Below are 72089 nucleotides of genomic sequence, written 5' to 3'. Positions count from 1 at the left end.
CACATAAATCATTCATAGTTTTTTGTGATATTGTCAAAATGTAGACTGAATGAGTCTTATCAGTGCCATCATGCTTCTTGCTTCCTCTAACCAACAGAGAAGCTTCTTCTAGTATTCCCTTGCTTTAAATATCTTGTTGGCTCTATTTCTGACGTTATAATGCCCCAGCTAACACACAGTTTAGATGAGTGTGGAAAGGGAAATCATTTTCCTAATTTGCGGAAGAATTACACAAATCTTTTAAAAGAAGGATTTCGTAGAATGTGGGAATAAGAATATAATCCATCATCCAGTATAACAATGTATGTGTCATAATAATTGTATATGTTATTAAAGTTCCTTGCAAAACCACTCAGAAAACGGAGTACAGCTGGTTTAAGATTGTGAATTTATATAATCTCTGCTAACACACACTGTTGCAGCAATGTAATGTACATTGTCACAACATTGTACAACCTTGTGGCAACGCTGTGTGTTAGCTGGGATGTAACTGTTCAAATGAGATGTAGTACACCAGAAGAGTATTGGCAAAATCTGGCATAGAATAATTTTGCCCCAAATAAATAGCATTCTAATTCTGTAATTGCCAGGGATGTTCCTAAACTGACATTTTCATAAGTATAATACAAGATATTGGTCTGCCGCTGCTGGAAAAAACACTACTGTTAAATATTATATAAACGATTTGTGATCTGTTATTAAATCTGTTCTGTGTTCACAGCATATTGGGTTTTATTATGTCAAATGCCACAAATCCCAAATATGTAAGTATACCACATAAAATATATAAGAAAAGTATGAGTGCAGTGTGCACCACAACAACACAAAGCATTTTGTATACTTCCTAAGTAACAACTCATGTAAATGGTAAAAGCGGTACATTTCTGTTCCGGAGGGTTTTATGTCCTGATTATAATTGCCTGCTGTAAGGATCTGGATGGCCAGCAGAGTCTATGAGCTGCTCTAGCACTCCTACAGCACTGTAGGGGAGATACTGCTGGAGAGACAAATGTCCTCTTCCCCAACAGAAGGACAAAGGGATTTGATTTCTGTTATTTGTATTAGGAGAAACACACATAGAGATTCAATCTTCATGGCTGAATGATTTGTCTTCAGAATGTGAGCCATTTATATTGCGGTTCTGTCTGACTTCCAGAGAAAGACTTTGCTTTGTACAGAGACTGCTGCATTTTCTAAGGTCATTTTTCAGCTCTGACATCCTTAAGAGTCATCCTCATGCTGGTGACAGCTTTTGAATCTACCTACACCCCCTCCGACCTTCTCCCCTAATTTTGTGTTCTGTTAACTCACAGAGCTGGAAAAATATTCAGATCTTAGAGTTTATAATAACGGTCAGTGGTTTATCTCAATTGCAGTGGTGTTGCTTTTCAAAGGACTGTTGTTGTTGTTGTTTGTAGTCAACACATTTGTACCAGTCGGTTAACAACATTTCCTCAGCATACAAACACAATAGTTATATCACTTGTATCATCTGTGTAGAGCTCTCTGTCATTGTTATGGTCTGAGATGAAAATGAGGCTATAATAGTCTGATTAACCCTCACGTGATTAATTGTTTCATGTCTTTGTGTTGGTCTTCCGGAGACTGGTTCATGTTCTGAAGGTTTCCGACTAGACAGATTGATTAATCTCTTGATTAGGTCTGACTGTGCATGTTTGAGAAACTGAAGCGACACTCTCATCGATTCAAGCTTAGGTTTCCCTGATTCCCAACACACGCACAAAAAACGTGTTTCCTATTAAATATGTGGATAAACTATGTTTGACTCAGAACAAGGGTTATAAAGTTAATCCTGTCCACAATAGCCACAAAACATATCTGATGTATCTAGAAAACATTGCATGATATTTAAAAGCAAACATAAGCATCGGTCTACGTTGGATTTACTGTTACAGTGTAGGAATCTGTAGGGAATGACATTACAAGATAACATATTGTAAGTATCTATTGACCTGGAAAATATGGTGATGCGGGACCAAAATGTCATTTTGTCTGGTTATGTTAATCAGGATTGGGAACACTTTGGAACAATCTGACATCCTGATTTTATGGAACTGAAGTTTCTTGTTTCCCAAGTAAATAAAACCCTGCTGCAGTTCCAATCTGCCATAGCTCATTTAATCCTTTTTAAAAGTGACTGCTCACGTTGTATTGCAACATTCCCTCACTGTGTTTTCTGCATATTAGGGCCACAAGGATCACACGAAGGATCTGCCGTGTGGTTATTGCGACAGTGATTGCCCACATTGCCCACAGAACAACTAGACAGGTCTTGATTAATTGCTTACTGAACACCCTGCATCCTTATCATTTTCTGCAACATAAGAGAGAGGCTATTTTTAGATAATGTCATATCTATGGTGTGCACTGCATACTATTCATGGTTCTGTTCTATTATCTTCTCTAGGCATTAGAGAAGGGAGAGCATTTGCAGATAAATTTAGTAATTTGGGGGTAGGTTTGCTCAGGTATGCTTGTTGATATTTTTGTTCTTAAATCAAAGCATTGGTTTGGTTTACATGGATTGATAAAGCATTTGCATTTGTTTTTTCACTAGAACATTTTGCACTGTAACATCCAAATAGGCAGATTTTACATGGATACAAATTAATTTGGCTAAATATCTAAATAGTATTTGGAAACCTTGTGCAGTGCCAAATAGAAGACAGAAGCCTTTCGATCACTAGTGAATCTCATATAAGACCCTGATGAGTTTCTTAATAAATTTGAAAATGTCCTTATTATAGTTATGTTGGCTATTCAGGTTCAGATGGGAGATGAAATACCAGGCCCGAAAAAGTCTAAGCTGCATCTAGAGATGAAACCTATATTGACCATTAAGCAGTTTATTGAGTAAAGAAAGTAAAAAAAAAAGTTAATATAATAGCAGATCTAATTACCAAAGCTCACACAATATATGAGTATGAATTTCGGGCTTTACTTTTGTTTCCTCTATGCTGTTTTTCTAAATTATATGTATTCCCTATGCTTGTGAATCATTCCTCTCCTGCACAGCTGAATAGTTTGCCGTTTTGAGAGATGCACATTGTCGTCTGTCTCCCTGTCCCTTCCTTTTGCATTTCCTGTAGTGTCTACTCTCTGAAATGTCTTCTGCCTTGCTAATCTTCCCCGCAGCTGCTTATGCCTGTTGGATCTGATCAGCGGCACGTTAGGTGCACTGACACATGGCCCTGGCTCCGTTTCTGTATGCCAGTAAAGATCGCTTCTGCGTTGCTTGGTCTGAGAGCAAAGGGGTGCTGTGTATCTCAGATAGTGTGCGCCGTTGTCCTGCCTCACATATAATAAGCTCCCGAGTGTTAGCTTAACCCCCTGTATCCAAACTGTGAATGTAACTATAAACTCTCTCCAGCCTGGTAGCTGTTTTCACAATGGGTCTTACAATATCAGTAATCAAAGTTGCATTCTGACAGAAAAAGTCATTTATCACTTTATTTGCCTCAGCTTTCAGGTCAGGTTGGAAGCAAGTCCATTATTCAGTAGTATGTGTGGTGTAGGTGAATGTTTTTTTTTCTGTTTCAACAAGAAAACAGTACAAGCAGTAATAATTATTATGCCACACAGTGATAGTCACTCAGTAATACTGTGTTTGTGTTTATGACGGACTTCCAACGGTCTTAATTTTCAGATAGATATGCTTTCTTCAAAAATAGACACCTATCTCCCAGGTGTTTCATCTGTATTTGTCAGACAAACATTCCATATTAAATGGCCCAAATGGGGAAATGCTATGTACACATTTTCCTCAAACCAAAGCCACCTTTATTTATTGTTCTTTTCCTCAGGATTTGTCCATACTTCTCTGTAGAACTGTCTTTATTTGTATATGCACAATAAAATATTGACTGTACAAAGCTATTTCTGTAGCAGGGCAATACATCTTGTGTACATGTGTATAAAAAATCCATAATTCAGTGCAGTGGACAGACAGAAGTTTGTAGATTTAATGGATTTGTCTGTGGATGTATCTGCTGGCAAACAGCAAAACGCAAAGGCTAAAACTTCTACAGGACTTAATATACTTTAGTTATAGAGGAGTTTAGAATCTTCTTTTAGAATGGATTCTTCCACTATTTCGAGAATAAATCCTTAAAATCGAGCTGTAGGTTTGAGAGTAGGGACGTTGGAGCTGCAAGGACCCAGTCGAATCAGCTGAGCAAGCTCCCTTCAATATGGCGCCACATATGCTGATTGTCACAATGTATACATTCGGTGGCTGTGTGGACTGTAATCGGTTTGGCAAACTGGAATACATGTCATGCTGAAAAAGCAGTTTAATTCAAAAGCACTGAGCCCAATTGAGACAGACATAAAAAGGAAGGGGTGGGGGGTGGGGAGGGCAAGGACACAGAAGGAGTGAGCGATACAGAGAGCAATGAGATTCAGAGGCAGCGCTGCCAGTCTGTGCTGGAGAGACCTCTGATTTGGATCTTGTTCAGTCATCGCAACTCCTTTCCTAGCTGAATAAATCATTAAAAGATGTCCTTTTAGCAAACAGTTCTCTGGCTCATTCCTTGTTCTCTCTAGGAATTATAATTATTATTATTATTATTATTTATTTATTATTATGATGAGTTGTTGCTGGTGGTGTTGGTTAATCATCTAGTTGTGACAAACACTGCATGTAATCAGCTGCTTCAGTTTTGTTTGTGTATCGCTGTCTCCCTGATGGCAGCTGTAGTACAGAAAAAACATCAAAGTAATCAGATTTAAAACAGTTCCCTGGGAGCAATTTGAAGTGACTTTGATACTGGTGGCCAACTGAAACAAGTACCCTGTAGGGTATACTTGTTTAGAAACTGTGGAAGTTCCTTAATTATTATAACAAGTGCAAAGTTTTTAGGTTCACCACCTCTTCAGCAGATCAATAAAACATGCTTGGTTGAAGCTTAGCAGTACACAATCTAATTGTTTGGGGGATTTATTGAACTTTAACCAAAGCATTCATACATACAACTTAATTTTAAGGTCATATTTAGTGATACAAAATTGCATAGTTTAATGTTGGTTTCCCATGAAATACATAGCAGGTGTGTTTTAAATTGATAGTTTGCAGCAACAAGTGACTGCATGCCAAGAAAAGCCTCCATGAATGTAAAATGAAAGAGAATCAAACGAACAGAGGTTCTGCAGTCCTGACAAGAACTGGCAACCCCAGGAGGGCAGGATCGCAGCTCCTCGTCCATCACTGTCCTTCGCTGGGATTAACACCACGGAGGATGTTTTCCAGGGAAATTAGCTAGGAAGGAGCGCTAACAGAAAACAGAAACAAAAGAACAAACGCAAGTGGAATCATTCTGTCTCCGATCCCAGCTCCTCCATCACGGCAGCGTGCGGTCTTTGGGATTGTACTGTTCTCTCACACCACAGAGCAGATGATGTTGACATCACACCACAGGTTGCTTGCATTGTCCCTGAATGGAGCTGTACCACTTGTATTTGAGCAGAGGCATCTGTGTCTAGTCTGTCTTTCCAAGAGGGCCTTTCTGGATTAGTGAAGAGCTGTTGCAGTCTTGGCTTTGAGGCCTTTGTGTTTTGTTTGGAACAAGGTCCCTCAAACTTGTGAAAGGGGGAGAATGTCCTTGTCTCTGCTGACCCAGCCGGTTAAAGTCTGGTACTAGAACTCCGCTAAGTGGCTATATTATCAAGTAATTACAAATCCTAATCTGTTGTCTCATGCAGGGCTCCAGTTAAATTGCACTGCAGATCATGATTGTAATGCAGCTAATGGATCCAATCTTTTTTATTTTCTTGAACCATTTGAATTATGATACAGGAGTTTGAGTATTTGGTTAATAATACTTCAGCCTCTAGTTCCGGCCTTCATCGTTTATTTTAGCTAATGAATGGTACATCTTGATTATTCCTGAGATATCATTTCATTTTCACACTCTCTAAAAATCAACCATCAAGGAGCTGAGCTTAGCGATTCATATCTTATTCCTTCTGGTGGCTCTCTCATTTTAGTTTGTCACATTTTCAACACCAGCTCAGTATGTTCTCCTGGGCTCTGATTGACGACTTTCCCTGCAATATCTGGAGTGCTCTCCTCTAGGGCCTGTGATTCTCATTATTACAGAGGGTGACTGTTGATTTGGTCTTCTTGTGGTATAACACTACTTTCTTGCCTGTGTCTCTGCCGCAATGCAGTGCTTCAGAGAAGCCAATGTGGACTCAGACAGGACAGTTACCCCCCTTGTGCTTCTCTTCCCAGTTCCACAACCTCCAGGAGCTGCGCCGCAGTGCCTCGCTGGCCACCAAAGTCTTCATTCAGAGGGATTACAGCGAGGGCACCGTTTGCCAGTTCCAGACAAAGTTCCCCGCCGAACTGGATAGCAGGGTGAGTTCTCCGCACACAGTGCCCTTTCTGCTGTCTCTAAAGTAAGGCTTCTCTTTACAGTGCACCACAGCCCAATAGCTAGATGAGGTTTTGGAGCCCACTGTCAAATTGGCAAGATGTAAAATATAATTTCTAAATCTTGTTCCTCTGACACAACGCTTAATCACTCCACCACAAGATTGTGATGCAGAAATAGGAAAGGTGTGTTTCTGTAGTGTTTGTTAGAGGCATATAAATAGATTAGAGTTTAGAATAGAGTTTTTCAGCTCTCGTTTATGAGGGGCCTTATTGGTGCTGGAGGGCTGCGAACCAAACACTTCTGGGCTCATTTTGGACCAACATTTGGTCATTGCTCTTGGAGTGCTGTAGACATCAATGACATCGGTGAAAGTCTTACCAAAACACTACAGTACAGAATAAACGTGAGACACATGGATCAATTTAAACAGGAACGGTATTTTTAGATTATCGCTGATACATCACTGTTCCCAGGGTTACTGTGTTAAAAATGCTGTATTGAGGATAATTTAAATGAACCACTGTGTCTTTCTATATTCAGTGAATATCTGTAGAGAAGCACAAAGAAGGAATTTGGGGGACAACTTTAGTGAATAATAATCATGGATTTTACCCCATGGGGCAGTAGGCTGGACTGTATTTTGCCACACGGCTGTGGTGTGTAGCAGTGGCCTCAAATCTATTGGTCTCTTGGGCAGATTGAGCGCACCCTCTTCGAAGACACAGTGAAGACTCTCAACACCTACTATGCTGAGGCTGAGAAGATTGGAGGCCAGTCCTACCTGGAGGGCTGTCTAGCCTGTGCCACCGCCTACATCATCTTCCTGTGCATGGAGACTCGCTACGAGAAGGTGAGGCCATCACCCCCTGGCTGTCAATACTCATGAGTACAGGGCTATTACATAACTTTGCAAAAATCTTAATTGGTGAAACCCTTCACGGTATTTACAATGATTCCCAAATACATAGTGTTATTTAAACCTCTTTATTAGTTTTAAAGTGGTGTATGTTGCGCTTAGTTTGAACTAGCACTTTTAAAACACCTAAAACAAAGCCAGTACATATCAAGAAGAATGTCCTATGACAGCCAACTTCATGTAGGAAGAATGTGACAGTTTGTGTTTGACATTGTATTCAATTGTGTCTACCACTGTGCAGAGAGGTCTTTGTTGGCAGTTACTAAAGACATAGAGTAAAAATGTACTATAAGATGTAAGATAACATTTTATTCATCCACTTCAGCCACAATTAAATAAACTCTCCCTTGAAGTATCCTCACTGTGCTTCCAGTGGGTATAAATACTAGAGCCAATGATAGCATTGTGTACAGTATAATGGATACCTTCAAAAAGAACATGTAATTAAAGGGTTCATTTGACTGAACAGATGGAAAATTCAAGCCTACTCTGCACTTTTAATCTAGATTAATCATGATTACAAAAGCTGTTTTATAAGAGGCCCCTTTCATGTTCAGTCAGATTTCTGTAGCTTTAAGATTGTATCTCTGTCTAAAATGAAGTCTGTAAGAATTGTTTCTTTAACCTATCATAAGTAGTTTACTATAAGATGTAAGCAAAAAGTTATGATTTATTTTTTGCACCAAGTTTGGTAACTTACACTCACGCTCTCAGACTTTCTTGAAGCTGATAAAAGCCCACAAACGAACACAATAATGCATAACTCGGGAGAATTCCCCAGCAAAGCTAACCGATTTAATCATGTTGTATAAAGATCAATCAAGAAAAAGAACAGGGGTTACACTAACGCATCGATTACCATGACAGCTGGGAAAGATTAAATACTCAGATTGAGGATTTTAGCACTTTAATCACAAGGAAACTGGACTGTATAGGAAAAAGCTTCCAGCAGAGAGAACATGAGGAAAAATATATTGGGCTGCTGCAGACCCAGATTAGCACTAGTCTTGTGTTCCCCGATGGTATTTTAGCTACAGAAGTCCAAGACTAGTGCCATTCAAGGTCTGTGAAACCAGCTGATAGAGGTTAGCATTCAGATCTCTCTCCATCTTCCTCTGGTTTTCTTTACCCGCCTCTGGAGTGCCAGCAGTCGCTCCCCCTCACTTGGCATTGTGGAGGCCTTGGGTGACGGGGCAGTGTGGTGCAGCTCATTCTCCTCAGATCACTGCCCCGTTGATGCCCAGCCCCTGTTCTGCACAGGCGGCCTTTGTTTCAGGGGCAACTCTATCTGCATGAGAAAGGCTGTGTGTCCCCTGGCGCCTGCTCTCTGTGTGCATGGCAAAGTGTGGGTTCAGTGCACCAGGGCGTCTCCCTTCACTGCCTGGGCACACAGCCCATCGCCAGCTACACTCCCCTGGGCAGGGACAGCCCACTATACTGGGGCCATCAAAGAAGCCTGATTTAAAGGTTTTGGGTCAACCAGCCTACGATTTTAGCGAACCTTGAAAAAATACAGCCCTACCTCACACAGACAACGAGGCAGCAGGCAATGCTTGTGGCCAAAGAGTCGTTTCATCCATCCTCTAAAACTGCACCCATTGTAGTAGTTGACACAAAGCACAGCTAAGCATGATAAATGCTAGAAAGCACGGCAAATCAGGGGGTAAGCCTAGTTAAACTTTATAAAAGCATGTAAAATAATGCCAAACTGACATTTATATGGAGCGTCACTCCATGATATAAAATAAAGACAGGTGATTATAGCAGTAAGATGTGCAATTATCACTGAACTGAAACCAGATCAAGGCAATACCCTTCCCCAAGCACTTATGTGTTTTATTCAGTCATGGTGTCTTACCTTACCAGGGAAAACAAAGAAGTCTGAACTTCAGGGGCTAATAGTCAGGTTCATTTCAGTGAGTCATGCAGTTATGGAGTTGCAGCCAATTCCCTGCTTATTTGCTAAATTAAAATATATTGTACTGACCCAATCTAAATAAACTATCTCCTTCTCTTTCTTGTACTTCCAAATGGCCCTGAAATATTTCTGGTGCTGTCTAATATGATCTCGCTTCAGTGAGAAAAGCAAAAATGGGAAAATTGAAAGCTAATGCAGCAAAACTAAAGCAATCAATTGAAGTAATTACTTTCAAGGGCACTACAAAGACATCATAAGTGTCTGTTTACTGTTTGATGAAATTATGCTCAGTTTCCAAGAGACCAGAAGAGCGGAATCAAAAGACTATGCAAACTCAGTAGTTTCTAAGGTTCTAAGATACTGTTTCAGCCCTACAGTCTCGGGCCCCCAGGTGACTTCTGGGAAGGCGGTGATGTAATGCACAGCAGAGCTCTGTGCGTGGCCATGCACTTTGCTGCTGGATCTGTTCTCTGTCTCGCTGATATGCGTGCTGCTCTGTAACAGGTGCTGAAGAAGATCTCCAGGTTCATCCAGGAGCAGAATGAGAAGATCTACGCGCCTCGAGGGCTCCTCATCACAGACCCCATTGAAAGAGGCATGAGGGTTGTATCCTTCAACAGGTGGAGGCCACGAAACCCTGCTAGCATTACACCCCTGGAGCAATGCAATCATCAGATCATTTGTAGTTATATTCTAAGGTTTATTATTTTATTAATGCATGCTCCTTTAATATACTTGCAGAGTCAAGCTATTCACCATTGATTTAAACTGAGCTACAAGAGTCAAGAACACTTTACAATCCATAAAGATAAACTTTCAAGCTCTATACAAGATTTTCTGGTTATTTATCACCTGACTTGAGAGTCCCAAAACACACACAGTCACAGTAGGAAGGAAATATCACAGGCCTAGCCTTAATATAACAAATACAAGCTTGTCAATAATGACTACTGCCCCCCAATGGGTTTTTTCTAATTGTGAATGGGTTTTCACTAACACTTGAAGAATTAGAATCATGCCCATTCTAACAGACAATACAACCCCTGTGGCGTGTAACGCGCAGACAAAATCGAGTTTTTAGTTTTGTTTCTGCACATCATTTGTATTGAGACTGACAGGAAGACAATATCAGTTGTTTTTAGGGAACTGTAAAGGCACGGTTTCTGCCATAAAGATAGAACACTTTTGTATTTTGAACTTGGAACTGTGTGCCTGTAACTCTTCCTCCCCCTCAACTTTTCTCCAGTCCAAATCCGTACAGTGAACGCTTTATGTAGGGTGGAAGATATTAGGTGACCCAAAGGAGCTGTCTGAGGGAATGGTTTCTGCGTGTCTGTGTAAAGTCATGTATTAATATGCACTTAACTAGAGTTCCCATCTGGCTACGCTCAACCCTTTGCTCTCCAGGTACAGTAATCATAAGCTTTTCTCCGAGAATGTTTCCAAGAAATATGCCATTCTTTTAAATTCTATAATTTATTAATTAGTCTCAGGGTAGTTGTCGATTTCATGAGCAAATATATATATATATATATATATCAAACAGACCATCACACAGCCCTAGCAGGACTGTCACGTGTTTTGGTTTATGACTTAAGGAAAAATGTGTTTTTTCCAAGAGTTGTTTCTATGCAACAGTTCACCCAGAGAGGATGTTGTCACTTATCACAGTGGTAAATCTGCAATTGCACCTGTCCATCAATCACGATGATGTTGGTGTCAGCACCTCCTTTTGGGAGAACAGGGCACTGCGACTACTTAAGCTTTTATTTAATCAGAAGGCATTCCAAATTCACCTCAGCTTATATGACTACACACAACACAAAACAAGAAATTACCAGAGATGGCTCGAGATACTTATCAGCTGTCTCAGTGCTTTTCAGAATAATCCAATAAATAACTGTCCCTGGCCCCTTCAGAAAGGGTGACATCATGCAGACTCTGTTGCCCTGTCAAGTCCTGAAGAAACCGAATCCCCTGCCCTGCAGCACCACACCTCACACTGCATGATTCTGCACACAGTGCTAAGTGGTCCCACGCTGCAGATGAGTCCCTGACATGCCAGCCCTCCGCAAACTTGAAAGGTTTCAAATGGCAGGCTGCTTTGCTGTGGTTAACCATGTCTATGAACGATGGGGTTCGATGTTAAAATGAGCTGTTCCTTTTGTAGCATCTCAGATGAAAGGTTTCCAGAGAGCATGCTCTCATGGCGATTCATCCCCAGCTAAATGTTTTTCTCATTTCGATGTCTTTTTTTCTTCTCCGTTTGTGGATTTCTCAGCTCAGCAATGCAAGTTTTAGCCTACTAAAATATTTTCCCCTAAAGTAAAACTTGGTGAAATGCTATCAATCATCCCTGGACTATAAAGTGTAACAAAACTGCTGCTAGGCATAATAAGAAAAAAAACTTGTGCAAATATGTGGTCTACGCATTTCCTTACAGCACTACTGCTCACCCAAACAAATCTACAAATGCATCTTTCATAACCCCTTTAAAATGTTATATTCCTTTATTGACCACTTGGAACAGTTATTCTCTTACCTCTTTAGTGTTTGGGTGGTATTTCTAATACCAGACCATTGTACCCAATCAAAAATATGTGCTCCATTAATGTTTGCCTTTCAATTTCATCGTCATCTCATCCCTCATCCTTGAGGCCAGGCTTACAGTATGGGTTACTTTGAAGAGATTAGATTTTCAGAGATCAGAGCTTTGAATAGCTTCAGATAGTAAAATAATTAATCTGTGTGAGGGTAGGTGGAAAGGCAGCCATGCCTTCTTGGAGCTGCTCCAGACTGTGTCAGTGATGGCTGATGGACGGTGTGTTGACAGATGGGAAGACCAGTGTGAGGGTTGATTGTCCTTGACACCCAATTCTCAGATTGAGATATCCATCTTCGAGGACCGGGGATCCAGCGGCTCCAGCTCCAGCAGCAGCTCCACATCCAGCAGCAGTGGCCGGTGACTGGAGGAGCAGCACCAGGGGTACGGGTACAGGGGGGCCGGGAGGCTCCCCAAGATCCGCATGCTGAAACATGAGAGCACCAGATTCTGACATGGGAGGGGCCCAGCATCCTCCCCACCAACACACACACACACAGCCAGGGGATCTCTCTCTCACACACACCCACACGTGTTCTCGCCGCCACCCCCGACCTCTCTCTCTCTCTCTCTCCCTCCCTCTCACTGGCTGCGTTTCCTTGGGCAAGAATTCATCCCCAATTCATCCACTACTTTGATCTGCCTCAGCAGCAGCACTTAGGAAAAGGTGATCTCTATTCTTTGGTGGACGTAAGGACATCTCACTTTCCAGTTTTTATAGGTGAAGTTAGTGCTGATGAGATGTTTCTAATGATCATATTTACCCATGAATCTTTGCAATCCTTAGTTGGTATGGGCAAAGTAATTTTTCTATACCAATGTGCCTCCACTCTGCCATGGAGGGCCCCTAACCAAGGTTCAGGTCATTACTGACCAGTGTCCATCTCATCCTTGGCCTCCTGGACAGACAGAGCCTGCTAATGTGCCATTAATCTGCTGTTACGCTGCTGCTATTTTTCATAGAACAACTCATTTTTTCCATTGAAGAAATGAAAACCGCTTTAGATCACTGCCATTGTCCAACTGGTGCAGACTGTTGGAACTCACTCCCCTTCACCAATGCCTCTTCCAGTGCTGACCAGGACTGGTGGCATGGGAGACCAAGCAGGTCCTCTTCTACATTACCTCATTCAAAAGCCAACATACTGGAGAGCCACATCCATTTGGAGGCTTATTGTAAACTGTGTGCTGCAGTTTTCATCCCTCCTTTTATGACAGAACCTTTGATTAAAGTAACCAAAAATAGTTTACGAAAGAAGGAAGCCTTCTCTCCATCTGTCTGTAGAATTGACCTTCACAGGAATTACAAGTAACAATTATCCAGTACACAGCCACTGTTAGCACGGCAGTAGGCATTTTCTGATTGTTAAATACAGCCTTATGGGTTTATACTGGCGAATAATAGAGCCATAGCTTTTAATAGAGATACCCTGCTGCTGAATTTAATGAGGTAATCAATAGACATTTATCCTCTATCAAGATCAACTAAACTATCTTCTAAACTATCTCTATTTCATTGGGTTTATGCGTGTCAGGATTGAGACCAATAGTTTAGGCTATAATAAAATCTAAAATATGCATCTTTGCTAAGACAACAAGGGTTCGACCAGAATCCTAAAAGCAGCGACTGGTAGAAACAGATAAAGATGCAGAGAATGTGATTGCAGACGTCATTTATATACACCAAAATATCCACTGAGAATAGGTCCCCATGGAAACGCAAGTCTTTTTTGTCTTGATGATTTTTATTCTTCATACATGTGTTTTCATCGTTTCACATTATTATTATAATTATTTTTACTACTACAGTTATTATTGATTCATTCATTGTTCACATTTCCAACAGACCCATCCTTTCACTTCCATTTTTTTAATCGCTTTATAGTCTGGTCTTTTTTTGATGTGAAATTACCAAAATTCACAAGGTTTCTCTCAGTGCCCACCTTGCCAGAGAAACTGTAAAGCTTCTCGCAGGCAGAGGTATGGTGAGTGACCGGCCCCGCTCACGGCTGACAAAAAGCAACATTTCAGTCCTCGTTTATGAGCTGATATTTAATTATTTAATTATTTACTTATTTATTTGTCTGTTTGTTTATTTCTTTGTTTTTGAATTCACTCTCATTTATTTGTTTTTTCTGTTTTTCTGTTTATTTTCAGTTTCTCACCTGGCTACCCTAAAAACTCCTCAGACTTTGCGCATTTCTAAAGGTTAGTTGCCCATTCGGCCTCTTCCAGCACCCCTCCAAACTGCACACCTGACCAGTAGTACTCGCTCAAGGCCTCCTGTGCTTGATGCCTTCATGTTTCATTCCTGTGGATCCCCAGCCTGGGGCTGACAAACGGATTCTGAACTGCCACTGAGCCGTTGTATATTGTACATGAGCACTGTAACGCATGAAAAACCTTCCTGTACAGCAGTGAGTGTACTGTAACTGAGTGGGAATCTTGTATTGTTGTTCTGTAAAAATCCCCTTCCTTAACACGGATCCTGGGATTGGGGAGGGGGACGGGTTACAGGGGTGGGTGGGAGAGATGAGGGACAGGCAGACCTAATCTGAACGATGGGCAAAACTAGCATAGGAGCAAAACAGCCTGGTCTCACTGACTATGCAACATAGTGTATTCTGTCATGATGGCAGTTAGGCCTGAGTAGGCAGTATAAGGTTAGAGGCCAAGTAGGCCTGGTTTAAATGAGAAGTCATAGTGGGATAACAGAGTAATAACCATGAGTCTAACCCAGCATCCTTCATGGAGGGATAACATTTTGTAAAGTGTGAGATTCGAAGTTTAGGATTTTGTGATGAGGGATAACAAGGGTAACTGGACAATGACTGGAGGTTTTCACATCTGAATGAAATCATTGTGAACTAGCGAGACTTAGGAGACGGATCTGTGAAGCAGACGATGTGGGGAGGGTATCCTACAACTCTTCTCTTCAGGAACCACGTTTCTGTATTCTACTGTCTGATCAATTTTGTATTTCTAATGCAAATGTATTATATTGATGTAGCAACCCATAATATAAAGGGGATTAAGCAAGTCTTCCTACAGATGAGAAAGAACAGACCTAGGGTGGAGCTTACTTTCTAAAACACATGAAAATCTCCTGAGGATTCACTGGTGTTCCTGTCTGAAACAGGGGAAACTATGAGAAAATATGTGAACTGATATTGAAGTAAAGAAACCTAGTATAGTTTCCTTTTTGTTGTTGTTGGTAATATGTACAATCTCTTGGATGGTGCTCACGTGATTTTGTTTCAAGTAATATTTTTCACAACTGAAAAAAATTCTATTTATTGTTAAGACAAGGCATTGTTTCAAAACATAGGGGAGAAATTCACTTGTTGTACAGTTCTCAGTTAATTCTGGATTTGCTCATTCCAGAATGTTCAAATTGAATTGGAAAACACTTAAAACATAATGGGCCCCTATCAAAAGTCCAAGGAGCAGACATTCAAAGTGACGCTCTACAGTTTAAAGTCATTGGCTATTAACCTGTGGTAAGCTCCACCCATAACTCTCAATGTTGCTCAGAATTGTGAATCCTGTTTCCATGGTAAATCAGGTTTGTCCAAATGGAAGCAATACGTTGTAAGAGCTTTGGGACACACACAAGTAAACATTCATTAGGTTAAGAAATAAATCTGTGATCAAATCATTGCCTCTTCACCCCAGAGAACCAGAGAAAAGATGTGTCAATGTACATTACAGTGAGCACATGTATCAATATCAAACATCCAGGTATACAGAGAAGAAGTCTGGCCATTTAATGTGGCTCTACCTAGAAATAACTGGTTAGAATTTGATGGGCTACACAACCATCTAGTGGTGTTCATAACACACGCTCCTGACTACTGCTGCTGCACATGGTGCTGTTATGTATTCTAAAAATGTCATATCCAACATAATTATAATGGCTCTGATATTTAACATGCACATAAATCAATTCAGAGTACTACCATACTGCTGCAGGGTTTCGGTGCTCTCTACTGCTGAACTGTCCCAGGACTGTCTTATGACTCCAATTATGTAATTTACATCCGAAAACATAATACAGCATTTCAGATTATTTTTTATATGTTCCCAAATCAGAAGATACTGAAGATTTGATTTTGATACCATGCAGCAGTTGATTTATGAATTATAAGATTATGAATGGAAGTATCAGAAAAATCTTAATTATTTTTACACATACATAAGATACAGTGGACAGCAGTAGTAAGTAATGTGTGTATCTCCAGCACCAGGAGTTTTCTGTATCCATAAGTCCTAGGAATTCACATTGAATAATTACATCGTTTTCGGAACAGCATTAATGATTTAATCTAGCAGTAGAGCATAGTATTAAATAAATACAGAACCAAAGTGTCTGCAATCAGTTGTGAGTAATCAAGACTATGGATGGAGCTAAAGTAAGTATCTCAACATATATTTGCTTGCATTCCTAGGCAGCTACAACTCTTTTCCAAGGAAAGAATAAAGAAAGTGCTGTCGTGTGACTCCTACAAACGGCAAAGGCCCTCAAAGCATACAGGTCCTCACACTGGGTTTTGTGCAGAACGCTGTGTCGTGACTTCAGTCTGAATGTAATGTTGCCTGTGCAGCGAAACATTGATCAAACTGGATTTGTGATGCGGTCTCAACGCCTTATTCAATGACATTTACAATTGCTATGCATCTGTTACTGACATGAGCATGTTTTCAAATAAATTGTGTTTGTTTTCGTTTTTTTAAGATCTCTCCTTTATCGATTTTTGGATGACTGGTGTGTGGTCTCTGTGTGGCATGTGATGTGGATGTGAGTGTTCTCATTAAATTAATTTATTTTAAGGTTCCTACTGCCTGCAAGATCGCTATGAGTGCAAAATAGGGTTTAAGGTCAAGAAACCCTCTGGAACTTGTATATGTTCTAAGCTCAGTTAGTGTTTCCACAGCACGACATTGTCAATGCGTTTGTAGCTCACAGAGAAGATTATAATGTCTGGATATAGATGGTCACATAGCTGACTTCAAGGTTGGCTGTATCTGGTAATAGCAAAATAGCAATAGTAATAGTAGTAATAGTAATAGCAAAAACAGACCCAGCGTGTGGGATAGAGCTCCATCACTGCCCACCACCACCCTGCACCTGCTGCCTCTCGGCCTGGGACACTTCACAGTCGAGCCCAAGCTCAATTCAGGGCCAGATCACGCAGCGCCGAGATGGGAGCGATAGGAAAGGCTCAGCCACAGACAAAAGTGCTATTATAAGGGGGGGACAAATCGCTCCCCTGTTTTAAAAGAAATTAAATCATCCTTGATCCGACAGCTTTGTGCTCTGCCCAGGGACTGCAGATAACAGTTATTGCTTTTCCAGTGTGGGGGAGGCTGCCGATCCAGAGACATGGGCAGGCGCAGGCCAGCCGGGACCTCTAACCCCCCAGCCTTGAGATTGACAGGTAACCTCCGCCAAACTCGACCTTAATGAGAGAAACACTGCGCCTTTCAGAGAGAGAGGGACACACAAACAAAGGTGCCCATTCACAAAGCATTTAACGACACACTCTGCTTTACGTCCCTTTGGACAAAAGCATTACATACATTAAATTATTGTTGTGAAAACATACTCTGCTTACCTTATAGAAGAAATACACCAAAACTTCCTTGATAGAAGTGAGATTAGAGTGGCAGCTGATTTTTCTACTAGTTTGTTTATTATAAAACAGTTTCCTCATGTCTCAGGCAGCAGTATACAGGAGAAAAGTTAGATTTTCTTTACTATTGAGTGATTGAGTGAGATTTTTCCCTATCCATGAATTGCCCACTCCATAGTAGATGAATTCCCCACTGGGAAGACTGGGGCTGTAGATTCAGTTTCTTAATGAAGAATAGCAGCATGCATGATACCTCTCTGTGAAAAGATCCCCCTTGGTATGCCAGATAACAAAGGTATTAAAGCATGACAGAATAATAGCATAGTATCATCGCACCCGCTAAAGGATGGCGTGGGATGGAAGAGTACAGTGCAAGTATCAAGAACGCACTAGAGAATCATGGGAAATCTGAAAAGGGACCTTGCAAGTGTACCATGGTAACCACTTTATATGTGGAGGTTGAATCATTTCCAGTCAAATGAAACCTTCCTACCCTTCTATGGTAGCCAGTCCCAGCGGGGGAATCTGCTGTATCTCAGGGCCGAGCCGTCCTGGCAGCTCCTGTTTCAGTGCCGGGGTGTGAGGGTGACGCGCCTGGCTGCTGGAGGCAGTCCGGACCGTGTGTGTCAGATCAGATAAGACTGACGCACAGTCCGTCTCTCATCACCTGCCCAGACAGCCACTGACTTCATCGCCAGTGAATGTGTGTGTTTGCATGTGTGTGAGAGTGATGGGTACTCAAACCAAACACACCAAAATAAAAAAAGAGCCAAAATTGTAGTCACATGGCAGGTCTTTGGAACATACCTCATCTTTACCATCTGCACATTGCAGAGTGATTATATTTCAAAAGCAATGCCCATGAAGGTTCCTCTTTATATTTGCTTCTTTTATAGTCATGTCAAGTCATGATATTATACAGACCTACAGGGAATATACACTCTTCAGTAAGAGAGGCAGCTATGATGCATTTCTCTTTTTCTGCATACATTGTTCAATTTTGCGGTAGGAAAAAAGCTCCTAAGTTTTGGGTCGGTTCAAGATTAAATATATTGTTACCAAATATTTACATAGTTTGTTCCATTTCTTTTGCCTAAATGTGGTCCATTAAGAAGGTAAACACACAGTGCAACACTACGACCATAAACCGAGGAGCACAGTGGGAATGTACTGTTACAGAGAGTCACCAAACTGCCTTATCAAATGGTCAGATCGGGGATGCGTGACTCAGTAAACACCAGCACCATTAACCAGCCCACACAATGGCTCCTTAGTTTAGCGATTTAATTAAGGGGTTTCTCACATTAACAGAGGCTTCAGTATAAATCTTCCTGTCTGCCACAAAGAGATTTTAATGGAGAAAAAGAAATGAGGAGAAAGAAACTAGCACCAAATAAATCAAATAAAAATATATCCTTTTCAACTTGATTCAAAGAGATGATTCATTTTCTGCATTAACAAGATATATGGAGCGAGGAGTGAGGTATGATGGCTGGTTGTGCAAGGGTGTTTCAGGACGTTAAACAAAATCATAAATTAAAAGTAGGTGACCAGATCATGTTAGCTGAAAATAAGCTATTGCACAGCATGAATGAGATGGGGCTGTCAAATGCAGACCTGTAAACGCTGTTTGGTGGAATTCAGTTTGGAAGCACTGACACAGGTATTGCCTATTAATAAAGATTAAAACCTTCTTGGTAATGACTTGTAGTCCCCTCAGCACTGGGTGAAGATATGTTACCATAGCCAGTATTACTGGTTACCAAATTGAACCGGTGTTAAATTAGTGGAAATTCAAGAGTGGATACATTTGAATGTCAAATGATGATTGATGGTTGGAGAGGAATTCAGTCATTCCTGAGCCCTAGGAATCCTTTGTGAATTGGGTTTAAGGAATCAGGAGACCAATATCTAGTGCTGATATTTATTTATAAGGCTTGTGCCTGAAAGTGGAAATAATTTAAAGTGATGCCCCATTGTCACCTCTTATTTTACTGTTAGTACATGCATTTGCATTGCATATGCAGAGTCCTTCAGAATGAAATATGGTTTCAGCTTCAGTTCATAAAACAATATTGTTTTAGATGTTAGTGCCACCTTGAGGGACTAAAATGGTTTAATGTGATATGCTCAAATGCATTCCTATCACAGGTCCTCAATACACAGATAACAACAGGTGGTTTTGGCACAGAAGCACCTAGTGTGAAGGCTATAGTCACTGTTGCTGCAGCAGCCTTTTATAAGTGGCTAATTCATCAAAGTAGGGGTAAAAAAAAAAAAACGTTGTTATTGTAGGATTATCAGAATAGAAAGTGCAACCCATGCATCAATCAGGGCCCTTTCATATTCCCAGTAAAGATAAGCCTTCACCAACCATGGAGCTTAACAAATTCGGGAGTGTTTAAGAAAACACCAAAAAGTTATACTAATGACACAACACCTGTGCAGAAAGGTCAGGCTCTGCTTTCATGGTGTTTGCTGAGAGTTTCCATTTCTGTTGTACAAGGGAGGTTTTGTTCCAGTTATCTGGCCCAGCTCGCGGCTCTCAGCTGCAGCCCAACTCTCTGAATGCATCACCTGGCCTGGCCTTTAAGCATCTGTCGCGATTACCCCCCCCACCCACCGCCTCACACACACACACACACACACACACACACATAAGACCAAAGCCGTGTCATGCCTGAGGTAAGAGAAACAGAGCCCCTTCTTCAGAGAGAAGTCAAACTGAAACAGCTCCTTCTCATTTCTATTGATGGAAACGGAGGCACATCCTTTTCTAATCTGCCGGCTACCACACATTTCCACAGCTGGAGTGACTGGCCGCCTCCAGCTTCTGAACTTTTTGCCAAGCAGGCCACTGTCAGGCGTTCTTCACCTGCTGGAGGAGATTCCAGCGGGATTGTGGGCCAGTATTCTGTCTCCTTTATTAAAAGCATGAACAGAAAACACCTCTATGTGATATAAGTGATATTTAGCAAGAGCAAAATATGTGTATACATTTCATTCAAACAAGCTAGATAATAATGCTTAATAATAATAATCATCATCATCATTATCATAACAGCTTCTTGAACGCTACCATCATGTTGTGTTTAAGAAGGTGCTATTATACTCTGGAAACATTTAGAGCCATTTATTACAGTACAAAAGCATTATTATTATTATTATTATTATTATTATTATTATTATTATTATTATTATATGAGAATAAAGTGTATTTGGTTTAGGACTGGACTCCTGATGAATGCAGAAAGGAAATGATTGTAATGTTAATCCAAAAAGCATCATAATGTTTAAATTATATGTTCAAATTAGAAAAGTCATTGTGGTGCTTAAAATCAAAACATTTCTCGCTACAGAGAGTCAAATATAACAATTTCAACTGTACTTGTTTAGGGGCTTGTTTCCCTGACACACTCAGTAGGTAAACAGGAAAAGGAAGTGTGTTCCACTGTTGGAAACACCTGTGATATATCTCTGGTGCCACATGGAGACAAAATAGCATCTTGTTGGTGAGTATTCTTTCACTTTTTATCTGTATTTTTCTGGATTTCTTCAAATATATTAGAAGATTCATTCAATTACATTTGGAAGGAGGGGCAACAGTGTAACAGCTATAAGAGCTTTGTTTATGCTGAAGTGACTTTCTACCCAGATAAAATTTAGGATAAATTAAGTATCAGATTTTTTTATTATTATTATTATTATTATTATTATTATTATTATTATTATTATTATTATTATTATTTTTGTGCTTTATCTTATGAAGTGCCAAGTATATATTTTTTTATTTATATCAGATCTAATAATAATATTGTATTTTAAATCCTGCGCGTTTTGTTACTGGTGATGTTTAGTAGGTGACGTTACTGACGAAAACACTTCCTGATTGGGCTTTCTTGGCAGTGTACCCAAAAAAACGGCTTTCAAATGCCACTTTCTTATATTTATAGCGAAAAGCAACACATGATGTATCTATATTTTAGAATGGTACGTAGCGTAGTTTATGGAAATACATTTTATTTTTGTAATTCTAGAGGTTTGTGCTTGAATGAATGTGCATTTGTTTATTGGTTTAAGTTTATTTTTATATTTACACTACCATGATTAGTATTATATATTAGTATATATTAGTTCAGACTAAGATTGTGCTAGCTTAGTTTTAGATCGTAGTTCTTAAAGCCATTATGCCCTATCATTAAACCTCCAGTAACCCATGGATTGACAACTCTATACAAGCTGCTGTGAAGAGATGAAGGACACTCACGTATAGATGATAATAGAGATTTATTAGAGCACATGAGATTTTCAGTAACCGCTGAAATACTATTTGTATTTTATGTATCATTTGTTTGAAGTTTAAAGTTGAAACACCTCCGTTTCAACTCATTGCAGAACAATACCAATCAATCAGTCTTTTCATCATTTTCGGTAACCACTGAAAGACCAACACAGTACACACTGAAGTTAAGATGGGAAGGGGTGACAGTCTGCACAAGCAGCTCAGGACTTGTCCAGTGTGCCTTTCAGACACTCGGATCCTAATATTAGTGGATCTATTTATCCTAAAAGCTAAAGAAGGTTGACCATCACCTGTATTGGGTGTCTCTCTTGAGTTTGATCTAGAAAGAGATGCAGGCATGGCAATATCTCTGCAGCTGGGAGAGACAGAGCTGAGGTGCACAGTTAGCACCCTAGGCTCTCTGGCATCGGCGCTGGTCGTTGGCCAGATTGAAGCCTGGGTGACAGTGGCAGTGGAAGGAACCGCGCTCATTGTGGCAGACATGCTCACACGCTCCGGCCTGCTCCTGACACTCGTCCACATCTGAAACGGCACATACACAGAGAACACGTCATCAGCCCATATGTTGATAGCCTCACTAGTGGAGGCGAAAAACACAGGGTAGCAATCATTTGTGTATGATAGAGTTGACTGTGGTTTATTAAAGCTAGTCCACAAAACTAACAAAAAGAAATCTGTTCTGCTCTGTTTAAATGGTTTTTTGTTATCTACCTGTACCTTCAGGCAAGAGCAAATTCACAGGAAAGTGCCTGGGTGTTTTGATCTCAGTTTGTGCTGGTGGTAAAATAAGCTAATATGACTTTAATGCAAATGTAATTTTACCTCAGTCTCCTGTATGTTTACATTACAGTTTTCTTAATTAAACACCTCATGATCTCATTTTTTTTCAAGTTGTCATGGGACAGCATGTGGAATACCTCATAGAATATTATTGGAAATAAAATGGCCAACTCACCCACACATTGGCCAGACACAGTGAGTCTGTACCCGGGATGGCAGTGACAGGAGAAGGACCCCTGAGTGTTGAGACATTTCTGATTGCACTCGCTGAGGCCCCGAGAGCACTCGTCTATGTCTAAGAGAGACAGGGGATGCTAGCTTACTCTTATAATGTAGCATACCCTCACCAAGCTCTAACTAATAGACATGGGTTAATGTATACTGAACTGTTCTATATCTTAATTATAAAGCAGCAATTTAACAATACAAAATACCTTCATATATTTTAAATGTTTTCTGCAAAAATGCTTACAATTGTGTGGTTATATTGGGTGTAGCTGTACAGTGGGTTTGATAATTGTGTGTGACTTTGCCGATTATATTTCTGCCAGTGTTTTTTATTTTGTAAGAAAGATTCATGGCATTTCACCCAGCTGCTTGGACATTTATAAAATGCAATGCAACTGGTTTCCCTCTTGGTATGCATTTTGTGTCTGCAGGTTTTATTCTGTATTTACTGATCTGAAGTTTGATTTGGACATTTCCTTTTATGAGACTGCTGTGAGGTTTTTGATGATGGTTTTCAAAGATGCTCAGACTGCCATGTAGTCCCAGCAACTGCCTCTGAGAGGTGAAAGTATTCACACCCTTCATTTGAATCAATGTTTTCCAGTCACTCATAGGATTAATAGATATTGCTCATTAAACTAAACCTATTGTAACCCAACAATGATTCCTAAACGTATCCATCTTGGTTTGCTCAGCTGATTTTGAGACTGAGTATAAAGGCTCTGAAAGAGTTTCTAATTCAAGTCAAGAACCACTTTCTGTGGTTATTCAAATGAAGAGAAAGTCATGGATATTATTTTACATTTTGGGAAAATACTAATGACAATTAGTTATTGTTGATACAGGCGTGCTTTTGTAATGATATAGTATACACCTGATGCAGTTGAATCTGAGAAGCAGCCAGTGTGTTATTCTTTTCATTTTCCCTGTTGTTTCATGTCAGGTTTAATTTAAGGGTGCACCTTAGTATAGTATTTTGCATTTTAAGCTCAATTAACTTTCTGTAATGATGAAACCTACTAGAGGTTACCACATGGATATTTCCTTTCAGGTCAAAGAATGTACACTCTTGCCGTTGTGCATATTGAGCCTATATGAGACAATAAATCTACATCTCAACATATGATCTCATCATTCTGACTAATTCATCCATTCCTTTATTTAGCTAACAAAAAAAAACCTTGATAATTTTATCTCATCTGCAAGTCTATCAGAAACTTTCACTAAAAATGGTTAGAGTAATAGATATCATATCAAACCGTATCAAAGCACACATTAGAGGATTGCCTGGAGAAAAAAGCAATAGAGGAGAGATGGAGCAGAAAAGATGCATTTCAAATGGGGGGGTGGTATTCTTTTTGAAACCTTCAAATGCAGTAAAGATGATATCGCATCATGTCTTCTCTTTCTAGCTTTTGTTATGGCACTTGCCTGGAATGTCATTTTCCTTTTGGTGTGCACTCATGTGTCATTGCCATGCTACAACACCACTGAAAGGCCTAGCCATTCTTCCTGGGGGGGTTTCTGCAGGGGGAGCCGCTGCAACATGCCCTGATTCAGAAAGACTCCCAGCTCTATCGGGGAGGGTTTCAATCAGTCGGCACCTTGCTTTGTACTCCAATGCCCCACTGATTAAACTAGCCAGCAATTTCATTCGAGACCTCACCGCTAGGCCCAAAACCTCCTCGCTTCGCTTCACTCACTCTCCCTTTCTCTATCACCGACTGCTCTCCTTTCTGCAGGGCCTGAATCAGATAACGCCAGCCCTTGAGAGCGAAGGCATAGCTCACATCCAGTTGGAGGAGTGCATAAATGAGTTCATACGCCGAATAATATGATTGATTTCCCTCGGTTTGGCTCGGCAGTCACAGCACACAGATCAGAAGGGGAAAGATCTGCAGAATTGAGCTGCTTGCCAGTTATGTTGAAGATGACCTTGGTGTATTGGAAGTCAAACTCTATTTCTCTACACGGTTTTATCCCTTGCACTTCAGCAGGTTTCCCCCAGTTATTCGGCAGTGAAGAGATGAGTCAATAAGTCTAGTGGGTCTGTCCTGTTTGGCACAATGCCTGTCAACGGCCAGAGGACCGCACCTGAGTAAACAGCGATGCCGTTGTGGCGTGTGCCCTCTGTTCCGCTCCTGCTGGCCCATACAGAGTATACGTTGCCAGGGGCTGCCTCACACCGCGTATCAGCAAATCCGTCTCCCTAACACAAACCTCTTCAAAGGGCTTTAGGAACCTAATGTTGCATTCAAAGACAACAAACAGACAGCGGCATCACGACAGCCCGATCTGTTTGCATTTCCTTTCTCAGATCTAATCTCTCCTTAGATCTCTCCCGCCTCTCTTTTTGCAAGGAGAAACGTTTGAACGGTAGAGTGACCGTCATAAGCCAACCGTTTCTGAAGAACACAGTGCTTACAAAATAAAGTAATGGTATGGGAAAACCAGAATTAAAATGATTATCCCTTGTTTTTTTTTAATTGATAGAAAGTGATGCATTAATTCAAAGACCTACAAAAAAAAGTTCACGATAATTCAGACAGCAAAAATACTGACTTCAGTAAAGGATTGGGTTTCTTTGTTTCACACAAATGTGGACACTTGTTATACCCTTTTTTATATTATAGCAGGGAAACTCGAGGCCTAACTTTTCTCAGACAAGATCTTTCTACTTTGGGCTCTTTCTAACCATTCATCTTTGAATATTTCCCCTCCTGAACTCACTCCATCTGTTGGTCTTTGAAGTTCATCACTTGCAGATTAGATAAGGGAATCCTTACTTCACCCTGACCCTGGGGCTCCTTCCAGCAGACTTCCCCTAAGATCTCTCCAATCTGAGCAAGACACATCACTTCTGAAATCTTCAGTGACCAAATTCTTTCACAACGTGTCTTGGGCAGTTCTTATTGTCAAGTTTAGTCCTGAAGTGACCTTGCAGATGGTGGTTTCCAGACTTGTAGAAACACCCCATATATCTAGAACAGTGATCCCCAGGTGCAACCAAACTGATCTAATTTGACTGTAGGATGATGGTTTAAATTTATAAATGGATTGTTTGTTCGTTTCCATGTCTTATACATAATTTACAGTCTTAAATTTAGACATGACATCTAGCTGGCTACCTGAGTGGCAGTCAATAAGTGCCCTGCTTTTAACCCCAGATTAATGTCAGGGCCTTGGCAATTCATCCCTGTTTTTCCAAATCAGGCCTAATTCCTACAATTTATAGGTATTCTCAAAACAGGGAGGCAGCAGTGAATAACTTTGTTGCAGCATCACATGTCCAAAACAATGGCTTCCAAGAAAGGACATAAATTCTGTTACAGTTGCGACTTTCCGTTGAGCAAGTCTTAACTCTTGGGGAAAATATAGAGTTTGGAGAAAAATGTTCTCCCTAAGATTAAGGAATCACTCCAATTTCCCTTTTAAATTCAGATAAATGTTTACTACCACATGGCAGAATAAGTCTAACTTTCTTTCTTTCTTGTTCATTTTAAAGAGATTGTCATACAGAATTTATGTGGAACAGCTGCTAGAGTTAAGATTTTTAACATGGACTTAAAAGTTTAGAAAAACAACTTCTCCAGTATGTCAACCTGTTTTTGAAGCCAAAGGGAGTGCCACACCTCAATAAGCACGGTTATTGAATTTCCGGCCGTGATTTACTTCGAACGTTACTTCGAGCCAGGTCTGAAATTTCAGCTATAACTTTGTGACTTTTGCTTACTTTTCTAATCAGAATTTTATACACTAAATAAAACATAGATATTTTCGTTTTTTGACAAAGATTGACCGAACTCTAAAAGAATATAATTATAATAATAGTAATTCTTATTATCAGTGGATCAAAGTGACCTACAGAGACCAGGGTGTGAATTGCAAAAGCTGCACAGTCATTTGCACGACTGTTTGTAAATGTAACCTGTAGGACAGAGAACAACTATGTTTAGGAGATTTCACCCTTGGCAAAGGCCGCTGTTGTTAAGATAGATGTTGTTTTGCTCGGGGAAAAATGAAATAGATCTGTTTTTATATTCCACATACCCTCTCACTGAATCTGAAAGGTTAAAGAGGGCCAAGCCCTGGGACAATACCAACAGGAGGGTGAGGGTGTGTTTCACACAGGTCAGCTGTAAATAGAAAAACTCAGCCAAGTGGAGATTATTTTATTTTACACAAGAATATCTTCACCAACAAAGTTCATTCTGCAAAAATACAGCTGTTTATTAAATTAAATGTGATATGTTTCCAACTGAAACAAAACCAAGAAAAGTACAATATAAAATCAAATTAAAGCAGTCAATAATGGAAGAGACAGACTATTTACAGGACATGATTTACATTATTTTCTGGAAGCAGGGTTTAGTGTGTTCTCTGTGTTTGTACTCTAAAAGCCACAAAAAACACACGAGAAGATTGAGAACGCAAAGCTACAAGGAACGCTGTCCGCTGTGTTGTGTCTCAGTCCAGAAGGTGACAGGACCTCTTATTGTGAACAGCATAAAGCTGTCACTGTTACCGATCCAACAAGTAACAACTCGGGAAGTAAATTTAGGAAATATTTTTCTTTTCAGTCTCTATGTACTGGTGTTGCTGTAAATTGTGCCAGTTGGACTCGGCATTGTTATTGCACCAAATATTTTCCTTCTGGCAGTTTCTTTCAATTAATTTCATTATTTATTCAGATGTCATCTGCTGCTTCTCCCTGTTTCTTGCTTTATGTTTTGAATCTTGACTTGTTTGATTCTGCTATTAAAAAGAGGGTTCACCAGTCAGCACAGTATCTCATTTCATGATTTATTTTCAATGTCAGGTATTTCTCAGGTGGTTACAGATAGCACAAATCAAATCTCATCAAAATAGATGCACTCAAGACCATAAATCATGTCACAGAGGATCTTGCCTCAATAATGCTCCATATATATAAATAAGTCTGTGATTTTGTCATTGTGCAAAGCATCCCAGTCAGTCAAGCATCCTTCCCAGCATGCCAATGGCAATTTCACACATCAGGGGTTTGCTAATATAGTATAATATTAATAATTCATATTGAGAGTTTATCATTTCGTAGGTTGCTTGCAATAATTGTTCACTTGTTTGTTTATTTTTCTCTTACTGTTGCTTTCTATCATGGGATGTTTCCAACAAAAGCTAGAGCAAGGGAAAGATGGCTATTCTGATATTCAACAATTTCAAATACTGCTGTACTGACCAGCCTGTGTGATAATAACTTTTGTCATGTCTACTGGCACTGTTATGCACAGGACATAGGTGGCAATGGTATGTCTGTGTTTTTGACATTGTATTTAGAGGAGGTGTACAACTGAGCTACATGTAGAGGAGCCCTTCATGTCGTGCCCATCACTGGGTCTTTCTCTCTTGGGGAGTGAGGGGGTTGTGTCCCTGGGAGATTCCTGAAAAACTGTCTGTTTTTACATAAGTTATGATCATTTCATATGAAAAACCTTCAGCCGCATTTTAAACTTCAACTTTGCCATCACTGAAACTAGAAACCTGAAAGGAAATGCATGAGTTATCTTTCTAGTTGCAGATTCAGTGTTTTCACTGTTGTAGCTACACCAAGTACAAAAGTCTGATTCAGTGCTCTACCTCAATGTTATAAATCTGAAACTATGTGCAGTCCAGGCATGAGAAACTGAGGGATCCCCAACGGCTGGGAAGGATGAAAAAGTAACAAACCAAAAGAAATGGAAAAATAGAAATAATATTTCTTCTTCTTCTTCTTCTTCAAATGGCACTATTATATGTGAACCGTATGTTTAGTCCATGTATCATTCGGTGGCTGAGGTGACGGACCCGACAGGACCAGGCGATACGAAGACACAGTTGTATGAAGTAGCAGATCAGACTTAAACACACAGATTCCTTGTGCACAGCAGGCATGCTGAGTTGAATGTAATAGTCCTTTAAAGGCTGAAAAGGATGAGAGAGCTGGAGAGAATCTGGCCCTTAGGGAGCAGAGCAGGCTGTGGTGCCCTGATGCCACGGGGAGTGTGTCTGAGAGCAGATTCCCCAAGGGCTTGGAAGGTGCAGCTCTGAGAGTTCTGGGATGAGAGGGAGAGAGAGAGAGAGAGAGAGAGAGAGAGAGAGAGAGAGAGGTGCCAGGGAGTGACGTGTTCAGGCCTGGAGCCAGACTGCGAACCCCAACAGAGCAAGAGAGAACTGGGAGAGCTGGGCAGAGAGCCTGGAAGAGGAGGAAGCATGATTCCCCCCAAAGTAAGCGATTTGAGCTGTAGGAGAAAGTGAGAGAGAGAGAAGAAAAGGGTTTGTCTCACTTCTTTCTCGGACATACTGTCAAACATGCCACTCGTGGAGAAAGATGCATGGTGATCTTGGAGTGCGCCCATGAGGTTTGTGGTGACGGGTGCTGGAGAGCGCAGAATGGAGTGCTTTTAGGCTCGGTAATAGGAAGCAGCATGACAGAAATGGAAGGAGCTGAGAATGAAGTGTAATGCAGCTCGGTGATGTTGCCCTTTCTGTCAGGGTGTGTCTCATCTATTTCCTGATCGTTTCGTCTAAGTCTAGAGCCTCAGCCCCAGCCTTGGCCCCCAGCCCTGTCGCCACTTACCCACACAGGCGGTACCATCCTCACTGGGCTCAAACCCCTGGCCACACCTCTTGTTGGAGCGGCACTTGAAGGCTCCGTAGGTGTTGATGCAGACCGGGCGATCGCGGGGGCACACAGAGGGGAACTGGGTGCATTCATCTTTGTCTGGGGGAGACAGGGAGCTGGGATTGGGGTTTCACAGCACAACACAGGGCCCACAGCATGCAGTGATAGGGGATTATAGCAGAATATAGGGGAGTGAAAACTGATTTTCAAAAATAAGAATGTGGTCATTTCACTTCACTTCATCAACTCCTTTCAAATGGCTTATATTAAACATTTCATGTATTTACCTTTTAAAAACATAAATTAATTGCTTCATATAAATCAGGCCTTAAAAAATCACTTTGCAGCTTCTTGTTTTTGCCTTTTTTGAAAATCATGCTCAAAGTATCCTGCCAGCAAGAAAGAGAAAGAAAGTGCCTAAGAAGAATACAAGAGGATGAACAGAAAAAATAAGAGCACAGCACAGAAGGGGAGAATGGAAGTAGAGATGATGGATCTTTAGTATGATGGAGTTACAGGCTTCTTAAACATGAAAGGTCAAAGATTATGCACCACAGCAGGGTAAATACGGGCAGTAATCTGGAAAGCAATGCAAGGAAAGCTCTCTAAAACGGGAAGGGAGAAGAGGATTGCAAAGCATAAAACATAATTCAGTCCATGCCGTGGATTGCAGGAAAGACTGCAGCTGGGACAGAAGTATTGAAAATATTATTAGGATCACTTATTATAGGAGAGTGATAGTATTCATCCTTGCTCTCCCTATGTAAATATCAAATCAAATTCAACGTATAACATTTCACCACGTGTGAATCAATCAGTTGATTTTAGGGGCTGGAGATCAGCTTACCTGTACAGCGACCGTTTTCATTGGCAATAAATCCGTTTCCACACTGAAAGACAACAAGTGCATTTTAGGACAAAGGCCTGAGTATTCAACCGCTGAGATTCATAACCTAGATCTTAAGACAATGAATGTTTCCAGAAACTCACACTAGTGAAAGCAAAGTTGGCCATTTTACATTTGTGTTGGCAAGGAGAAAATATTTGTTGTTGGACTGTACCAGGAACTATACTCCTGGATTCCTCTATGCTTCAATGTGTGAATGTTTTAGAATAGACAAATGTATGGGGGGAAAATGTTGTTTTTGTGTTAAATGTACAAAACATGTTAGTTATTCATTAATACCAGAAAATGTTCTCCAGGAGATGAATGGTTGCCTACCTCAATCTCTGTGGGCTGTGTCCCTTCCACCTCAGCCTTTGGGTAGGAGATCTCCAGTAAAGAATTCATTTCACCTGCCTCTAGGGGGCGTGCCACTGAGTGCCCATCCGGCCAATACACTTCCACTCTGGTCACCACATCCTTCCCTGTGGACCATTCAGAAAGCTCGGTAAGTGGCCAGAGTAGCATGCCTAGATGCATCTGTTTCCACAAATCAAATGAAATCAAATTAGTGGGGTCAGGGGTCTCTGACTCTCCAGGCAATAGTTGCTGCCTAGGCAGATTCACTGGGAGCTTTGGGCCCTCCACCTGACACTAAAAGGTCCTTGTTGGCCTTTTTGAAGCCTGTGCTAGATAAAGTATTTAATCTGTGAAATGTAAGATATGTTCGGAGTAGTACTTTCAGAAGAATCTAAATTCATCTGTTTATTTATTTATTTGTGTAGGAACAATATGGTATGTTTCGAAGCTGACAGTCCAAGGGAGATTCTTGGGCCAGGAAGCTCTGGCATCAATTAACTCAGCCTCTTTCCATGAGATTACTGATTGCTTAGATCATATTTATCTGGTTCGGGGAGCTGGACTAGAAGTCTCTGGTCAAGTCAGTGAGCCATTTAAACAACCTATAAGAAAACTGGACTGATGTAATACTGCCTCTATGGGATTCTTCTGTCTTCTCACCAGATGGACAAGGAAAGGGCTGGAGAACGTCACCCCCTCACTCAATCTTTAAATGATCTGGCAAGCAGACAGACAAACAGACAGACGCACTGGCAGGCAGGCTGGCACACGGATGAGAGCGTGGCTAATCCTGATTCCTGGCGAGCATTGTTGGCTGAAAATAGCGAGACGCTCCAAGAATAACAAGGGCTCGGCTGGGAGGAGCGCAGTTCTTCAGAGACACGGGAAAACAGAGGGACGATTCTGCCCCAAGCAGCTCGTCTTTCCTCAAATTAAACGTTTTTATGAAGCGTGAAAAGCCTTTGAAGGGCCTCTTGTCCTTAATTAAATTGACCTTTCTTAGCTACAGCAGGGCTGGGACTGAAGAGAGAGGTTGAGAAGGTAAATGTGGAGAGTGGAGGGGGAGGGTAATGTATCATTGCTACCAGCTCAAACTCTAGTCTTGCATCTCAAAGTCAGCTTCTTAGCAGCACTGATGAGGCAAGAGGGAGGTCCACTAAGAGAGTTGCTTCGTTTCCCAGCTTGGGGTAACCCAACAGTCATGGAAGGCTGATCAGCTTTCCTTGCCAGTAAACGTGAAGGTCTTTGCTTTGAGGGCACGAGGCAAACGGTTTATTCTTCACAGTAAATTAAGAGCAATCAGATGTTGCTCCCTGCCTAACTGCACTCCAAACACATAGCATCATGCTGCCTGGGCAACACAGCCTCTCTCTGGAAGCCATTAATGGCAGCACTAGGGTGGAAACCTAAGGCCTGCGGGAGGCCATGCACTGCTGAAGACACCAGTTACTGCACCTGTGCATGGAGCATTAGCGCATTGTATTTGTGTGCATTCCCCCTGGGTCATTAATCAAGAGGGATATTATGACAATGCTTTCCACATGTAGATGCAAAGAGCAGGTTACTGTCCTAGATATTAACTTAAATTAAAATCAGAATTGTCCTAATGGATGCAGGCTGAAATACTTCCCAAAAGTGCTTTTTTCATGCTTGGTTTTTTATGCTTCAGCCTTGACCCAATGCAGGCTGCTTTCATTAAGGCATTAGTACGTAACATCAGCTTGTACCCATTTGTCATTGCTCTTCAATTAATATCCTGTGACTGTACTTCATTGTGCGAGTTGCAGGCTTTGATCAAATGCAACTGCCCTGTAGTAACTCCATTGCTTCGCCACTGCCAGTGAGACACCACACAAACTGAAAAGTCACACTGCTCAGCCAGAAAAGACGGCACACTCGTCAAATGTGTCTTTACCATTCTTTCTCAACACCACTTTAAATGTTTTTGTGCATTCCTTGAGTTGCTCACAGTGTTGTGTGACTGTGAAGCATTTGTTCTGCCATGAGGACCAGCTGGTGTCTGTTTTTCCTCACCCTGTTGGTCTGTGTAGAGTGCCTTGCAGGGTGTTGGTGGTGGGGTGGATTGGGCAACTTTTGAAAGTAAAATTACTTCTAATAAACTTGGCCTGTGCAAGAGCTATTCAGACCGTTCTGTTATAGCTACCATGGTAACCCCTGCCTAATTTTCCTTCAGAGCAAGACATTTTGAAAGCCCCTGTCCCCAGCGTTTCATCTCCGATGCTGTCAGAAGGGATGACGAGAGCTCCCTGTTACAGTATAAGCACCTTCCGTTCTCTGCTTGACCTTTCTCCAGCAGCCTCCTCTTTACCTCAGTGTGTGTATATAACAAGCTGTATAACAATCCAGTTCACTTGTACAAGGGTCTGGTCCAGATTGCACATGGCATCTGCTCAATAAACATCCAAAATAATTAAATTCTGATTGCTTTAAGCCACTTCTCTGGCCTGCGATGTGCAGTTCAGTCAGGATCAGGCCTTACCGACTCCAAAGTGGGCGACGGGCTCCATCTCACACAGGTACCCCGAGCCCCCATCGATGATACGCGTGTGCGGGCCACTCCTTCTCGTATATGCCACTACCTTGGCTCCCCGTGCAAAGGCTCCAAACTGCGTGCGAGGGATCACACGCAGCCAGTTATTGTTAGAGCCCTGTGTGGGGGGAGAGTATTTTTTAAGTTGGACACCTGGAAAAACTCGGTTACCATAGCTGGTCATGTGTACACGTGTACTGTCATTGTAATGTTCAGATTGTGCCAGAGAACTCTTCCAGATATGTAGACCACCTCAGGAATGGAAAGATGGGATGGGACACCAAGACTGTGCACTTACCGGGTTGACTTTAAAGACAGAGAGGGGCTGAGCTGCACTCTCCCCATGGGACACCAGCAGGTCCAGGCGCCCATCCCCATCAAAATCAGTCACTACAGCCCCTGCAGCACAGCAAAGACAGGCAGCACTGTTACTGTGGAGGAGATGAGTATCCATGGATGTTTACAAACTAATTCACTTGAAGCCTTAATTCTTATGAGATTTTTTTTTAGTGCAATCCAAAAATTGATGATCAGAGAGGAAAAAATACCCAAGGAGTAGATTAGAAGCCCAGAAACACCTACTGATCTCGGTAGCAAAACTCCCGTAAGATTTTCTCTACATGTTCATTCACACTCTGGAGAACATGCAGTCGCTCAGAGAAGTGGATCTCTGATGCCACCTTGTGGGTGAAGCTGATAAGACCCTTCCACTTTATTGAAAATGGCACAGTAGAGCAAATAGGCTATGCAACAAAATGCAGCATTAACAGCCCAATAAAAGATTATTTACAGAGGTTTCCTGCAACTCACATTTTTACAACCGTTCCCTTATCTGAGAGCACCTAATCCCTGCTTGCTTTCACGTTGTATCATGGAACTGTTAATTTCTCTTATGTTTTTATTTTTCCTCTCAGAAAAAGGTAAATCACACTGACTTCTTTAGTAGAGCTTGCAAGGCATTCTCCCCTTGTTATTGATGTACTTTGCGGTATTTGGACAAAGTTGTTTATGCTTGCAGTTCACTCTCCCTAACAAAGCTTGATTCCAGAGCTGAGAGATGTATTTAGACTAGTCAGTCAGTATTAGTAAGCATATAATGATGTGGGTGGCTTGGACACTTTCGTTTGCTATAAAGCCACAGCTCCCCTACTCACCCGTCCCGCGGCCCTCGGGTTCTGCTGCGTCTCCTACGTTGACCTCCTCAATAAGGGGGTCAGCGTGCTCCCTCCGAGAGACCCTGAAGAGACATGAAGTCCAGGGAAGGCTTTTAAATGGGTTTCACTCTTACGCTCTCTTGGTATGAACCTGAAACCGTTCTGTGCAAAATGGAATTTAGAATTCTACATGGATTCTACACGTATGTTAAGAACTATATTGTCAGCTCGGCTTATGACCTTTCTTCTTTACAGCATTGCAGTATATTTAGTTTCAATGCCAATGAACTTTCTTAACTTAGTTCACTGGATTTCCACTTTCATTTGACTCCTACTTTGAATGCGTTACTTGTCGATATTTATAAAACAGAAGCAGTGCAGACCCCAACCGCCTCGAGTCAATGTGCAAATCACACCACAGGGCCAACAGTGGCTGGAAAGTTTGGCAAGTCTTTTGAACGGAGATCAAAACGCAATGTCTGTATCAAAATGGATCATATGAGATTCATAGCTTCCTGATAACAATGGGGGAGAGAAAATGTGTCAGGTTTTTTTCTGGAGTATGTGGAGAATAAATTCTTTCCACATGGGTGTCAGGAGTCGGCCTGGCCTGCAGTCGTGTTGGTAACCATAGGGTTTTGGCTCAATGAAATGTGGCCTGGCTGAAAATCCGACTGGCTAGGTCTTCTGTCTGGATTTCTCCAAACCTGTACAAATAGTCAATTTCCAAAGAGATTAACTGAAATCTCAACTATTTCCTGCTTATTGATGTGTTCCTGTAAGGAGGGTTTAACCTTTTGAAAGATATACAACTGGATTCTAGATCAAGAAAAGTATCCACATCAGACATGGAAGTGTTGCAGAGAAGCTACAAGCTGTGACACTGACCTGAAGACCCTGTTGGCCGAAGGCCCTCGGTAGGCAATGTTGTTGAAGAAGACCTCAAGCTCATTGTCATTGTCAAAGTCGGCCACAATGACCGTGCGAACTGGAGAGGGCATGGCAAATTTCTGGGTGGCAATGTCCTGAGAGAAAGAGAAAGACATGCCAAACATCACCGACTCTGATTCACAAACACACCCCTTTCGTAACTCGCAGTCTTCTGCTTTGGAAGCACATCAATTATATTTTCTTCTAGGTTTAAGCTGTGTGGCCTGCATTCAGCCCAGGACATGGCTGACTCCCCCAGGTAAACCGCAGTCTCTTGTAATCAAAGGGGAAATATCTTCTATGTGAATGTAACTAATATATATGTGCTTCGTCAACGTTGCAATAAGTTTCAGAAGAATTATGGGCACCTTTTCAACACATCAGTATTTACTCCAGGTTTTAATTATAAGCCTCATAAAACTTGCTGCCACAGAGTGAGAGGGTGACCTTCGCTCAGTCTGAGGTGTGCGGGGGCGTTGATGGGACAGGACAGCCACGCTAAGTCAAGGGTAGGACTGCCACTGGAAATTACCCCGTCTTCCACCTCTGATTTGAACAGGAATACCTGTGTAAAAGTTCATTTCCAAACAGTTTTCCTAGTTTTTCATAATCGTTTTTTAAGTATGATTTATTGTTTGTTTCTGTATAAGCCGCCCCCAGTTCAAAGAGGAGGCCAAAATGACTTAAATGCATGCTTAAAGATCATAGTTCACAAGTTAGCTGTCACCAAAGGAATTTTGAAATGATGGGTTTGTAGCATTCAACAAAAATCCCTTTGACTAAATTCGTATGTAAACCTTGTACTTGCAATATCAACAAAAAAGCAGAAATAACCTTTTTTCCTCACAACTGGAAGAGTAAAAAAAAAAAAAAAAATGGGTTAAGGCCAGTAGTCATCATTTTCATGCAACTTATTTTTCATTGTCCAGAGTGAGAGGTTAGTAAGAAGGAATAGCTTGGAAAGTTTTCATATTCACAGGTATAGTGATGGGGGAGTGAGAAAGACAGAAAGATCTAATTTGATAAGTTGGGGGAGGGAGGCTTGCTGACCTATTATTTTTAATTATATATTTAAAAAAAAAACCATCAAGCTGCATTTTCTACTGTCAGTACAAGCTGCTTGTACAGATTTAATTAGCAATTTACTGCAGCGACATTACAATTTAATTGTACGTGGCAGAGTTCACCTGACTTCTGAGGTTTCGGCTATGAAGAACAAGCAACAATAATTCTTGTGCTCTATCTCATCCAAGCTTGTTGTGCCAACATCACTTAGAGAAAAACAAAACAAATGAGGCCAAGATGTCACCCACTGTGACCTTGGAAGAACAAGAGCTGGTGCTAGATCTGCAGCAATTCAGAGTAGCCAAGTTTTCAGTTCAAATTGTTTCAAATCTCAAGAAGACCTTTAGAAAGGACAGGAACTGTGTCTACCAAGAAAGAAAGAGGACACAAGCTAGAGATGCTACTAGAAACAGGAGGTAAAACAAACCAGATGTACCCTCCTGTACAAATAATAGGCACCATTGCAGATGCTTCATAATGTTTTGAAGTGTTTTATGAGAGTGTCCTTGGCAAGACAGCTACTGTTGACTGAGGAGGGCGCCAATGTGCTGCCGATCTTCACGACTGAGTTTATGGAGCTGTGTTTGCAGGTTGAAAGGCTTACGTGGCTGGTAGTAAACTATAGGTAGAGGAATCAACATGGCTCTGCTTTAAGTGATTAAAACCCCATACTGTGGGAAGAAATATTGTGTTTAGTAACAATCTCTTATACTAATTCCATTCTTAGACATTTCAGTTAAGTTATGTGTGCCAGGGAATATATTACAGTCCTGCACCACAACGTTTGACATCCGTCTGTGTGTTTTGCCATCGTATTGCCGTGTGGTGGGCTCGGTCACTGCAGCAGTGAACATGAGGACAGCAGCCAACAGTGTTGAGAGGAAGTCTCCAGAGGTGTCGGTCTTGTTGAGGAGGACAGCACTCTCCTCGTCAGCACATTTCCCACACAGCTGTAATTACTCTTTACTGGACTTCAGAGGCAGAGTTAATGAGGGGAGAAATTAGGCAACCTCTGACCACCCCTGCATCCCCCCTTTCCTAAAACCGAAGGAACATGCAATTTATGTGCTGTGAAAACGTCTGTAAAGACCTCCAACCCCTTACCTTGAATCTCTGCTTCCGATTGGTGTTGGTCTGCAGGAAGAGGCGGTGTGGGCCATTCCAGTTGCCGTACACTATATCTGTCTTCCCGTCCCGATTGAAATCAGCCAGAGCGACTCCCCGTCCGTGCTGCGAGGAGTCCTCAACACCTGTCACAAAAAGAAAGTGAGCAAGCCCATGCCAAAGCCAAGAAAGCAACATATGAACTAATGGTGTTATTGTGAACTAAGACATGTTTTCTCTATGAAACAAGTAGTTGTTGAACCTTGGCTTTGCTAACTTTTTTTTTTCTTTCTTTAAATGTCATTTCATTTGAGCTATTGCTGAGTGGATAAACTAAAGCTTAACATCTCTGAACACTGGGTTGTGAGCTCTGTGAAGGGGAGGTTAGTGGCAGTGCCTGTAGGAAAAGGCTCTCTCAGATATGAGCAGAGCTTGGCATTTCAGCCGGACTGTGGCAGAGTGGTGCATGGACGAAAAAGCGCTCAGCCTGCAGGCACATCACACCACAGTCAAGAGACCAGGCCTGACTCCCACACCGCTGACACAGGGCATCTCGTCACTTTTACAAGCCCACGCCCAAACAGCCTTCGCATCTCTCGCCCAGGCTAAGGGTAGCAAGAGAGAGGCTTTCATATCTTCCCGTGTGTCTGGAAAGTCTCTTATCGGGTTTCCTCTCAGGGGTGGACACTCTCACAGGTTCAGGCACGGTACAGTTTCTAAATGCAATTCGTGGCACTCTGGGCAAGAACCTATTAATACAGCCGCAATTGTCATCAAGTCATCAAGATGGACAGTGGTATTTCTTGCTTTCCTAACTGCAGAATGTCACAGCCATATGCAGTATATCTGGGTTTGCTTTTCCATGCTTCATCTGTTCACCACTGCTGCAATCTTAACTCTTCACAGTAGCTCAAACTGTCTTTTGTCCCGCTGCAGAAAGCTACAATGTTTTCTTTGTCGGCTGTTTTTTTTTACTTTTTCTATCATGGTACAAATTCAAAAACACATTTCTGGATTTTTCCAGTTCTTTCACAGTAATCTGACTAGCAGCTCAGAGTAGACCTGTTGTCGAGGATGCAGTGGAAACTGAAGTTGCCTGAGTGCTGGCTGGCACACTCACTCACTCACCCACCTGCCTGGGCTGCCACGTCCGTGAAGGTCCCATCCCCATTGTTCTTGAACAGGAAGTTGGCCCCATACTCGTTGTCACAGAAGATGTCTGACCGCGTCTTGCTGACGATTGGTCCCACCACTACACCACGCCCCCCTGCATATGAAGACAAGAACAGACAATAGTGCTAAGTGCAGTGTGAAAATCATTACCCTTTCTTTCCAAGTCATTTACCTAGTACAGAGAGCGTACTGCTGACACATGCATTTTAGTTCCATTAAGAGTCTTTACACTTTGCATTCATTCTGCATCACAGCACTGCCACAAATGCGCCTACGAAGATCTCTTTCACCAACTGTAAACCGCACAGCATATTTTAACTCATGCCTGTGCATCCCTGGGTAGCATGTAGTTGTAGTTAGATGACTGAATTAATGCACAGTTCTGATAAACAAAAGGTTTGTTGTGATTCTCTTATGACCAGGGAGGGAGAAAGGTGTTCTGGTGAAAAGTAATTTGTGACTGTAGCATCCCTAGTCAGTCCTTAATTATATTCTGTACCCTTTGTGAACCACAGATTCTAAGAAATCTTGATCTCATGAGGGTAAATGCAGGGTTTGAGTAGAAGGTTCAGAGCAGCACACTGATGGGAAAGGGAGTAAGGATTGTGGGAAGTTGTCCCTTCACTGACATTGAAGGAACTTAGCATTCACATATTCCTAGATTTAGCATATCTTTAATTTGCTGAAGTACATATCATCATGCTTTTAAACTCCATACAAATCCAACAGTAACTGTTAGTGCTAATTTTAAATCATTACACTTTTATTCACCCTATTCCATTTCAAAAGAGATTCAACTCTCTTCCAAGGTAGATGCTGATGAAATGGTGATGCAGAGTCACCCTCAACCATTGTGTGTTTTATACAGTCTCTAGGCCAGTTCTAGATCCCCTTTCCACATCTCTAACAAGTCTTTTGTAGCATGTGCAGTCAGGATTCGAACAGCAGTCTCTCAGCACCCCCCCAACCACAACTCACCTGAACGAGCTCCTACACCCTGAGCCATCTTAACCCTCTACCCCCTTAGTGTGTCACCGTTGCATGAAGAAGTCAGTCTCTGGCTCAGACTCATGCCTGTGCCTATACAACCTACTGATTAATTGACTCTTTGGCCCATTGAGCAAGTCAGGGCTGAAATATAGCTTCATCGTCCTTGCGCTTCTCCGTGACTTTCTGTGCTGCAAAAAGCTGACTGGGCCAAAAGTGCACTTGCTGCTGCTGTTTCAACGTCCCCCCTCCAATACAGAGGCACTTCATAAATCCACAGCCTGGAGAATGCAATGCAGGGCAAGGGAGCCATGCACATGTGGGTGCAGATTGGCTGGAAGAGGTGGGCACATTCCATTTACCTCATACTATACATAGTGACAGAATTTACTAGAAGTGTAGCAGATATATGTTCACTGCCTACTTCACATGTATCAAGGCTTATAGATCACCCAATCGAGATGATTGAGAATTTTGAAAGTACAAACAATTCCTCTGAATAAATATTTGAATTTGGAAAACTTAATAATGTATAATGAGGTGATATTAACATATGGTCTACCAAAGCATGTTGAAGCAGCTGTAATTTACTGAAGAAACAAAAGCAATTTGATCAAGATCAATATTTGTGAGGTCATTTAATCTTTAGAGTATAATTATGCTCTATCCTTCAGTGCCCCAGAAATGTGTATTAAGTTAGTTTACACCGATTTTATCAACCTTGGATATACATGCAATTCTGCATTGATCACTCACTTGTGCTTTCTGCTTATGAATATCACATCATATAGCTCAATTTAATTTTTAAATTATGCTTTATAATAACTATTGCTTGTCTTTTATTCGCTTAACTTTCCCTACTGTATATCCACCTGTGAACTTGTTGACTCCGGCTTCACTAGCCACATCTGACAGAGCGATGACCCCTGTAGTGAGGTCACTAGCAGTTTCATCCATCTCAATCAGAGAGTGGGAGCCCACATTCCCACTGGCATAGTTGGCAATGTAAATGGAGTACCGTCCAGTTCCCTGCAAGAGAGAGGGAATAAAGGAGAGCTCAGTTGACTTTAAATTTATCATAATCATAATTAAGCATTTGTCCAGTTTTAGTATCCCTATTCTAGACAAATGCAACTTTGACCACAAATTGGGACTCCCATGTTGGCAAAGAGAACTAAATGAGGGACGTGAAAATCACCCGATCTGAACCCGATCAGCAGATGATTGCAATTGGTTGAAACTTGAGATCCACCGTATCTTGAAGTACAGAATAGTAAGACTGTTTCCATTCTTTTCCCAGGGTAATGCTTTGGCCCAAATGAGGTTCCCTGTGTATCTGAAAGTCAAGGTCAAAGTCAAGGATTCATCATAGCTGCGACTTGAACCACTGATTTCTGCAGCATGATGCTCATGTGATGGGCCACCTTCACAACTTGACCCTTACTTGGCTCAACAGGGAGTTGACCAACCCTGTTTGAATAGCCCCTACTGTTTTTTCAGGCCCATATGCACATCCAAGATGGTGCGCATGCAGAATCACAGTGCTGAGCAATCTCCCTATCCCTCCAGATATTAATTTCACACTCCATTATCAGGACGGAGTCTCTGTGGAAATGAACAAATATACTGAACCATGCTAATAGACTTATGCAAAAATTGTAAATGTAGTGAATGCAAACGGTGATGTGGCAATTTCCCCTTCAACATTAAAATTGCCACTATATAATTGCCATAAATATGGAAGAAAAATGTTAGGTTTACTAGATAGCACATTGTTTTAAGTACTGTGTTTCTGCAATGTAACCCCTGTAAAATGACCTCTAATTTTGTGGCAGTACACCTGAAACTATACTAATAGGCAGGTCATATTCTATGGATACTAGTGTTTCACATTGCACTTCGAAATATCTAAACACCTGCAGAAAGGAACAAGGCACTTAATATCCCGATAGCATGACTCTGTTGGCATTCACAATGGCGTTTCTCAGAGACAAGGTTACTTTCTAGTGCTGACTGAATTTAAACTGCAACAAAAATGTAAAATCAAATGACTGTATGATAAACAAATGGTGTGAATTACATAACCTTATATGCACACACCCTAATTTTCCCTTCACCTCATTGCCACCATTGCTGTCAACAGCTTTTAACCAGAAGGAGTGAAATGGTGTCTGTGATAGTTCTCTGTGCATCAGGGAAAAGCTGTTGATGACAAAATCTACAGATGAAGAGAGTCTGTAAAACCACCAGTAAAATGAAGGCGCTCTGAGAATAGCTTCTTGTGACCAAACCAAACATGTAAACATGCTTACTTCGACCATAACAGTACAGCTAGCCAGCACGTCTGACTGTAACGCTTATGCTTATTAGACACAATCCTTGTAGCAAGTATCTGTTTTCAGTATTACAAAGCAGGGGATGATTTGTGTTTTGTCCTGTCCTGAGTAAATTACATTTAAATTCATATTTTTTTGTGGTGTTCAATGAGGAGATTAAGGGCTTCAGAGCTTCAGCACACTGGGTTTTCATGGCACTACAAAATCCCAAAATAAATAAATCAATAAACCGCAAGTGGTCAGGAATATTCAAGTAATAGACACAGATGAGACAACAAGGGTGTCTTTTACTCAACACATGTTTTCCTCCTGTAGTTAAACTGAAACAATTGATTGGAACAGAATATGTTTGTCAGTCTGTTGCTCCATTTCCAGTCAAGACTGGCGTCTCTACTTCTGGGCCGCTCGATTTGCCAGCAAAACTGAGCTAATTTAGAGAGTGCTTTACAAATGCTTTGTTTGTTTCAGTTTAAAGCATTACTTTACATTTTAAAAGAGTTAAAAATTTAATGTATTTGGTCTGTATTGTAATACCCCTACTTATAATACAGTAATATAGTAATATTGTAATCTCTTTTGCCTTTAAAACCTTCCTTTCTGCCTTCAAACGTGTGTTTAACGGGTTTGACAATGGCTGGGAAGGATTCCAGGATATGTCGCCTTTCTGCAGCCTTCAGACAGCAGGTAACTAAATGATAATGATTTTCTAACTCCAATTGACAAATAAATTGCTATCATCTTTAAATCTTAAATTACTTTGAATTGTTGGATAGTAGTGGTACAACATAGGATATTTTCGTCCTTGGTGTAAATATGGGCTATAGTCCTCTGGCAAATTCCAGATATTCTGTTACTGAAATCCACATAAGGTTCTTTGACTATTTTGATATTGTACAATTCAGTCATGCTCCTATTGCACAGATGTGCATTATTTATTATTTGATGTTTCCGTTACTCAAAGAACTTCAACAGCTCTTCAATAGCCTATAGCTCTTGTCACCTTGCATTTCCTCTCAGTGATCTGGACTGTGCTGATTATCAGAAGCAATAAACAGATGAGACAGACAGAATACCTCAAGACCCCTAAACCAACCACCATGTCCCTCAGATTACAGTAACGTCTGCTCCTGCCTAGCTCATTGATCTGTGCTTAAATGCACACTTGTGAAATACTATATCAATGTTGCTGCTTGACTAAGACCTTTTAATGATTCTGACATGCATTGTTTTCTCCAGAAAAATCGTGTACATGGGGAAAAAAAAGGGTTCAAAGAAATCCCATATTCTGTGACTTTGCTATTGGAAGATCTGAAGCAAAAGAGCAATTTTACCCATGTGACCTGTGCCGTCATCTCAATACTTCTCTGTTCAGGAGACAGGAACGCCCACCTTCAGGGACCTCCATCTATGTTTTTAAAGATTTTGTGACTAAATAACTGCAGATGCAAATAGAAGTATTTTTAATCCAAAGTCTAATGGATCTGGATCACTTGAGCAAAAGCATAGGGGTTCGATAAATTATTTCAGAAATATCAAATAACGTCGCCGGCATGAAAAGTAATTATAGAAAAATCAAAGAGCTGGGCACTGCAGTCTGGGTTACTCCTGTCTGATTAATATGATCTCTAGTGCTTTGAAAGTGACAAGTGTGCTGTTTGAATATTAAAAGTTATTGGTACAATGCTGAGGGCTGAGAATAGTGTCTTCACACCAACATGAGGCTTCTAAAGACATATCTGTGTTCACATACTTTCCTACACTTTACTGTGGATTAACCTTTATACAGTAAAGTTTTATTAAAGTTTTATAAGTACACTGTAAACAATTGTTGTAAATTCACCTGTAAATTACTGTATTTTGTATAGTACTGTATAATGTTTTTATCGTACATTACTGTAAATTGCCTGGATTTCTGGGAAACCTTTCTCTGGTATAGATGCAAGCATTGAGGAGAAATGGAAATCCTGTAGTTTTCCATGTATATAAAGCTTGTGGGTAGTGAAACTATTTATAATTACTGGTTTTGCTGAATTACATTTATTTGGGATGCCACCCTGCTTTAATCTGGGTGACAGAGCCATTGCTAAACAGGAGTCAGAGCTATTACCCTCCCTCCCTACTTAGAGAGTATGTCAAGCCGCATAGTTTTAAACTCCTGGAAACATTCAGCAACGTTTTGTATGTGGTCTTGTGATATGCAGTGTGATACTGACAGCTGCTGTTACAAGACTGGAGGCTTCTGACAGGTAAAAGCTGACAGAAGAAAATAAACTGTTTTTTTCTCAAGTAAAAAGTGCAAGTGCCATGAAGTTATTTTGGGTGCCTCAAATGAGAGGGCTAGACACTGTCAATTTAGATTTTCACAAATTCTACCAATATACTCTTGTAGGCTCAGTGCTTTATTTTATGTGCATTTTGAAATGGTCTTTTCTCAGTACCAGGATTACTATAATTCCTCTTCAATTTTTCCTAAAAATGTTTCTTGGCAACTGGTTTGCTACTGAAAATAATTTGGTGAGAAGGAGGGAAATGATCGATGTTGCAAATGTAATTTGATAAATAGTAGTGTACATCTCAATGAGAAAAGAAACATTAGAATGCTCATTAATTCTTGTTGATCAAGAATTGTAGTTTCTGAATAACAATTTTACATAACATTTTAATTTCAAAGAGATTTTGCATCCTCATTTCTGTGTATCTAAAACATAAGTGCAGTTAATAAGTATAGCAAATCATACTATATGTTAACCAGCACATACAACCCAATCTACGAACCCTTTTCACAAGACTAAGATACCTGCAGATTATTTTCTTAAATAGACGCATTTATAGTGAGGTCTTTTACAATACCAATGTGTGATGGTGTGTATGTAGAACACTATGTATTAGGGCTGTGTGCAGACAACGTGAGAGAGGAAGCTGGAAAAGGGAATTGTGGGTACCTTTCTGTCCACACAGGCAACTGAGCGCCCAGCCATGCGATTTGCCACGTCTCTGCGCACGTTGATGTCATCACTCAGTAGATCCTCAAAGCGGCCGTTGCGGAACTTGAAAAGCTTGTCAGAGTATGTTGCCAAACCTTGCATGGGAAAAAACAGAGTCTAGGTTATAGTAAGGCACAAACAAACTAAACAAAACAGGAGAATGATTTACTTTGACATCAGCTTGCCACCCATTTTGTCTTCCATGCTGAAAAGGCATCTGTCTGGGCCCTTTCAGGTATTGATGTACAAAATTAATAGAGGAGACTTCCATTTATTGTAGAGGCCTAAGACAGAACTGAACAGAGCACTTTGGGAAAATGAGCCATGGATTGACAGACATGGTGACAAGACTTCCCTCTTAGCCCCTAAAAAGTGCATAATTAGATCGAAACAGAAGAAATTGAGAATGGTGAAAGACAGAACAGGAACACAGCAGTATACTAATCTCAGGGTACTAATCTGACAGTTTGATTAATTTCATATAATACACGTTGTCTTCCCTGAGTGCATGGCTGTATGGAGGCTGATGCCAATCTGTGACTCTCTAACTACTAGAAAGACCAATGGTATATATTTAAACCTGACAAAGAGCTGTCTGAGACATAAAAAGGCACCAGCATGAATCTTCTTAAAGACTATACTTTCTATTATTCAAGTATGTCCAAACAATTGATTCTAGGTAATCCAGTGCTTAAGAGAAAGCACTTGCTCCTAGACGTTTGTGGGTCAAGTCCAGGCATTACCCTGAAGATGTCACTACACCTTTCTCTGCTCTGTCCTTCAGATGAGAAGTAGAATCGTTTCCTATCATAAGAGACTCTGCCTGCGTACCTGAGAAAGCGTTGTTGGTGTTGAGGATATAGATCTCCTCCCTGCCGTCGCCATCGATGTCGCAAGCTGTCACTCCGATGGCGTTGCCTTGGCGGTCGCGTAGGGCATAAAAGGGGGAATCCCGGTCGTCCACAGCAATGTTATAGAGAACCTTCTTGCTTCGGTCATACTTCAGAACAAGGTTTGGACCATTGTACCTGAACAACAACACATCACATGACATGGCTGAAGAGGCCAGCAGGCTTAAACTGTTTTTAGATCTATAGCTGCAAGAGATAAGGATATGCAAACCATTTAATCTGTAGTTTTAGTGATTTAGGATGGAATCAACATTTTTACTCACTCACCAATAGCAAGACAAATTTTATACTCGACACGACCATCATGTTTGTCTGTCATTTTGTAATGGCAGGCATTATTTTAAAAGGAATGGTTTTGACTTTTATATACAATACAATAATTGTAAATTCTGCGTCATTGTTCTTCTGCAAATCTTTATTTTATCATCTTGAACTTAATCTGTGCTTTCTAACCATATATCATGCATTTTGAATCTCAAAAATTATCTGGGTTCAGTTCCTAAAATCTCGAATAAGGGTCCTTGTGCTATTTGTTTACAAAAATCTAAATATCAAAACTCCTATACTCGTATTTTCGAATTCATATATGCTGTGGATATGGATAGGAAGTCTTGTTCAGTCACACAGTAAACACCTTACACAACTCCACTTATAAAACACTGCTTGTGTAACTTGAATTCCTGCCAAAACTTGACATGAATTCAGTTTTGGGGCTGAATGACTTGGGCAAATATTTGCAGTTTTGTATCTGTTTCTGCTACAAAGATCCTTTAAGTAATTTCTTCTATTATGCTGAATGTTTATTTTTCATGAGAAAGCCGAAATTGTTTTTGAAATTGTACTCCGTCACCCTGACACCAAACTGCACAGACCTTATTGAATAATATGCATCTTAAAAGGAAGAAAATTAAGGAAATGAACCAAAGGCTGAATATTGTAATATCCCAATAAAACACCACCACATTATTAATGAATCAGTTTAAATATTCAATTCCTGCTAAGCCCAGTCATCTAAAGGCTCAGTTCAAGTTTTGCCAAACTCAAAAATGTTTAATTTAGGTGGGATAACTACTGATGTCTTCAGAGAGAGAGTGTTCCAAAGTGAGGAGGCAACGGTAAAACAAACGGGCTGACTAATTATTATGAACTCAGAACATGGCTAGGGTGAGTTTTGAAAGTCCATTAAAAAGCGCATTGAAGTAACATCACCTCGATGAAGCAAATTCAAGGATTCCTTTGTATAGATGTGAAGTAAAAACATTTTCTATATGCACATATAATCAATATTTTATTTAGTCCATTCATGGAGGGTTATTGATGTCTTGTGTTGTTGTATCTCTGGGAGGAGAGGCAATTAAGTTGATTTATCCTAATGTCTGGATTATCGCTTCCAAAAAATCATGTCTAGCAACCATACCCATAATGCGTCCCGTTTGTGAAAATGAAAACTTGGGCAATTATCGTACTCTCTCAGTGCTATTCCACTGTTGGATGTTTGTCTGATGGCTGTTAGAGAGGCAGGGGGTGATGTGATTAAGGGAGGCTCAATGCTCCCACTGACATCCTCCTTTCTGGCATGCGGCCGTTCCGCTGTCCTGGCCCTGCTGCCTGCCAGGAGGGGGCCCCGAGGACAGTGACTGTGGGGCTGCGGTCCAGGCTCAGCCTTTCAGCCTCCATCCCCCAGGAAACTGTTTCTGACGGACCTGCCCGATTGTCACCGCTGAAGGACAGTAACCTAATTACCTCGATTTCGATCTGCAAAAGTCCCTCTAGGCGTCAAAAAAGGCCCTTAGATTTTGTTGAAAGCTAGGCTAAACCTAGAAACAAGAGAGTCACGTTCCTATCTCTCTTACACTGGCAAATAGCTCTGATGCGAATTGCTTTAATTGTATTTGTCTGTGCAGAATAAATAGATCTTCAAAACTTTAAAAAATACAGGAACTGCTCAGACTCCCCTGTTATAAAAGGGCTGTACCCCAGGCCCTGAGAGAAGAAAATCCAGTCGAGTGTTGGGTTAACACAACAGGCTTATGACCAACCTTTCAAATAAACTTTTGGCTGAGAAAATTTCACTTCATATTAAAGGGAGAATTAAGACTGTCGGTCAGAATGAAGAGTCGAGGAGACTTACCCTACCACCACCACCTCCAGGTCCCCGTCCCCGTCCACATCAGTCACAGCCATTCCGTAATTGAGTTGCGTGGGGTTGTTGTCATAGTCCGGGGGCAGCACAGTCTTGGTGACTGCCATAAACATGGGCTCTGAGCGCTGGCTACAGGACAGGCCAGGCAGGTCCAGCAGGAGTAGCAAGGGCCAAAGAGCCATCTTCCCCCTGCTGAGACAGTCACACTGTCACCCACAGCACCCTCACAGCTCTCCCATGCCTCCAAACATTCAACCGCTAAATCCCTCATATGCTACCATTCAATGTTTACCACTGATACAGAACAATGCTGCAGGAATAGTGCCAAATAAGAGATGAGCTGAACCCAAACTTGAACTCCTTTATTAGACCAACTTTACTGCCTGTCAGTGAGATGTCAGAATTACAGACAGGACTCTTTATTTATCCTTGGATCACTTAGTTATCAATGGACACCAAACAAGCACGAATGGTCGAATTGCCTCTGCTCGTTTGTAAACTTTCTTATGTTCTTATTCTGTAGCACAGATCCCTTTGCTTAATTTCTCCGAATGAGAGCAATAGGCAATTTTTAAGCGTTGGCTGTTGTACACAAGGTAAACCTTAAAATAATCTTTACATAAAATTAAATATTAAAACTGCTCATGTGAAACCACAACCAAATGGAAGGAGAAATGTGCCACTCAAGGAAAACCATCAGGCGTTCCCCTGATATTTAAACAATCTGCTCTGCCAATGTGTCTTTCTTTATAAAAAGTAATTACCTGTAAAGGAAAACATTTAAACTGGAGAGGGACATAAATAATGAAACAGGGACAGGTTTAGCAGCAGAACAAGACGGAGAAGTTGCAAGGTAAAGCAATCTGCAGCGCCGGGAAATAATCACAAAGAAGAAAATCCATAAACAGCTGCAGACCACTGTTATTTGATCTTGGGCACAGACGGAAAGAGTAATATAAAAAATGGATCTGTTGGAGATCAGTAAAATGGCTAAAGTGAGAAGAGGCAAACTCTCTTACTGGTTAAAGACAGCAGACTTGGGCAAATGGTTGATTATATATACAGAATGCTGTAAGCTGTAGATAAAAGTAGTAAAGAGGCTCAGTGCTTATACATTGGGTGTTAATGGAGAGACTGGAAGGCAAAGTTGATTGTCTTTCATATTTTGATCTAACAGATTTAGGGACTATGTGGGTCAATGGTCAAAGAGAAAAGGGGTTGAGAAGTGAACTAATCACGGATGCTGGTGTTGATAGTATACTATGCAGCCACAAATGAGTGATTCACCAAATTCAGTGCATTTCCTATATTGGATATTAGATGAAGTATTAGGGCATTTTATTAACTAAAGTTATGCTATTAATCCCAAAGTTAAATAATGTCCTAGCAAAACAGACTACAAATATATATATACCTGCTTAAATACATCTGTACAATACAAGACAGCTTTCCAAGGCAAGAGCCGTAAACTGCGGCAGTGGAAGTTGAGAAACGGCGTGTGGATCTCCTCATTACTGCTCTGACTCTGAATTACTGCCTGCCGCTTTGCTCTCCCAAGTGTTGCACTTTACATTATCTGCATCCAATTCCTTGATTTTGCTCTGTATGTTCTACTTAAGTGGCTTAATCTTTTCTTCGGAGGCAAAGTTGTCAAGTTGCAGTTTACAATTGACCTATGCAGTAATAACATTCCAGCTGGTGCGCTTTTTTATTTTATTTCAATGCAGAGAATAACACTGGCACCTGCAAATTATATCTTACAGACCAGAGCAGAGCAGGAAGACCAATGTCCTCCGTCTGTACACGGCGAAGAGGGAAAATTGTTTTTTTTACGAGCTGCCACGTGAACCTGGCAGATTTACAAACAAAAACACATTCATTTTTATTTAGACTTATTTTCTTTGGGTACTTGAGAAGACTTTATAATGTTCATTTCTTGGAGCTAAGGATTAACATTTAACATTATACCTACCTCAAGATCGATACTTACATTAAAATCAACCTTTTGCACAATTTGTATGGGAGTGACAGCTCAAAGTTATTGCAGAGTTATAAAATGCCAACGCATAGATACACTCCACTGACTAAAGAATACTCCCTCACACTGGAACATTCAACCCCTGGTCCTAATGTGGAAAAAAAGCTACTAAGTACAGTAGATATTACAGCAGCCTAGTAATTAACAACTTTATTGAAAATGTTGGAGGTTCCCTCTATTGACTGAGGATGTAATGACTGATGAAGTCATGATGAGCCTTTGGCAGCAGCACAGAGCATTCAGGAGAACATTCGAGAGTTATTGGCTTTTAATCAGACACCGTATTGGAGCGGAGAGCAAGACTGATAGAGGGGGGGATGCGGTGGCAGGGCATGGTGATGGAGAACAAAGAAATAGAGGACTTTCAGGGGGAAGGAGGTGTTTCATGTATACAGAAAATCTAAAGCCTGCATTTAGATATCGTTTATAGAGCACTTTAATTGGAGTGGTCGGGAGACAGTCTCAACAGCATTTTGAGAGGGTCTGCAGTTCAATTCAGAAACTTTGTCATGTAAATGTACTTTTGAGAATCTATTAAACAAGCAAAGCAAATATTGCTTCTTGAGAGGTGGGTAAAAGCAGACCAAGGCACCCTATTTCCAAGTCATGGTGAGCCCTCCAACCAGCCTCTCAGGCCAGGGCCGTGCCAGCAGCCAGCAGCCAGTACAGTACTGCAGCAGGGCTGGGAGATGGCAGGCAGCGCTGATAGTGGCCACACTGCCCTCTGCCTCCCCAGAGAGACCTGGCATCTGCCACAGGAAAGATGGAGGGCATCAACTATGGGGTGTGGTCACAGAAAGTCCTAAGACAGATATGATACCCACTGTTACTACAGTGTTCATGCTTAATCTAGACTTTACTTCCACTGCCAGTTATATGTAGCTAATATCATGCCTATCAAAGACTGCTTTAGTGTTACAAACTCCTTAGTGTTACAATCAATGTATACCTCCCTGTTCACAGGTCACATGCTTCAATTTAGAGGCAGACTTCATTTAAAATACTTTATTGAATAACGCCGCCTCACTGAAAATATAGAAGATTTCCTTAAAGGTCAAGTGGCTTTAACAGATGAAGCAAGAAGCTGCAAAACTGCTCAGTTTACGCTCAGTAAAAACAGTGACAGAAGGCCACTCTCCAGTACTTCGTAGCCTTTTTCACGGCATACAACAAAAAACATAAGTCATCAATTCAAAACACACTCTTCTGAGTTAAAAAAAAAAAAAATATATATATATATATATATATATACCAGAAAGAGCCTTCTCTACATTTTAATAACAGTTTTGCAACATTTGATTGAAACTTATCCTATAAGTTAACTAACAGTGCACCTCCAAAACTCATGTTCTTTTATAGTACTTTGTGAACTTCCCATACTTTATTTTTCGGATAGAAAATTTAAGATTGGGCACACTAATATTGTTTTCCCATTTCTTTGTCATATCCCAAAAACTATGATGGACAAATCACTCTTTCAATACACTAAACCCAGCAAGTTTAAATATACATATATATACCGCTCTGGAAATAATTAAGAGACCACTTAACATTGATTTCTGAACTTGAAGTGGTTTCTTAATTTTGTCCAGAGCTGTATATATCATTTAAAACAAATACATTTTATTCTTATGGCACGCTGTGATAATAGGTAATTTTATGAAATAATCTTCCGTTAAGTAGAGCTTTTTAAAAGTTATTCAAAGATGGTCTATTTTCATATTCTCAGGGTACTTCCAGATTACAGATCTGTACTTCCAAAATTGGTTTCTGCATTCTCTAAGCAAATGAACAAACACACAGATCTGGGTTCATAACAGCTATTATGGTAGTTGTTTCGAATCTCTGCTTTTACATTTTGCAATGACAACAGCAACAAAACAGAAACCTGCAAATTGAGATAACCATTCTTATCTCATTCCTTAGACACTGACAATAATTTCACAGCACGTTTCAGAGCATTGCCCTGACACACAAATTAACTGTTTGAGCCCTGTCCATAGCAAATGAAATAGAAATACCATAGACTACAAATAACAGAGAAATAGATCATACATACGTAATGATGTCTTCACCAATATATAATGAACACAATCTAACTCTAAAGCATTATTTTGTGATTCGTATCATTACCAACACAATATGCATGCATGGCCTCAGGTCTGCATGTACATCTGCATGATGCAAAGTATATGTGTATATGAATGTGTGTATCATTTGTGTCTCTACATTTCATATTTGTAATTTATAATGAAAATGTAAAGCAGTTCTCATGCTGGAACAATTGTATTACAATGCTTAGTTCACAGAATTTAGTATTTACTCTTCAAGTGAAAAGGTGGAATTCAAATGTAACAGCCCCCCCCATTCCTACACCCAAGCACATATTTGCAAACACACATTTATGTATGCGTGTATTTGTATAAATAAAAATATATTACATAGATTTTTTTTGTTAATATGCAAACAGCTTTTATGGAAAACAAAACTAACAAAAGAATAAGTAGGGAAAATGTTCTGAATTTAAAAACATAATTAAGATTAAGATTTTCTAACACATTAAACATGCCAGTTTCCGGTAAATGTCCAACATCACATCACCTCTCATTTTTCTTTTTCTTTCTCTGGCAGCCAGGCAAAAAAAAAAAAAGGAAAGGATGGTGTTGAATCAGAATGCAGTGATATGACAGTTGTGCTTACTGAAAAGAAAATGAATTGCAAGGTAGTTTGAAGCAGTAGTTACTGTGGTACAGTGTGAGCTGCACCATGCTCTGTGCTGCCAGCACTGCAGGAATAATTTCATTAAAGCCTCAGTACTCACAGTGAAGAGAGGGATCAGCCAGTCACCAACTTGTCAATCTGCTGAGTGACATACAGTAGTGGTTCCTTAAGTTGTGCCCAGTGTGTCCCCAATATCTCTTCAATTCTTCCCTAGTTTTTCTTACACAACTTCTACTAGGCTCCTGCTTTATGCAAGCTGTTGTGCAACTGCCTGGCCAATCATGGGAGAGCTGTTTGAATATGAATTGAGGGGTCTGGCCAATGAGAAGCATGCAGAGGCATGACTGGGTGTTGCTTTTGCTGATTTATGTGAAACCTGTCCATATACTATGAAAGCAGGACAGTTTGACAGACTGAGAGACTGAAATAGGAAGAGATCAATGCCATGAGAGATGATTGCTTTCACACTGGTAAAGACCATCAGTCCCATTGTAGGAAACCTTTAACCTAAACAACATTAGTGTTTGGAGGTGGGCCTGGATGCTGGGACTTTGAATGGAGTGGAAATTAATAGTAGGGCAAGAAAAAGGCTAAATGTTCCCATGTTTACTCCCTTTTGATGCGATAGTCAGACAGATTTGTGGCGCAAAAAATAAGGTGTGTGTATATTGGAGAGGGGAAAGATTGTCATTAAAACCTTGATTTGATTAATTGATTGATTACAAACTAAAGAACATAGCAAGGGTACAGAAGGGTACAGAAAACATCGATAATACAGAAGATAGAAATTACAGTACATTAATACAATCCCATAACTTCGTTCAATGTAACAAATTGCATCATTTCTTGTTATCCACTGCCACTACAATATCAGATATGTACATCACTCAGGAGCAAAAATGAAGGGCTAGTGCTAATTCTTGAGGAATAGTTGAAAACTACAGGAGACGGATCTAAGTGGTCTGTCTAATGGTAAAATAAGTTGTAGAAGAAAACAGATTTGTTTGCAACCAATTTAGCAGTACTAAGCTCATGGAACTCTTTCATTTTGCCAGCTGCTGGAAAAGCTATGGCCTGTGATCCTCCTGAAGCCTTTGCCAACAGGAGAAATTGATTCCTGGAAAGTAGAAAATAAAAGTTTTTATAAAATTAATGGTTTTCTAAATGTGCCTGTTATTAAAAGTATATACCCGCATTTGTTTAATGTTTCCTATGATTTATTTCTCCATTACCTGATGTGTTGAAATTTCCCCAGCAAATACTGCAGAGCTGGCAGATTATAGGGTCTGATTGAGCAGGTCACAGAGCTGAGCCCATGAGCCTCCTCTCCGCAGACGGGTGTCTTTGCGGTGGGCCCTCAGCCAGGAGCAGTATTCATTTTTATTGCAGCTTGTTTGCAGTTTGTTTTATTCCTCATTCATGCACCACTGCTTTAGATACCCCCTGGGATCCCCACCAAAATTAGATGTTTCAGTCCTATGGGCTTTTAACTCATAAATAACTGTCAGTGGGTTTCTGATAAAAAAAAAAAAAGCTTATAATATTCCTTTATAACATGAACAAATTGGAGTAATTGAATGTCTTTAATATGTCCCTCAGTAATTTAATGAAGCTTTGGATGAATAATTAGTGTTTAATTAAGTGTACTTATCATTTTCATTATTAATAGTATTCTAATTAATTTCTTTTTAATATTAAGTTTGATTCACTTATTTTTCATTTTATTTTATGATACTCAGAGTAGAATTTATTTTAGATATAAATCTGATTGATACACATATTCTTTATGATATATATTAGTTTCCAATGTGGGAATGATGTGTGAAGGTATATTCTGAGTGACCTCTATAGGTTGGCAAATGAGAGGTTCTTGATCTGCATTATGTAATAAACACTGAAATGAATTAATAATGCATTTAAAATATCCTTACTAAGTAAGAAGATGCAGAAGTATTTATTGGAAAGGCCATATTGTCAATTCAGAAACACAATGGTGTATACTTTTATTTTAACAAGTTAAGGTTTTATTAACAAATACAGAATATATTGATGTTGTTTGTGATGGTGTTTTTGTTTGTTTATTAATTTGAAGACATTTTTTTTTTGTAAAACATACAGGTAAGCAGAGCTCTGATGTGCCCTGGTCCTGTGTGGAAAAATGTACTGTTTAAATTTTCAATTCAATTTCAATGTCTAAAGAATCAAGCTGAAGTTTGGATTCACAATCCAGTATCTCCTTAAGGCTAACTTGGTGTTCCTACCTGCAACACCTCCTTGGCTGCAAAGCAATGCAGTGACACCTGGATTAGCACAGTCATGGTGAGAGCGAGAGAGAGCATGAGAGAGGGAGAGTGAGAGAGTGGTTTAGACAGCTCGTAAATGTTACGTCCCCCATCAATTTAGTTTTATACCCTTATTAGCATGGCTGTGGCTAATCAACCCCACAGGAGACTTCCTGTGACCTCCCCTCAGAGGCTGAAGGTTGGGCAGAGACTCATGTAAGAGCAGAGAAGTGATGAACCTTCTAAAACTCAGATGAGTCTGACTCAACAAAAGAAGTATCTTTTCAAAACGAAACATTAGAAGAAGAATTTATGGTACCACAATCAAATGGGTGTTCATCGTTGTACAATGGAACATCAATCTCAAATCCTTAACCATTACTGAAGGCTCTCAGTCCCTCAGGACCCAAATGAGATGCCCCTTCAGGAGAAACCTATGAGGACAAGCCCAATACTCGGCACTGGCTAAAGTCCCATTACACTGCCCACTGCCCAATATCATTCTGAATGACTGGGTAAATGTGTGGTCTGGTTAGGTGAAAACAGACAGCTTGGTGTGAGCTGCAGAGTCTCAGGAGCATAACTATAGACACTAAGGGTTTTAAAACTGAATTGTGTTTTAGATCAAGATACACTTTACCTCTTTGTTACATAATACACACCAGTGATTGTAGAATTATAATACGAAAATCAAACAAAACAGTTTTGAAGGAAGTCAAGGTTTTCTTTCAAGATTTTATGATTAGATGCATGAAATTGCAGGAGAAAAAGATACAAGTACAGTGTTCTTTATGTACAGAGTGCCTCAATATTGAATCTCCATCCCACAGAGGACACTGTCATTGCTTTCCCTGTATGTGAGAGGAGGGTGCCTGCCGTGTGAACCTTGACCCTTGGATGACTCAGACTCCATGTTCTGTGGGCACCAAGAGGCGAAGCATGGATGCAGAGCCTTCAGTGCTCCATGCATCACCAGCTTTGACTTTTCTGTAAATGTCCTTGGTAGATTCCTTCATACAGTCCTATAACCTCCTGACTGATGGTGAATTATATGCATCATAATTCACCTTCTGCTGAATTGTACCCCATCAGGAATGGGCAATCCATGTTTATCATAATAGGTTTCACATTGTAAAAGCATGTTTTTTTCCATTTACCTTCCTGTATGTCAATTTCCAGGACACTTTTTTCATGCTATAGCATACTAACTTATTAGATGGAAACATTTACCATTCTGTTTGATTGTATGATTGACTGTGTGAAGGAATGGCTGAAATCTGTAGTCTACAGCTGTATTCTCCAGAGCATGTTGGTTTGCACTGAATGAGTACCTTATGGGAAAATTTGCATTAAATCACAATAGCTTTCCATATAATGTGTCATGATTTATCGCAATATCATTAGAAGTGTATGTCTCCCAAGCCAAAGCTACTACTAAAGAGACTTGTCATGGTCATTTCAAGACTCAATTTCCATACATTACACCATAGAGATTACATTGCCTATATTCAAGGGTCTCCAAACCTGGTCCCAGGGATCCCCAATTTAGTGAGTTTTGTAGGTCACCTTAAATCACAAATATCTGAAAACTGAGAATGTCCATTACCAATGACTTAAATTCGTGAGACATATTTAAAGCTCTGAATTGAATTATCTTGCCTGATGGATTCATGTGTATCTATTTACTGGCCTCAGCCCAGCTACTGCACTTCTTACTGACAGATTAGCACCAAACAATTTATCACCAGAACAACTGAGAAAACACTACATTATCTGATCTCTAGCACTGTGACTGTTATTACTTACAAACCTTATTTCCAAATTTTCAGCCCATTTTACCTATCACTATAATAAATAACAATAGAGTGGGGTGTGACTTTTATCACCACGGGGAAAAGTAATAAATATTATAACTTTCCTTGTTATTCCTCTGAAACTGTCACTCTATTCTAATAAGCTGTATAAGTCCCATCTTTACCCCCTCCTCTCCACACAAAAAAACACCTCAGCAATTATACATTAAAAGGCTAATTAAATGCTTTTCAAATATTCTATGCTGCCCCGTTCAACAAATATTTACTATGTTTTACATCAGTGCTTTTTCCAAAGAGTTTTTAAAAGCCATAAATCATTTTTTAATTTAGTGTATGAATATGTGATTTATGCCCTTCTGGCTGTAAGAATAAATCTAGTGTGTAGAAAAGGGGAAAAAAAATCTGATGTTCAAATATTGATTAGATGACATAACAGGCTTTGTACTTTATAGACGATCCCAGGAAATAAACTAAACAAGCATTTGTGAAAGAGCTCCTTCACCATCGCTGAGAGATTTTAGGTGGGGGTGGGGGGGGGGGCAGACAACTGGACAGCGAACAGCGCTCCACTTCAGTAACAGTATGGCGCTGCATAGTATAGTCTAGATAGCTGATATACTGTTCAAGGTTACACCAAAATTTATTTTCTCCAGTTTAGGAGTTGGATTTCCATTGACAGAAGAAAGCTCTTCTATACGATGTGATACAGTTTATTAGCATCTCTATTACAGCTAATTAGAGTGCATTACAATACTGTAGTACAGTAGATCTTGTGTCTACTATAGAAACCACAATGAAGAGGAATAGTTTTTTATTATTATAATTAACAGTAAAGACTAACTGAATTCCCATTACACATTACACTTTATTTGACTGTGGGGATACAGTGCATCCAGAAAGTATTCACAGCGCTTCACTTTGTCCACATTTTGTTATGTTACAGCCTTATTCCAAAATGGATTAAATTCATTATTTTCCTCAAAATTCTACAAACAATAGCCCATAATGACAACGTAAAAGAAGTTTGAAATTTTTGCAAATTTATTAAAAATAAAAAAATAAAAAAGCACATGTACATAAGTATTCACAGCCTTTGCCATGACACTCAAAATTGATTTCAAAATTGAAATCCTGTTTCCACTGATCATCCTTGAGATGTTTCTACCATTTGATTGGAGTCCACCTGTGGTAAATTCAGTTGATTGGACATGATTTGGAAAGGCACACACCTGTCTATATAAAGTCCCACAGTTAACAGTGCATGTCAGAGCACAAACCAAGCCATGAAGTCCAAGGAATTGTCTGTAGACCTCCGAGATGGTATTGTATCGAGGCACAGATCTGGGGAAGGGTACAGAGAAATGTCTGCAGCATTGAATGTCCCATTGTGCACAGTGGCCTCCATCATCTGTAAATGGAAGAAGTTTGGAACCACCAGGACTCTTCTTAGAGTTGGCCGCCTGGCCAAACTGAGTAATCGGGGGAGAAGGGCCTTAGTCAGGGAGGTGACCAAGAACCCAATGGTCACTCTGACAGAGCTCTAGCGTGTCTCTGTGGAGAGAGGAGAACCTTCCAGAAGAACAACCATCTCTGCAGCACTCCATCAATCAGGCCTGTATGGTAGAGTGGCCAGATGGAAGCCACTCCTCAGTAAAAGGCACATGACAGCCCGCCTGGAGTTTGCCAAAAGGCACCTGAAGGACTCTCAGACTATGAGAAACAAAATTCTCTGGTCTGATGAAACACAGATTGAACTCTTTGGCCTGAATGGCAAGCGTCATGTCTGGAGGAAACCAGGCACCGCTCATCACCTGGCCAATATCATCCCTACAGTGAAGCATGGTGGTGGCAGCATCATGCTGTGGGGATGTTTTTCAGCGGCAAGAACTGGGAGACAAGTCGGGATCGAGGGAAAGATGAATGCAGCAATGTACAGAGACATCCTTGATGAAAACATGCTCCAGAGCGCTCTGGACCTCAGACTGGGGCGAAGGTTCATCTTCCAACAGGACAATGACCCTAAGCACACAGCCAAGATAACAAAGGAGTGGCTACAGGACAACTCTGTGAATGTCCTTGAGTGGCCCAGCCAGAGCCCAGACTTGAACCCGATTGAACATCTCTGGAGAGATCTGAAAATGGCTGTGCACTGACGCTCCCCATCCAACCTGATGGAGCTTGAGAGGTCCTGCAAAGAAGAATGGGAGAAACTGCCCAAAAATAGGTGTGCCAAGCTTGTAGCATCATACTCAAAAAGACTTGAGGCTGTAATTGGTGCCAAAGGTGCTTCAACAAAGTATTGAGCAAAGGCTGTGAACACTTATGTACATGTGCTTTTTTTGTTTTTTATTTTTAATACATTTGCAAAGATTTCAAACAAACGTCTTTCACGTTGTCATTATGGGGTATTGTTTGTAGAATTTTGAGGAAAATAATTAATTTAATCCATTTTGGAATATGGCTGTAACATAACAAAATGTGGAAAAAGTGAAGCATTGTGAATCCTTTCCGGATGCACTGTAAATCATGTTCTAACTCATACAATCTGTAGACCCATTTCCTGAACTTCTTAAATGTTATTTTATCAGAAAACAACACTGTCCATGAAGGAAAATAGCAACCTACTCAAAGAAACCATTTTAAATAATGGGATAAATATAAATGCAAAACAACCCCTCCAAATAGGAAATAATCTAATAATTGCACTGAACAATTATGATGGAACAACAATCAAAAACAGAGATGCAAAGTAGATAGCTTTACATATATATAATGACTCAATTAAAGCAGGAGTTATTCCAGTGTCTCAAAAAACATAATTTTAGTATTGATGTAATTCTAATTCTATATGTTCTATATATAAACCTATTGTTTGTTCCCAGTAAAATACTTTGTGTTTTCCTTCGTGCACTGTTATATCTTATTATTATTATTATTATTATTATTATTATTATTATTATTATTATTATTATTATTATTATTATTATTATTAAATAAACAGATGTCATAGTAAAAAGGCTAAACGGGAAAATGTATATTTAAAAACTACATCTACCAGACTTCCCTTAGCCTTGCGCTGTTTGATGACGTCAGGAAGAAAGGGCCAAAGCCAAACATCCGGTGTGTGCGTAGTGCTGTGAGATTAGTGAATGCTGAGGAAAACACAAAACAAACGAGGTATTTAAAAATAGCAGAAACTGTTTATCCAAAAAAATGAAATAAAGTATCTGGCATTTGAGTACAGCTCTGTTACTGTTATGTTGTATTGTTATTGCTATATTTTATTAAACCCTGAGCAAGCTTGACTTCCTTGGTCTGTTGTGTTCCCACAGGCCTTGGGGGGGGAAATGAGTCAATTCAGTCAAATAGCAAACGTATGGCGTTACGTTAATGTCTTAGAAAATGTTTTGCGACTTGTGGACTATGTTATAAGTATCTAATTAATTAATTGTTTATTAGTATAACATGGGCATTGACTGAGACACATCCTGTAAGTATTGGGTATAAAATAAAGGACGCTGTTTTACCAGTCCAATCTGACCATATCTAGGTAATAAAAAAGTGTGGATTTGTCTATGCTGGACAGAGCTTTGAGAGATAATTGCAGTCCTTCTCAGCTCGTATATCTGCTCCTTTGAGAGAGAAACAACATGGGGCTGTGGGATTATTGTTGTTGTGTGGCGCCAGAAGGTGTAATATTAGAAGGTTTAGTATTGATGTAACCACCGAGTCCCTGTAATGAGAGAGACAGTGACCAGGAGTGTACACTAAAAATACTGTCCTTGCCTGGAATGACAAAGGAAATGGAGCTGCTTTCCTGTAAGAGACTATCTGATTTGCCTGTATAGATTAACAAGAACATTTGATTCTACTTAGTAAGGGATTATGGGTACACTGTGTATATTCGCTGGACATTTGTAATGTATTTATTTTTGATCACTTCTGTGTCTGTCACATTATTTTCCTATTAAGTCTACCCCAAAACACAACACTTTCCTTTTATTGTCTCAAAAGTGAAAGTGTTGTGCTTGTCACAGCCTCTTGAATCCATCATTGTTCCCGGAAAGATGTGATTCTATAAGTTGTATAGCTAACTTTCAATTATAAATTATGAACTTGTACTAATTCAACCAACCATTGCACTAATTGTAGGTCAAGGCATTTAGACCGTAATTGGGATGAAAACCAGAATGCCTTTGTGAGTCTGTAGGGCAGGGTTTGCCTACTCTTGATATTGGGTATGTGACTGGCATACTTTTGAATGACTAAAAAGTGTTTAATGTTCTCCTGCAATATATAGGCTGTTAGTTAAGTGCAATTTATCATTCAGTCTTAAAGCTCAGATATGTATTTTTTTCAAAACTTGTGTTGTAGAAAATGGTCACTGCAAGAGATGGGTGGAAGTCTTGTTTTTGTATGTTTATGTAAGTCACCTGAACACTCTTTTAAACAGATACATCTTTGCTCTTTACATAGTCACTTTCAGTATAGTTTTAGGCAAAATTTCTAAATGTGTTATATTGATTTATATTTCACCTAAAACAGACGTTGCCGCAGATAAACTTTTTAAAGTGACTGATGTTTTTAGTTTGTTGCATCATTTTTGCTTCTGGTTCCAGTATTTTTTAGGTCAAGCCCTTCCTGCATTTTCCACTCTGTATGTAAGTGGATTGATTTGAAAGCTTTCAAGTATAAACATGTCAAATGTATTTGTGGTCTGTGTCAATTGCATCTTAGCTTTTGGCAGACTTGTTACAGCCTTGATGCACATATGAGACATGAGTAATACATGTATTTTGTCATGTAACACGCATTCACAAATGCAGTGGGGTTTTTCACACTAAGAATCCTGTTGTGGATTCATTTGTTGCCAGTGTTTCTGAACAGTTGTCAGTTCCAGATGGAAACAATTGTGTTTCTTAGTTACATAACACAGACTATAAGGTCAAGGGGTGCATCTTGTTATAATACACAATCAGCTTGCTATAAAAAAAAAAAAGTTTCTGGTCTTAAAATGTTTTAAAATACAATCCTATTGTGTACAAACCCAAACATTTTTGTGGTAATATTATTTTTATAATTGGGGAAAGGATACAGCATTCACACTAACTCTTTGCAGCTCTTTCATCCCTTACCCCTCACCTAAATGTAATATGTCCCTTACAGTCATCCAATATTATTGAAATGTTTAGTTTTTCTTTAACTAAACCTAGCAGGGTCCCTCTTCAGTTTAAAGGGTGGAGAGAAGGACATGAATCTGAGGGCTCACCCCTCAGTGTTCTCAGGGCCTGTTAACGCCTTCAGTTGATAGAAAGAAAACTTATTACGCAAAGATGGAGAGGGCTGTCACTGTGGGGCGGAGCCAGCTGATTTTCTCTCGCATCATTGTCTTCCTGTAGTGCAGACATTAAGTTTAGATCGATTTAGCTCCCTGAGTCCAACCAAGAGACAAACGATTTGCCTGACACTGGGGAGAGGGTGCTGAGAAATGCGGGCCGTGTCTGATAGTGGACGTGTGTCGGGGGTGGCTTCCTGCTCAGTCATTCATCTTCCCCGTCTCCCGCGCCTCGCCAGCTCTCTGACAGAAGATGAATCTGCAGGCCAGCTGTCAATACCAAAACTCGGGGGTCGTCTGGGGCTGAAAATGAAATGGCTGCTGAAGTTAATTTCAGATGATGCTGATCATTAAAAAGGAAATGGGATTCTATTCATTTAGATTTTTTATTTTCAAATGTGCTTAATTTCACATCATACGTAAATCTATATTATTAATTTGAGAGATGGTCATGGGTTTATTTTATTAATGGCATGCTGTTTGACAAAGTCTCTGATTTACATGGCTAGTTATCACTTTATTTTCCTGATAGTGTTTTTCTAAAACTTCTGAAATAGTTGTAACGATAATATCTCACGTAGGTAACCACCATAATATTGTCTTTTAATATTTTTTAGATTTACTAGATCCTGTTGTTGAATTAAATATATTAAAGAGGTTATAATCATTGTGTCCTATTGGTGTCCTCTTGATCAGGTTTGTAAATAATATTCAGGGTTGCTGATGTGATGATTAACAAAGAAAAAAGATTGAGAGTCAATTAGATAACCTATAATATGATGTGAACCACGTAAAACTATGTAGCCCAAACATTCTTGGCACCTTCTAGAACTTATTAACATTTAATCTAATGAACAAAATTCTAAAACACTGTTTTGCATTTTGTTTTGTCTGCCTTAAATTGAAACTATTCTTTTCTCTGCTAACAGCTGGCATTTTAATTTCTACATGATGTTCAGCAGTCCAGTTTTCCTGAACCATTGCCTTCCCTACACTAACCTGCAGTAATTATCTGTTTCTTATTGTGTAAATTTGCAGTGATGTCCCAAACAGAGGAAGCTGGCAGTAGATTACAGCAAGCTGCGGAAATTCATTTTTTTGTTTAATTTCAGGGTTATTGATCCCAGAGCGCTTTATTGCTGTATGACATCCATAATCGGAACAACAGGCTGACAGTGAAGATAAATAAACAAGGAGAAAGAGGGGGGGAGTATAGAGGCGAGCCCCATCTCTCATCTCTCTGCATTAATTACCAATCCTCCACGCCTTGATTGATCTCACTACAACCAGCCATAAATTTACTGTTGTGCTTAAAAACGAGAAAACTAGCATTGTTTTTTTTTCTACTTTAAAAAATGTCTGCATTATGAAGTGTATATTTTCCATTTTGGTAATTAGAGTAAAAGGTGAAATTCACATCACATACACAACACTTAGATATAAATGAGGAGTGCTACTTTTTTTCCCCTATTTCAATCTGATAACTCGTACTTATAGTGGAAAACTCGTATGGGAACCTTTTTGTTATTGGTTGTTATGAAATTCATGTTTTTCACTGGATAGGAGTACAGTGTATTTATTTTTTGTATTCATCCATCATCCATCGAGTATTGGGAAAGTAGTATATAATATGACAGAGTGGCCTGAGAGTTTCTGAAATAATTCTAACAAGATTGCTGCCAGGTGTTGTTCCACAATCAATAACATATATTTTATATTTGGCATTGCCTTCCTACAGGTGCATTATCTTTAAATGCCTGAATTGCTTTACAGACCAGCCAAAACTCTGTGTCTGGCTTTATGTAGTTTGGGACAATAACTGATCTCATTGATCATCATTATTTTATCTCAGAATTCCTAGCTAATATGCATGGTTATAGCATACATTATTACTTTTACAATATATCAGTTAAAACTTTGTATAGGTTTAAAAAATGTATTCCCTTGGTGTAATGTTTTTGTGTCCATTTTTAAATATGATTTAAATTATGATGAGTATGATTTGAAATGTGTAATACAATTTCAAGCGTTGACAACTACAGAACTAAATTACGAGTGTCTGCTGTCCGTTGGGTGTTTTTACAGGCTTGATTCTTGCCATTGCAGACTGAGTTGTGGCTGCTGATGGAGCAGGAGGAGGAGAGCAGGGCAGAGAAGAAGGAGATGAAGCCCAACATGGCACTGAACGTCCCTAAGAGACAGCAGGAGGATGCGGGGCCTGGAATGGGTGCCTCTGACCCCGGTCCCATCCAGGAGCCCAGCAGGCCGACCCAGGGCAAGCCGAAGGGCAACCAACGGGAGACATCCCGGAGACCAGGACTGGGGAAGGAGAAGGGGAAGAAGGGGAATGCACGAGGCAAAAAGGACAGGGAAGGAGGAGGCAAGGTGTCTGAGGGAGGCCTTGGGGATCTAGCAGAGAAAGAGGCCGGTCCCAAGAGTGATGCAGGGAAGCAAGAAAATGGAAGGGTAGACCCTGGAGGCGATACAGTGGACCAGGCCCAGAATGATAACTCTCAGGGAGACCCTAGTGGGATGTCCACAAAGTTGGAGCATTTGACTCTCTGCCCTCCTAATCCAGTGCAGGGGAGGAAGAAGGAGGCTGGTTTAGTCAATGAAGGAGAGTCCGAGGAGCCCGGGGACCAGGAGGCAGACAGCTGGGACACCCTGTTCAATGATGATGGAGACTGCCTGGACCCTCACCTGCTAGAGGAGGTAACAGTGTGTCCTTTAATAAAGAAAATATCACCTTATTAAGATTTTGGGGGACAAAAGGAGATTTTACTTTAGATTGCTTTGATCTCTTTCAATGTCTTTCACGGAATGAATATGAAAGGAGTTATAAACTGTTCCCAATGGGAAATAAATTAAGCATTGCAGAATTAGCTTATTCTATACAGCGGGCAGAGTCTGAAGCGGTTTTGCCGCAAGGATCATGGAAGAAACCAGAGTAGCTTGTTTTCCCGGTCACTGTTTGTCTCTCACAAATTACTTCTAGTCCTCAAGGGCCATTTTTCTGCAATGGAGATCACAAATCAGCAGGGAGATGTAGATGTCAGAGTTACAGGTCAGTAGTTTGCACATAGAAGCAGTAATCCTGCTATTAAGCTCCTTCCTTCTGACTTATTTTCTCCCCAACTATTTGGCTGTAAAATTCAGTTTAGTTTCTCAGATCTTGGTTTGTCTGTGCACACTAATAGTACTATCATGGATGACCATCATCTTGTATATTATTTGCTTCATTAAATAATAGCTGTGTACTTAATATAATTTATTTTAACTCTGGAAGAAATAGAAATTAGAAATTAAAATTATGCAAATAAGTACAATCTTTCCCCTTTACACTGCCAGGTCTTGGGACAGGCATTACAATTTACATAAAGCAGCGTGGGGTATAGAGAGAGAGCCATACATTGATCTAAAACCATTTAACAGGAAAAACTGCAAATATGGAAGGGTATCATTATTATATGGAGCAGTATAATGAAGGACATCTAATTTATTATATTATGCCATATTATTCTCTCTCACAAAACAAATTACTTGGCTTTTTTGTTAATTCATATAAGATTTAAAAATATATATATCATAGTGCATTCTTACAGAAGATTCTACTAATTTACCCACTGAAAGCAATATTCTTATGAGCTGACTCTCATCAATATGTGGCATTCTGGTTTAGATCATATCCAAGGAGATTGGCAAGACATGCCAAACGATGGACTGAATGTATTGATATATATTCCAGAGATCCAAATGGAAATCCCATCTCAAGAGTACAGTCTGGCTATTGACAATGTTTTGTTGACAGCAAGCATGGATGCTATTTTTTACTGTATTTTTAGGTAGTTGGAGAGAAACATTCTTAATGACTTAATTGCTATTTAGTTAGCTGTTGCAATTTCTAAAACCAGAATGGTAGAGTGATTTCTAATTTTTATTTTCCACTGTGTAAGTAAATATTACAGTTTATTTTAATCTCAGAAACCCCCAGGCACTAAGGGTGACTGCTGGCTCTGTCCAAATTGAAGCAGTCTATTGTGCGTGCTATAGATTTGTAATGCTCCTTGAAATACCTTGAATGCGTCCTGTCAGTGGTTGTTGTGATTGAGTTTGAGGATGACTGAGAAGATGTGGTTTCCTGTCAAGCTCGGGTCAGGATGGTAACTACAGTAAACATTTTTTTGTATAAGCATCAGTAGTTTTCTTACAATTTATTTCCCTTAGAATCTTATATATTTTTCATAACTTCTCAGAGGAGATTTTAGCAACTTTATCTTAGTGTTCTTGTAAGGGTTTGGTCATGGTGTTTCTTTTAATTATTGAATAGATTTTTGTCTTGTTTAATTTTTAAGATATCTGAAAAACAAGGGAAGGTGAAAGAGTCCATCCAGGAGCCAAGGTTTGATTATTACAACTGGTCTGTGGAGCCGGAGATTGAGCTCAGAGAGGATGAGCTGTCCCACATCGTGGAGATCTACGACTTCCCTGCAGAGTTCAAAACGGAGGACCTGCTCCGGACTTTCCACTCCTACCAGTACGTACTGAGGCTGTATATCAACCTGAGAGGAAAGGGGGAACTAAATCTAAAACTGTCACAATACACAGTCTGAGATGCTGAGGAGAGAGAGTTGTAAAGAAACACATTTTGAGACAGTGCTACAGCATAAAGGAATGAGAGGGAGAGGTTTGGGAGTAAAGGCTAATCAAACAGTGCATGACAACCTGACAGGGAAGCTGAGGGAGTGACTTTCAGTGTTGTCAGTGAGCATTTGAAAGCCAAGATGAGAGAGTAGATTTCTATCAGCTCATTGTTTTCAGCCAGGGCATTAGAGTGGACTGCAGATGACTGGGGGCGTGGGAGTGGAGAGCAGTCTTTTAGCAGAGATTGTGATGATGGAACTGTAGAATGAGCCAGTGGACAGTAAAACCTTTTCATTGAGGATATAAAGGACCAGGATACCCGTAGTGTCTGGGTCAAGCTCATTCAAATCAATCAAAGTAAAAGCAGAGAAGGAAAGCAAATGATAATATTTTCAAAAATGTAAAGCCTTTGAGCACTAACAGGGTTGCAAAAGAGCTCAAACCCAACGAAGAGTTGAATGTGAGCTAAAGAAGTGGTTATGGAGTATGACAAGCATTTTCACAGGAAATCTATTTGAAATCTTGAATTTGAGTTAGAGATATCTGCAATTCAGTTTAGGATATCTTAAATTGTATTTGCAGATATCACTGAATTACATTTTTGCTTGCCATAATGGAGTGCAGGCAGAGGTTTCACTTTGTGTTTAAATTAGTTTTTGCTTTTCCTTTGCAGACAGAAGGGCTTTGACATTCAGTGGGTGGATGACACACACGTGCTGGGTCTCTTCTCCAGCCCAATAGCAGGTCAGTTCACACTTGTTTCATACCGCTACCAAATGCAGGATTTTCTTATCATCAATGTGCTGGAAGGTTTGTCTGCATTAAAATCACTTTGACTCTGTTTTAGCTAAAGATGTCTTGAGGTCCAGACACCCAATGATGAAGGTGCGGCCCCTCTCCCAGGCTTCCCAAGCCACCAAAGCCAAGGCCCGTGGATGTTCAGGTACTGTAGGTTAGGACGTTTACATGGATTGTCATCAGTTTTCTTAAAGTGCATATTACCTTGACCTGTGGTCCCAGTGTCTCTATTCATCTCACTTTCGAGCCAGGGGACGCTTGGCAATGAGAACTGCACTTTGTTTTGTATGGTTTTGTATTGTACACTAGGTTATAGCCAGCTTTATCGTGAATGCAACCTTTAAAGCTGAGGCATTTCGTTAATCTGCCCTTGAAATTGTACACCTATGGTATGCCATCTTGACAATATTTTTATGGCAAGCTGCTTCCAATTATGTGATCCACTGGAGTGAGACGGCCTATATATTTTTTCCACTTCGAAACTGCCCCTAATTTAATTTGTTTCAGATACTTTTGTGCTCAGAGAACATTTTACACCTGACGTTACAACAAAGACAAATTGTCTCTGTTAGATTTCAATTAATTTTTGCTCAGTTTTTACCTCTGTCAATTACTGATTTTTCAAAGATCAGATGTTTTGATTCTGGATAACTTTTAAGGATGACTGCGTTAGACTGCAGTTAGATTTGTCGCTCTTTTTGTTTTTCTGTGGACACACTGCAATGAAGAGGTCTAAAGCAGAAGGTAGCGACCAATTCAACTCGGCTAGCAGGCTTCTAAAGGAGGACATGCTCATCTGTATAAACCCAGTAGATTATTTTGTGACAGATGTGTCTAGGATTTCCACAGTACAATAAGTGGTGTATGTTGGTGCCTGTTTCCTCTCTCAGACTACCTCCTGCCTGCCAAGGAGCGGCCCCAGACGAGCGCAGCCCTGGCCCGCAGGCTGGTGATTGGGGCCCTGGGTGTGAAGAGCCCTCTCAGCAAAGAGGAGAGGGATGCAGAAAGGAAGAAACTACAGATTGCCCGTGGTGAGGACCCATCTCTCCGTCTCTCACTCCTGTTCTCAAAGAATCTTTCTTCTCTTTACCATATTTATGTTCTTTCACTTAGCCTGCCAGATCAAGTCAGCTGTGCTTCACTGCCTTGATCATTACTTCTTAAAAAGCTATTACTTCAGCTGCTTACTTCATTAAAGAAGAACTATAAAGATCCTCCTATCACTCACTTTTCTCTAGCAACCCTCCCCTCTTGGGTGCGCTCTCATTTCAAAGTTCAGTGGCTGTAAGTCTGCTCTATCTGGAATATTTAGCTTCAGGGCAATGTTTGGATGACCTCGTGCTGGTCTAGTCTAGCAAATAGTTTGCATCTCAGTGTACCACTAGATGGAGACACATTTCAAGTAATATGTTTTAAAATTCCAAGATACTCTTAAACATTTATTAAATTTAACAGCTTTTGAATGACGTTGATATAGGTCATGACCTCAGTTAAATTTAGCAAGGTCTTGCATGTGTAAAAATCATGCCAATCAAGAGTTCTTAAATCTGAAGTGGTAGTGGTGGGTTAATTATATTATTATAGTAAATTATGCATTGATTTAAAGAGAACCAAATTTGGATAAATTGCTGTAGCGTTTGGACAGAAAAGTCTTGGATAATGTACATTTTTAAAAATACTGAGATAAACTGGTTTTATAAGTGACATAGTATGGGTGTGATATGTCATTAATATTTTGTCTAGATATCGTGCATGTCTAGCACTAGTTACAGTGCACTGGAAATGGCAAAAACGCAACAAATTAATAAGAGATCCAATCCAATTCTCTGAGACACTACAGAGAATGGGCAGCTTGGCCCGTGTTTTCCTCCGTGAAGCCTATTTTGCGTCTCTCTGGCACTAAATTGCTCACATGCCCAGAGCCTGTGAGACGCGAATTGAACATTTCATTTTTTTATTTTTTTTTGCCCTGTCAGCTCCTTGTCTGTCACAGGCACTAAATTCCCCAGCAGGGAAAGAAAGGAGAATTGTGTGCACACAAGGGTCAGCCTAGTGCTCTGTGTTTTGAACAGAGGGTGCGCTGTTGTAAATAACAACATGTAATCGTGTGCGAGCAGCCCTGGGTAAACAGCGATGTGCCAGAGACCAGCCCCAAGGACTGCACTTGGTGTATTTAATATTCTTTCCATCCCAGATCTCTCCCTCGAGACCGGTCCTTCCTGCTCGCCTTCCACTAGACTCCCAAACCCAACCACTGCAGAAGAGCTCATTTGAAGGGCTTTTGGGTTTCCCCCCCCTGCAGTTGGTTTCCAGAATGGAATATTCCATGCTACAATGCATCATAATGGTTCATGAAGGCCTCGGTCATTAGGCAGAGTAATCACTTGCTCACGTCTTTCTTGTAATCAACGGGATTAACAGCTTACATTTCCAAAAGTCCACCCCATGAGGAAAAAGCTTACAAATGTGAAGCCTTGTTTGCTGTAAATGTAAGAAACAATTGATTGAGCCTTGTATACAGTGAACCACGTACACAAATTCGCATTTAAAAACTAAAAAAAAAAAAGTCCCATCATTCCCCATCCCATTATGGGAAATTATAGGATATGCTTTAAGCTATATTTGCATTTGAATGAAGTGGCAGTTGTGGTGCTGCTATCCAGAGCAGAACACCCTTGATTATCTTTTCCTTGTTAAAAATTATAAAATAGCAAAGCATGCTCAAGGTTAATTTCAGTCCTGCTTAAAAATAACTTCAACATTTAAATAATCTGTAAATGTGTTTTTCTCCATTAGACCAAAAGCGCTTGGCAGCTAAACAACGTGATGATGCTTGGGAGGGAAAATGAGCAGCCCATCATGACCCCCTCGGAGTGGATAAGAACATTTCACAGCCATCAGTGACATGTGTGGTGCACCAAGATCTGCAGAATTTCGGTTTCCTGTGTTTGGAAAGGTCTGTGGGCAGCAGCCATCTCAGAAAAACAATTGTTTTTGAGACGTCCTTCTGTGAATAATCCAAGTGAGAATCAGTAACCTTTTTTAGAGCCATGAGAAACTAGGGGCAAAAGACACCAAATTGTTGATGTTCTGAGTTGAGAGGGTTCATTTTCAGTTAGAGGTTATTTGCCCCTGGGACCCAAAAGGAGCCATGCAGTTTAAAGTTTGTAGAAGCTTTAGAGCTTTTGTAGAAGCTCGGCAGTTATTGGGTGTTAGAACGTGTTTAAAAGGTAGTCTTTCCTTCAGCAGATTCCCATTCTATACAGTGATTGGGAATATTTGGGAATCTTTCCAAACAGCCACTATCAAGATGTTGAAATCAGTTGTTTCTATTTCCTCTCTGTAAGAAAAATCAGAGACAATCCCTGAGCTGTAAAGAGTGACCTAGATAAACCAGGGCTGTTATCTACTCAGGGCATTATGGCATTTCTGGATTCAGATTCTTTAATTCTCCACCAAAACTGACACTTGTATTTTTAATTCAGGTTTGTATTTGGAATTTTATTTTTTCCTGCATAAGGTATGCAAGCCAAAGTTTCATTGTTTTAGTTGTAGCTGTACAGTTATTTAGCTGTAAGTGAAGTGAAGTGGATCAATTAAATCAGTCAAATTTGGGGCATTCTTGGATTAAGTGGTAACATAGTTAATTAAGAAAACGTACACCCTTCCCCTCTGCTACACAAACTGCTTTAAACTATTTTTGTATAGCTTACTTGAGAACACGTACATTAAATACATGTGCATCCTCTGTTACCACTATGCCTTTGCTGGCTAATGTTAAAAGGAAGTTGTTGTGTTTTATACTGGTCTATTGTATTTTAACTTGGTGCACAGAAATAAAACCTCTTATTTTTATGTCTTTCTAACAATGATTTTGGTTTGCTTTTCGCTGGAATGTTACAGCTTTCACTCACTTTAAACTAAGCTTTAGCAAACAATTTAGCATAAGACTACAGGAGACGTCAGAATGTATTGTCTTTGCGTTTCTTGCCTACACAGCTTAAGCAGTACCATTCATTCATGAAACCACAGTGTAACAGCTTTATATTGATGCGCTCTCCCATGCTATTAATGAAAATGTCAGTGAAACTGTCAGTGTTGGCATGATGCTCTGAGGTATTGTTTTTATCTTCTGGGTACCATGCTTCCTTTCTATGAAACATTGTCGCCATTTGTAATGGGATTGTCGCCCATAAACTCTGGATTTGTGTTATGAGTACAAATACTTCACGGTGCTGACACCTGTAATGTGTCAGTTGTCCTTGGGATGGGGAACAGCAGGTTATTGACATGGCTGAGTGAGACAGTCCACTCTGGAAGGAGAGTGAGACAGCTGGGGGTCTGTCGCTGCAGGGTACTGTACAGACAGGGTTTTTACCTGGTTTGGGAGCTGGTACAAAGCAGTGATTCACGGGCAACTCCCAGCCTCACATAGCGGGCATTGTGGGACCGCTCTCCAGA

At 40.3% G+C, this 72089-nt stretch overlaps 3 protein-coding genes across 8 annotated transcripts in view; 2 read left to right on the top strand and 1 right to left on the bottom strand.

Moving 5' to 3' along the window:
• Positions 1-16568, top strand: part of LOC136715968 (golgin subfamily A member 7B) — a 17757-nt gene extending 1189 nt beyond the window's left edge. Inside the window, exons 2-6 of the mRNA XM_066693395.1 lie at positions 6254-6379; positions 7096-7248; positions 9737-9838; positions 12115-12218; positions 13992-16568. Coding sequence (XP_066549492.1) covers positions 6254-6379; positions 7096-7248; positions 9737-9838; positions 12115-12198 — 465 coding nt within the window. The 3' untranslated portion in view covers positions 12199-12218; positions 13992-16568. The remainder of the gene's footprint in view (positions 1-6253; positions 6380-7095; positions 7249-9736; positions 9839-12114; positions 12219-13991) is intronic.
• A 5169-nt stretch (positions 16569-21737) lies between these two features.
• Positions 21738-53008, bottom strand: LOC136715922 (cartilage acidic protein 1). Of its 5 annotated transcripts, none has more exons than XM_066693334.1 (16): positions 52859-53008; positions 47988-48191; positions 45777-45973; positions 44904-45040; positions 40498-40654; positions 38598-38732; positions 37466-37611; positions 35255-35391; positions 34367-34449; positions 33511-33611; positions 33162-33330; positions 30641-30786; positions 30266-30308; positions 29374-29517; positions 22726-22845; positions 21738-22292 (listed from the first exon to the last, which is right to left on the bottom strand). In XM_066693334.1, the coding sequence occupies exons 2-16, from the start codon at positions 48179-48181 to the stop codon at positions 22162-22164; spliced, it is 2040 nt and encodes a 679-aa protein (XP_066549431.1). In that variant the 5' UTR covers positions 48182-48191; positions 52859-53008; the 3' UTR covers positions 21738-22161. The 5 variants fall into 5 exon arrangements, with proteins under 5 accessions (XP_066549431.1, XP_066549432.1, XP_066549433.1 ...); XM_066693335.1 differs by having other exon boundaries at positions 47988-48188; XM_066693336.1 differs by lacking the exon at positions 22726-22845.
• A 6935-nt stretch (positions 53009-59943) lies between these two features.
• Positions 59944-71483, top strand: r3hcc1l (R3H domain and coiled-coil containing 1-like). 2 transcript variants are annotated; one of them, XM_066692835.1, is made up of 7 exons: positions 59944-60031; positions 64296-64901; positions 66542-66723; positions 67504-67574; positions 67678-67773; positions 68519-68659; positions 70425-71483. In XM_066692835.1, the coding sequence occupies exons 2-7, from the start codon at positions 64314-64316 to the stop codon at positions 70475-70477; spliced, it is 1131 nt and encodes a 376-aa protein (XP_066548932.1). In that variant the 5' UTR covers positions 59944-60031; positions 64296-64313; the 3' UTR covers positions 70478-71483. The 2 variants fall into 2 exon arrangements, with proteins under 2 accessions (XP_066548932.1, XP_066548933.1); XM_066692836.1 differs by having other exon boundaries at positions 64275-64901.
• Positions 71484-72089: the final 606 nt, after the last annotated feature.

This window comes from Amia ocellicauda, chromosome 20 (assembly GCF_036373705.1).
Source record: "Amia ocellicauda isolate fAmiCal2 chromosome 20, fAmiCal2.hap1, whole genome shotgun sequence".
NCBI lineage: Eukaryota > Metazoa > Chordata > Actinopteri > Amiiformes > Amiidae > Amia > Amia ocellicauda.
Note: the sequence above shows the minus strand (reverse complement) of the source record. Positions and strands in the feature narration are given on the sequence as shown.

Bases quoted from the DNA above. Each gene is read 5' to 3' on its own strand.
- LOC136715922 (XM_066693334.1), bottom strand. From the start codon at position 48,181: ATGGCTCTTTGGCCCTTGCTACTCCTGCTGGACCTGCCTGGCCTGTCC. The intron at 40,655-44,903 runs GTACCCACAATT...TCTCTCTTGCAG, and splicing joins TTGCCTGTGTGGACAGAAAG to GGAACTGGACGGTACTCCAT. The intron at 29,518-30,265 runs GTAAGCTGATCT...TGTCTCCCCCAG, and splicing joins TGAAAACGGTCGCTGTACAG to ACAAAGATGAATGCACCCAG.
- r3hcc1l (XM_066692835.1), top strand. From the start codon at position 64,314: ATGGAGCAGGAGGAGGAGAGCAGGGCAGAGAAGAAGGAGATGAAGCCC. The intron at 66,724-67,503 runs GTACGTACTGAG...TTTCCTTTGCAG, and splicing joins CGGACTTTCCACTCCTACCA to ACAGAAGGGCTTTGACATTC. The intron at 68,660-70,424 runs GTGAGGACCCAT...TTTCTCCATTAG, and splicing joins GAAACTACAGATTGCCCGTG to ACCAAAAGCGCTTGGCAGCT.